The 52,887-nt window shown below is 43.5% G+C and overlaps 1 protein-coding gene across 2 annotated transcripts; it reads right to left on the reverse strand.

Moving 5' to 3' along the window:
- Positions 1-369: 369 nt before the first annotated feature.
- Positions 370-28,252, reverse strand: drd4-rs (dopamine receptor D4 related sequence). Of its 2 annotated transcripts, none has more exons than XM_021563452.3 (5): positions 27,707-28,252; positions 12,742-13,073; positions 12,127-12,239; positions 8,056-8,762; positions 370-1,500 (listed from the first exon to the last, which is right to left on the reverse strand). In XM_021563452.3, the coding sequence occupies exons 2-5, from the start codon at positions 13,024-13,026 to the stop codon at positions 1,298-1,300; spliced, it is 1,308 nt and encodes a 435-aa protein (XP_021419127.1). In that variant the 5' UTR covers positions 13,027-13,073; positions 27,707-28,252; the 3' UTR covers positions 370-1,297. The 2 variants fall into 2 exon arrangements, with proteins under 2 accessions (XP_021419127.1, XP_090056417.1); XM_090200291.1 differs by having other exon boundaries at positions 1,185-1,500; positions 8,052-8,762; positions 27,707-28,104.
- Positions 28,253-52,887: the final 24,635 nt, after the last annotated feature.

A 52,887-nucleotide genomic window follows, 5' to 3' on the forward strand; every position in this document is an offset into this window, starting at 1 on the left:
CCAAATCTCAGCTCCTTATCTCTGGGTGTATGTGCTCCTCTAGCTGGGTGAGAGCTGTGTCCACCAGCCACAGCAAAGACACCGCATTAAGCCCAGCACTCAAGCCTTAACGCTTGAGGTGAAATTGCATGATTGAGTTTCTCTCTCCCCCTTGTAGATAACAGACAAGGATCATGTCACATGTAATGGTCATTTCCTGTGTTGTGTAATATGGCAGTGTCTTCTGTGGCTTTTGATGAGGGAATCGACCAACGTATGGCATACGCATCATCATATGCATCATCATACGCATCATCATACGCCTCATCATACGCATCATCATATGCATCATCATACGCATCATATAGTAAAGTATCACACTACGTATCATTTAGTATCATCATATGGAACATGTTTTATTTTTCCATCGACGACAAAGAGAGTTGTTTACATTTGTCACATTCACAGCACTTTCGTCAAAATAGGTCGTAGTATAACTTTACAAATGACATCATCTTGAATAGTTCTTCCCACAATGTTGGCCCTGAAGTCTGTCATTTGTCCCTTCTGGTGGCGTAAATGTTCATAATATTATCTACAGGCAATGTCTGTAATCCACAAGATAGAAAATGGAGTGTTTTTTTTTGTATTTTTTTATTTAAGTATGTTTGCTGTATAATTGAAGTTCCTCTTGAGCCACCCTATGTCCCTAAAGTCTCCCAAATCCTCAGGATAAATGGAGACAAAGTCAATTCGAAAGAAAATGAAATGCAATACCAATACAGAAAACCTGCACATTATTAAATCAAAACTGAGAACCGTACACAACATCAACATTTCATTCTGAGAGAGATCAAAACTCCCATATCAAATAGTTAGATGTTCTTAAGTGTGCACGTTGTTCACATATTTTATGACTTTGGGCTATGATATTAACAGTATTCACCATCTTCTGTAACCAAGCAATATTTCGCACAGTATCACCTTCAATGTAGAAACATCAGATACAGTGAGCCACTGTCTTTCAGTTCACAATATGTCAACTAAGGCATCAGTCAAATCCTGTCATGTTGTCCCCTGTATTGTTCATCCATTTTGACAACCTCACGTTCGGCCAGCACTTAAATCCAGGAAAACCCCTTTGGGTAAAGAAGTCCCTCTCACATCCAGCAAGCGAGGAGTTTTGTGAAAGATCATTTAATTCAGGTCTCATGGCCCAGAGCAACATTCTAGAAGTCAGGTCTCAGGTTGAACCATAAAGATAATTGTTGTTCTATCTCAATGAATAGTTTGTCAAAGAGATCTCAGAACTCAGGTCTCATGCTCGACAGCAGAGAAGTTTGTGAAAGACATTTCGGAACTCTGCGTTGAAGGCAGTGTAAATGATGGGGTTGACAGCACTGTTGACGTAGCCCAGCCACGTTACCACGGAGATCAGAGTGGGGCTGATTTTGCAGGACACGCACAGCACGTTGGTCACATGTACCACAAAGAAAGGTGTCCAACAGGCTAGGAACACACCTGGTATAGGTGAGAAGAGGGCGGAAGAGGAGGGGAGGGAAGGAGAAGAAGAGGGGGGAGGAAAAGGGGGAGGAAGAGGGAAAAGGTGAAGCAGTCAGTATTTTCAATGAATCAATACATGGCAAGGGATACAAAACTACAGTATATTACCATAATGTGAGATGGTAAACATCAATGTGCTATGACATTGAGGAAAAGGTGTTCATGACAGACACTGCTTATAGAGGTTGTGTTTAATACAAGTATGTTGGTATAACGTGAGATGGTAAATATTATGTGACGTCCCATTGAGGGAAAGCTGTCTATGACAGGCAAACTGTAGCTCACTGCATATAAAGTTACTGGATTTGTATTTTCTGTGTGCAGGTGTGTAGAAAACGTGTTTGCACAGATCATGTGAACCATGGTAGAAGATTGCAATCAAGTGGCTGTTTCCGAGGAGATAGTGTCCTCTTCTTGTTCTGCGATCTGCATTACCATAATGCTGGTAACACTTCATCACCTTTCCGGCAAACATGCCATGATAGCGTTGTCACACTGAGTAAAGTTAGTCAGCTCTGCCTGTACACATGGCCTGTGCCAGTCATGGTGTGAGCGACTTGCTCCGAGTAGATGTGCATAGATGTACTTAGACAACGGGTGTGTGTATGTCATATTTTCCACTCATTCAGCACGTGCCAACACTCGCACCTGTTCACGCACACACACATATGGTATGACACAGCTTAGATCCACAACACATAGACTACGGACTCTATTTCTCCCTGCTTTGTCTGTTCAGACACAGCAGGAGTTGGTTTGTCAGTGGATAGATGCGGTCCTGCATTAGTACAGTATGCAAACAGGCCCAGCATTGTGGGAAGAGACTATACTGTGGAGGGTGGTATTATTCATTCCTCTATTTTTCACAACAACACTAGCATAGTGCTCAACACATCCTGCTAAATCTGCGGAGCAACAACACTAGCATAGTGCTCAACACCTCCTGCTAAATCTGTGGAGCAACAACACTAGCATAGTGCTCAACACATCCTGCTAAATCTGTGGAACAACAACACTAGCATAGTGCTCAACACATCCTGCTAAATCTGTGGAGCAACAACACTAGCATAGTGCTCAACACATCCTGCTAAATCTGTGGAGCAACAACACTAGCATAGTGCTCAACACATCCTGCTAAATCTGTGGAACAACAACACTAGCATAGTGCTCAACACATCCTGCGAAATCTGTGGAGCAACAACACCGTCTAACACCATCGTCTCCCCAGTGTCTTCAGAAAGTATTCACACCCCTTGACTTATTCCACAATTGTCGTGCTACAGCCACATTTTGTCGTGCTACAGCCACATTTTGTCGTGCTACAGCCATTCTAGGTAAGTTGTTTTGATGCGCGTCTCACCGGAAAGACTCAAGATAACTAACATACTGCTTTATGACCTCCCACTGTGGTGCATACTATGACATCTCCCCCTTTAACTTTAACACATTTGCCTTTTAACTCCTTCTACAAATGAGTGTAACCATAATGAAAGCATCCGCACTTCAGAATAGCAATACACAGAAACAATGTTACTGAAAAGGTTTTGAAAGAACAATAAAGCAACGCAACATTTCACATGTACCCCCCCCCCCCCCCACCCCCCCCTCAAAAAAAAATGTATATTGATCTGTAGTGTCTCTTTTCAATGTCTCTTGGTTTCTATAGCTGTTCTTCACAGGTCCAGTCTGACAACTGGTTTACAAACCCTTCCAGACTTGGTAAGTAAAAGTCCTTGACAAGCAGTCTTTGTGCTGTCACTCGAGGTCAGTGAAACAGTCTCTTGCTGACCATTGTCTGGCAGTAGACTATTTTCTCTTCTTTCAGGAGCGGCGGGCGTTAAACCTTTAGTTGGGGGTAGGCACTGTCTGGTGGTGGCGACAGTTACGTCGTAGTGTTCCTCCTTTCTGCATCTCGACGACGTAAACCTGGGTGTGGTGCTTTCCACTGTTACCCCTGCAGGTTGTGTCTACTCGTTTCGGTGAGCACTGTTTCTCCTGGCAGTAGCAACTGTAATGGTCTCGCCCCGTGATGGCTGGTTGTAGTAGAGGGCTTGTTTCCTCTTTTCTGCGGCATCCTTTAGCCTGATGTGTTTTTGTTGGGTCACTTAGGTTGGAGGTTTCTCTCCAACGTTGGGAGTTTCATTCAGATTTCTCTACCCATGAGGAGCTCTGCTGGGCTTGCTCCCGTTGTCGTGCATTGGGTTTAATCTGTGGCACATGAGACCAACCAGTGGGTCTTTCTGCTTCAGAATCCTCGTCGCGGTCTGCACTGCCCTTTCGGCGTGATCGTTACCCGGAGGGTTGTGTGCGCTGGAAGTAATGTGCTTAACCTCAAGCTGATTTGCCATTTCTTTGAACTCGGAACTAGGGAATTTTGGCCCCATTGAAAAGGTTCCTTTCAGCTTCAGGGCGACCTGTGTACTGTGGTTGTAGGCATGTGTAGTATCTCAATGAATCTTGAGTCATAGTCAGATGTAATCAGATGATTTTGTTTGTTATGCTCACATAGATCCAGAGCAATTATTTTCCATGGCCTGTCAGGGAACAGCGTTGAGATGAGTTGCTCACTTTGCTGTTCCTTTCGAAGCTCACAACGAGACTGACATAACCTTTATCTTTAGCTCTGATGAGATACTGAGGCGTTGGCCCTCTCTCTGCCTTTAGTCAGACCTTGATGTCCGTTGTGTATTCTATCAAGATTGCCTGCCCGCTGTGTCTGTGGTACTAGTATGCGATTCCCTCTTGTGACCATACCATTGTACTCTTTCACTTTTCGCTGAATAAAAATCTCGGACTGTGACTGGGGTTTTTACTCACATGTTCAGGCCAGTCTTGACCTGATGTACTTGATCACTGTCTGTGGTTTACCATCTGCTGCAGTGGCAACTCTGATGCTCTCCGTTCTTCTGTCTGTGTAAAAGGCATGTTGTTGATTACGGCTGCGATGTAACACTCCACGTCCGTGTGTGTGTCAGTTTCCTCTTCCGCGAGTGTCAACGGACTCCTTGACAAGAGTGTCCGCCACGACCCACGTTTTGCCTGGCGCGGACTCCCCCGTGGGTTAGAACCTCATGAGCTGCGTGATTAGTCTCTGGCACCGTAAAGCCACATTATCCAAGTCTTTGCTGTTCATTGGTGGGACCAAGGGCTGGTGGTCACTGGCTTGAAAACCTCTAGGCCGTATAGACATTTCTCGAATTGTCTCGAACGTCAGGACTGGGGAAGTCGTTAGAAGTACTGTGAGGCGCTGGGACGCCGCCTGCTGTGCGTGATCCCACTCCCACGCCCAAAGCCATCAGACTGTTAAACAGCCATCACTAACACAGAGAGGCTGCTGCCAACATACAGATTCGATTCATTGGCCACTTTAATAAATGGATCACTAGTCATTTTAAATAATGCCACTTTAATAATGTTTATATATCTTACATTACTCATCTCATATGTATATACTGTATTTTATACCATTTATTGCATCTTGTGCCGCTCAGCCTTTGCTCATCCATATATTTATATGTATATATTCTTATTCCATCCCTTTAGATTTGTGTGTACTAGGTAGTTGTTGTGGAATTGTTAGATTACTTGTTAGATATTACTGCACTGTCAGAACTAGAAGCACAAGCATTTCACTACACTCGCATTAACATCTGCTAACCATGTGGATGTGACCTATAAAATTTGATTTGATTTGACCTCATTAGCTCATGCAGTGGTTGACCCACTGTGGAAAGGTTGGGGATGTACTTCCCTAGTTATTTAACCATCCCAAGAACTCTCTTCAGCTCCTGCAAGTCCTCTGGTGGGTAAAGTTGGCTGATGGCCTCCACTTTCTCTGAATCAGACCTGACTCCTGATGAGTCAATGAGGTGTCCCAGGCAGCGTGGCTTTGTTTGCCTGAGGACTCACTTTTCTCTGTTCAACTTTAGTCCGGTTTAGTCCAATCTTCTGCAGGACTCTTTTTAGTCCCTCGTTGTGCTCCTCTATAGTATTAGCATATACCAAAATGTCATCCATAGAAACGGGGGCTGTCTTAAGGCCTTGCAATGTCTCCATTTTGTTTTGGAAGATTTCTGGAGGGCTCGAGATCCCAAACGGCAGACGGCAGAAACAGCACCTGTCAAAAGGTGTAATAAAGGTTGTCAACTTTCTGCTGTCACAGTGTAGGGGTGTTTGCCAAAAGCCACTTGCCGGATCCCTTTGTTGAGAATGCTCTGGCTCCGCTCAGCTTTGCTGAGGTGGTAGAATGAACTGTTCCCTTTTCACTGCTTCAGTAAGCTTTTTCAAACCCACACATATACATACTTTTCCCTTTTTTCTTCAGGACAGGCACCACGGGTCCACACCAATCTGTTAGCTGCATCGCCTTCTCCACAATGTCATTTTCCTCCATTCTGCACAGCTCCTCTTTCACCTTCTGCATCTTGGGATTCTGTGCGCTGTGTGCACTGCATATGGCTGTGTGTTCTCTTTCAGTTGTATTTTCATTGGCTGTGTTGAGCAAGCCACGTTCTCCAAATGCGTCAAATGCGTCACTCGATGCGTTTCACCAGGCCAATCTCGGCTGCTGTTGACCGGCTGAGTTAGTTGTTCACACTCTGTCTGCAGTGTTTTCTCTGGAATGAGCATATCAAATGTCTCTTCATGCATTACACTAGGGAAAGGGGGGATACCTAGTCAGTTGTACAACTGAATGCGTCTTCCACATTTAACCCAAACCCTCGGAATCAGAAAGGTGCGGTGGGCTGCCATAATCAACATCCACAGCGCCCGGTGAACAGTGGGTTAACTGCCTTGCTCAGTTGCAGAATGACAGATTTTTACCTTGTCAGCTCGGGATTCAATCCAGCAACCTTTCGGTTACTGGCCCAATGTTCTGACAACTAGGCTACCTGCCGCCCCACTAGCATCTGCTCCAGTGTCAATTAAACATTTTACAGGTGTTGCACCAATGAGAACTTGCACTGCCCATTGGTCATCACTCCTATCGGCATTGCTAACGGATCTGAACATAATAAATTCACTAACTGATTTTGTGTGACACATTCTTTCCCAATGCCTTGTTTACTGACACTTGTTGCATGTCCAGTTGAAAGCTGGACATCTTTCCTGCTCTTTATGTTACATTTTCCCACACCTGCGGCATTTTCCTTCTGCACTCTCCGTGTCCTTTGAATCTCTGTTCTCATTGCGCCGTTTTGCAATCTTCTTGTGCCCCCGTGCAATCTCCTGCACATAGCACGCGGCTTCTCCCTGCTGGCTTACTTGCGTTCTAACTTTCTCTGACTGACGGACTGTAGTTGCTAACGTGAGATCTGCCATCAACTCCAGTGTAGGACACAGTCCTTTATCCAGTATGCCCACAAAACTTTGGTTCTGAATATGCTGATCTCTATTCGCATCGAAGTCACAATGCTCTGAGAGCTCGCTAAGGGCTCTGATGAATGTCTCTGCCTTTTCCCCCAGGTTGCTGTACTCGTTGATAGAAACAGGCACGTTCGTGAATAACACTCCGTTTGGGAAAACAGTTTTCAGAGGATGAGAAAGCAGACTTTGATGCAAAGGTGAGCGATTAGAAAATGTTCTCGGCCTCGCTGCCCATGGCATGAGGGAACTGACCTGTACTTTTGATCTCCCTGATCCAACTGGGTCCACGGTTTTGAATCTCATCAAAACGTTGTTTCCAATCCATCCATTCCGTCGGTTTATCAAAGCTAAAGTTTTGCGGTGGGTCAAACTTTGCCATAGCCCACTATCTTAGTAGAACGTGAGCCTGTCCTCCTACCTCTGACACCATGTAATATAACGTGAATGTCTAGTCAGAGGAGTACCTTTTCAGGGAAGTAGTTTTAATTCCCGTCTTACGAGAATGCCTCAATAAAGCCTTAAACTCTGCTTTATGACATCTCGTAACACTGTCGTGTATACTATGAAATCATCTACACACAATACCCCGTAATGACAAAGTGAGAACATGTTTTAAGACATTTTAGCAAACTTATTGAAAAGTTCAGAAGGGTTTGTGCATATATTATGACAGCATTTTGTGACGTTTTTGTTCGTTTTGGAGTCCTGTACATTTTTTGGGGGTGCGGGGATTCGTTCAACAAATTAAGACAAAAAATGATTCTTCTCACTCCTGGAGAGAGTAGGAGTCCTCCAGCTATGGATTGACGGACACTGAACCAGAGCTTGAGAAGCTGGATATACTGTATACTTAGAGAAGAGGTGAAACCATTCACCCTCCAGTACAGGCACTGATTACCGAAACAGCAACAATCACAAACAGCCATGCGCTTTAATCCTAGTTGATGTGTCAACAATCAGGAACCCCTCATTTCCATGTCCACCCATGTTTATGTAATGAATACTATTTAAGCTCACCGCAACCCCCTCTTTTCTTGCAACAACGATTCTAAATTAGCTTTGTTGGTATGATTTGTGTAAACCTTGGAAGACACACACACACACACACACACACACACACACACACACACACGTACACATACCTACCAACTACAACAGGAAGAACCTTCATGGCTTTGCGCTCCCTCCCACTCACTCTGCTACTCTTGCTGTTACGACGCCCCCTCTTATTAGCCTTAGCGTGGGCCAGCCCATTCTCCTTCAGGCTCTTCCCTTGCCTAGGTGGCCTCTCCGTGGGGTCAGCGTCCGAAACGCTGTCCATCTGGGTAGTCATGGGGTCGCTCTCCGCCACGCCTGCCCCCAAACCCTCCTGCTGCTTGTCCTCCACCCCCAGGGTCGCTGTGGGTGACGCCATCGATACAGCCGACGGTGACATCGGGCTGAGAGCTGTGGGCATGAGGTACACCACCTTCTCCTTGGCACCCGCCCTGACCCCTGCGTTCTCTCTCTGCAGGGCGGAGCTGAGGCGCAGGGACAGGCTCCTTTTTCCTCCCCTCGTCAGCTGGGAGCGGCTCCTGCCTGAGCTCCAGCGTCTCAACCCCCGGAACATCCAGTAGTACAGGAAGAGCATGACAGGGCAAGGCACAAAGAAGGAGCACACGGAGGAGTAGACCACGAAGCTGTCGTTCTCCAGCTTGCACACGGTGGGGTCGCGGCCCGGCACCTGGTTGAGGCCGAAGATGACGGGACTGGCGACGCCCAGGGAGAGAACCCAGGTGGCCGTAATGAGGACCAGCTGCCGCAAGCTGAACTGGTTCCTGTTATACTTCAGTGGCACCACCACCGCTATGTACCTGCAGGGACACACACATCAGGGGATAAAATACATTTCAAATACATAGAGCACACCTGTTGTACTTCAGGGGCACTGCTGCCACCATGGCTATGTACCTGCTGGGACACGGATCAAAGTAAATAACATAGTCTACATTTACAATACATAAATACATCAATTTAACATGGAGGGACTTCAAACAGGCCAATGCAGTAGGGGAATACTCAGAGGACACAGTGGCTGTTTTGGAAGCATTTGTAAAAACCTGAAAGTTGTTCAAAGCTGTTCTGTGATCCTCCTTCAAAGTAAACTTAGATGTGGAGGCACTAGAATGCCACAGATAACGTTACAATAATATTCACCTTCATTCATAACTCCACTCAACTCCACCCTCCACAACCTGGCTCTACCCTACTTCTCCTGTCTAATAAATCCAATGAATCTCAATCTATTGTTTAGATACCATGTTGAATGAATGACATTGTGAAATCTAACAACACCACAATGCTATAGAACCTGTCAGTCTCACGAGCCGCACAACGCTAGGGATATAACATTTAACTAGCAGGAAGTGTGTGCTGTGTGGAACCCATTGAATGCTTATCTTATATTTTACAGTTGGTTTGTTTTTGCTTTGCCTTAAAAACTCTTGGAGCCCTTAGATGTTGTTTCGGGTAGAGTCCCCTGGGTGGTTGGCGTGAGTTTGCTTCTCGCTGTGTTGAGTAATTAGTGGGTCTTGATGATTGGGTCGATGAGGGGGTTCCAGAGCTATGGTTCCATTAGCCTCCTATAGACCACAGCCATCAGTTAGCATTCACTGTGTGATGTCTGCTAATGGTCTAGCTACGCTCTTCTCACAGACTGGCAGAATGATTTGGGGGATTACTGTGAGTGACAGGGCTCGCTACAGAGCTCGCTACAGAGCTCGCTACAGACATTAGAAAGAGATATTGAACTTGCAAGTTGAAGATATTGTTTTTGGTGTTTTTAATGGCTCTCTGTGTTGCTTTCATAAGTGGGAATGAAGAACACACACAGGGTATTTCTTGAATATATATTTTTGAAGAAAAGCTTGTGTTATCAATCTTTTCCTTGTTCGACCAATAACTCAGAGATATTGCAGTAGTTCTTTGCAATTTTTTGTTAACTCATCAATCGTACTGGAGACGCGTCATTTCAACATGGATAATTGGGTAATATTTGGTTGACATGTTGATCAAAGACATTTACAACCCATATTCACCCACTCAAAAAGAGGGCCAAAAGTAGTTGAATATCCATTGTGTTATCACGAGGCTTTCAACCATCTAAAGACACAAACAAATTCCAGTGCCAAACAATGTTTAATTTGCAGTTTATTTATAGAAAATATTACTGTGTTATCTCTGTGCTTCATCTAATAGCAGAACCAAATGACCTGGATTGCAGTTGAGATTACATTAAAAGTACATGGTGCAAGTGATCAATGCTGTTCAAGATTTTGCATTTTGAATATGCACGCTTTAATGATTACGTGAGAATACATTCATAGTTACAGTATCCTCAACGTGGCCACGTATGTGTTCCTCGTTTAAGGTTACATTCGTTTGTAAGATAGCCTTAACTTTAGGCTATTTACTGTATTACAAAAGTAATATCTAATTGTGTTTGGTTGTCAAATATCAACATGATCTTCTGCTTGGATAGTTCTATTTGTGCCACTAACTTAGTCTGGCTTTAATTCCAGTTTGTCTATGTTAAAGAATAGAACTAGATCAAATCAAACTTTTAAAAACACTTTAAATCAAGTTTCACTTTGATTTTTGTTTGAGATGAATATGTGAATCCAACGTATCAATTGTTAATTTGTAGACAAACTGGAATTAAAGGCAGACTAAGTCAGTGACCCAAATGGAACTATCCAAGCAGAAGATGCATCTCCTTCAAAAGTTGATATTTGGTTGTGCTGACAACCAACTACACAATTCAACATCACTAAATATCATTAAATTAGAAATCAACCAGAGCTTGAAACCCTAGCCTTATTGTATTGTCTATTTTTTGTTGAATTCTGGGTTGAAATTAAACAATAGCTGTGGATGACTTTGCAAATCCTATAGCTTATAGGCCTAAATAACATCATTTATGATATATGAGAGATAAGAGTATGGTCACATTTTATTTACTCTGCTAAACCTACCCTTTTCTAATGACTTCGATAGCAGCAGTGAATCTATTTCGTTTTTTGTTTTAAGTGGAGATCTCTCAACAATCATTCTCACGATAGCACATTGGTAATAGTCAGTAGTAAAATATCAAAGTTATAGGGCTTGGTTAAAAACCCTGGATGGGACACCAAAGGGGTTTTAATTTTTTTTATTTCACCTTTATTTATCCAGGTAGGCTAGTTGAGAACAAGTTCTCATTTACAACTGCGACCTGGTCAGGATAAAGCAAAGCCGTGCAACACAAACAACAACACAGAATTACACATGGAATAAAAAAACATACTGTCAATAATACAATAGAAAAGTCCATATACAGTATGTGCAAATGAGGTAGGATAAGGGAGGTAAGGCAATAAATAGGCCATAGTGGCGAAATAATTACAATATAGCAATTAAACCCTGGAGTGATAGATGTGCAGAAGATGAATGTGCAAGTAGAGATACTGGGGTGCAACGGAGCAAAATAAATAAAATAAATAACAGCATGGGGATGAGGTAGTTGGATGGGGTATTTACAGATGGGCTATGTACAGGTGCAGTGATCTGTGAGGTTCTCTGTGAGCTGCTTAACGTTATGAGTCTCCAGCTTCATTGATTTATTTTTACAATTCGTTTCAGCCATTGGCAGCAGAGAACTGGAAGGAAAGGCGGCCAAAAGAGGAATTGGCTTTGGGGGTGACCAGTGAAATATACCTGCTGGAGCGCGTGCTGTAACTGGGTAACTGTAGATAGATCAATTCTCCAGTAGGAGGTGCTGCCCAGCCTATTGTTTTTTTTTATTCGGACAGCAGATATAACACTGAAGATCTGACAATTTTAGAGGTACAAATTCAAGGTTTAGATACAAGATATCCCTATGTTGACAAGCTGGTTACCATGATGACATAATCCTGTGGTAGAAATGTAGCCCTCAGAACAACAGTTAATTACTTTTTTCAAATCCAATGTATTTTCCACGTATATTCCACATCACAATATGTTGACAAATTACATTGAAACAACGTTGATTCAACCAGTTTGTGCCCTGTGGGTGGACATGGATTGTTACTAGGTTTCAGAGTCCAGTGTACCGTAACTCGACAGGTCAGAGAGGGTATTGTGGTATTGAAAACTAGTGTGAACTGACAGCCATGTGTTACCACAGTGTCCAGGCGAAGTTGAGACAGAAGGACTCACCTGTCCACGCTGATGGCACATAGGTTGAGGATGGAGGCGGTGCACAGCATGACGTCCATGGTCATCAGAGCATCACAGATGTATGTGCTCAGGGTCCAGGTACCACCCAGGAACTGGGAAACACAGCAACAACGACAACAACACCAACAACAGGTTGTCAGTCCTGTCGGCAATGGACTTTAAACTACGAAGAGACAGACAGGGCAGGTAAATTGGGCAAAACTACAGTATGTGTTTCTTCAATATATATATACATATGTGTTTGAATTTTTTTTAACCTTTATTTAACTAGGCAAGTCAGTTAAGAACAAATTCTTGTTTTCAATGACGGCCTAGGAACGGTGGGTTAACTGCCTTGTTCAGGGGCAGAACGACAGGTTTTTACCTTGTCAGCTCGGGGATTCAATCTAGCAACCTTTCGATTACTTGTCCAATGTTCTAACCACTAGGCTACCTGACGCCCAATTTAAGAGGTCATGGAGGGAAGGTCAACTTACACGCACGCTCACACGCACGCTCGCACGCACGCACACACACACACACACACACACACACACACACACACACACACACACACACACACACACACACACACACTCTCCACTACTCCCTCACCTCAGAGTAGACATAGAGGGGCAGCACCAGTACAGCCAGCAGTAGGTCGGCCACAGACAGGCTGATGATGAAGTAGTTGGTGGCAGTCTTCAGGGAGCGCTCAGTGAGCACGCTCAGACACACAAGTACGTTGCCCAGGATGATGATCAGGATGAGCGGCACACCCAGCACCAGGGCAAAGTAGTTGTAATCATACTCTTTCCTCTGGCCCAGGACCACCAGCCCCCTCTCAGTCAGACCCTCTGGGGTGGCATTGCTGCTGGGTGATGTCGTCACATTGACCATGTCGATGATGGAGGCCCCGGGCTGCACTGTCGCTCTGAAGTTAACATCTAGGGAGGAGGCGAGAGGAGAGTGTTTGCTGTGGTGTGTACGTGCCTTCAGTAAGTATTCACACCCCTTGACTTTTGCACGTTTTGTTGTGTTACAAAGTGGGATTCAAATGGATTTAATTGTATTTCTTATCATTGATCTATACAAAATATTCTGTAACGTCAAAGTGGAAGAGAAATTTGAACATTTATTAAACATTTATGAAAAATAAAACACTAATATATCTCAATAAAATAAGTATTCAACCCCCTGAGTCAATACATGTTAGAATCATCATTGTCAGCGATTACAGCTGTGAGTCTTTTTGGGTAAGTCTCTAAGAGCTTTTCACACCTGAGTTGTACAATATTTTCCCATGATATATATATATTTGTTAATTCTTTAAGCTCTGTCAAGTTGGTTGTTGATCATTTCTAGACAGCCATTTTCAAGTCTTGCTACAGATTTTCAAGCCGAATTAAGTCAAAACTGTAACTAGGCCACTCAGGAAAATTCAATGTCATCTTGGTTAGCAACTCCTGTGTAGATTTGGCCTTGTGATTCAGGTTATTGTCTCGCTGAAAGGTGAATTCCTCTTCCAGTTTCTGTTGGAAAGCAGACTGCTATATTACATGTATTTTTATCAAAAAAAACTCCCTAGTCTTTGCCAATGACAAGCATACCCATAACATGATGCAGCCCACCACCATGCACAAAATATTAAAACTCCTGTTGTGTTGGATTTACCCCAATATTTCTTAAGTGCATTTTTGGAATATTTGTCATTCTGTACGCCTTCCTTCTTTTCACTCTGTCATTTAGGTTAGTGTTGTGGAGTAAGTACAGTGTTGATGACCATCCTCAGTTTTCTCACAACCATTAAACACTGTAACTGCTTTAAATCACCATTGGCCTCATGGTGAAATCCTAGAGCCATTTCCTTCCAGGAAGGACGCCGGTATCAAATCAAATCAAATCAAAACCAAATCAAATTGTATTTGTCACATGTGCCAAATACAACAGTGAAATGCTTACTTACAAGCCCTTAACCAACAATGCAGTTTCATGAAAAATAAGTGTTAAAAAAGTATTAACTAAAATGAACTGATGTCAATGTTTTTTTTTTATGAAAAAAAAAAAATTAAGGAGCAACAGTAAAATAACAGTAGTGAGGGCATATACAGGAGGTACCGGTACAGAGTCAATGTGCGGGGGCACAGGTTAATCGAGGTAATTGAGGTAATATGTACATGTAGGTAGAGGTAAAGTGACCATGCATGGATAATATATAGAGAGTAGCAGCAGCATTAAAATGTGTGTTGTGGGGGGGGGGGGGGGGGGCAATGCAAATAGTCTGGGTAGCCATTTGATTAGCTGTTCAGGAGTCTTATGGCTTGGGGGTAGAAGCAGTTAAGAAGCCGTTTGGACCTAGACTTGGTGCTCCGGTACCGCTTGCCGTGCGGTAGCAGAGAGAACAGTCTATGACTAGGGTGGCTGGAGTCTTTGGCAATTTTTAGGGCCTTCCTCTGACACTGCCTGGTATATAGGTCCTGTATGGCAGGAAGCTTGATCCCAGTGATGTACTGGGCCTTACGCACTACCCACTGTAGTGCCTTGCGAACGGTCGGAGGCTGAGCAGTTGCCATACCAGGTGGTGATGCAACAAGTCAGGATGCTCTCAATGGTGCAACTGTATAACTTTTTGAGGATCTGAGGACCCATGCCAAATCTTTTCAGTCTCCTGAGGGGTAATAGGCTTTGTCGTGCCCTCTTCACTACTGTCTTGGTGTGTTTGGACCATGATAGTTTGTTGGTAATGTGGACACCGGGGAACTTGAATCTCTCAACCTGCTCCACTACAGCCCCATCAATGAGAATGGGGGCATGCTCGGTCCTCCTTTTCCTGTAGTCTACAATCATCTCCTTTGTCTTGATCATATTGAGGGAAAGGTTGTTGTCCTGACACCACACTGCCAGGTCTCTGACCTCCTCTGTATAGACTGTTTCATCATTGTCGGTGATCAGGCCAACCACTGTTGTGTCGTCGGCAAACTTAATGATGGTGTTGGAGTTGTGTTTGGCCATGGGGTCATGGGTGAACAGGGAGTACAGGAGGGGACTGAGCACGCACCCCTGAGGGGCTCCCGTGTTTAGGATCAGCGTGGCAGATGTGTTGTTACCTACCCTTACCAACTGGGGCAGCCTGTCAGGAAGTCCAGGATTCAGTTACAGAGGGAGGTGTTTAGTCCCAGGGTCCTTAACTTAGTGATGAGCTTTGAGGGTACTATGGTGTTGAACGCTGATCTGTATCTTTGTAGTGACTGGGTGTATTGGTACACCATCTAAAGTGTAATTAATAACTTCACAACTTCACCATGCTCAAAGGGATATTCAATGTCTGTTTATTTTTATTTTGTACCCATCTACCAATAGGTGCCCTTCTTTGCAAGGCATTGGAAAACCTCCCTGGACTTTGTTGTTGAATATGTGTTTGAAATTCCCTCCTCGATGAGGGACCTTAGAGATAATTGTATGTTTGGGGTACAGAGATGAGGTAGTCATTCAAAATCATGTTAAACACTATTGTTGCACACAGAGTCCATGCAACTTACTATGTGACTTGTTAAGCACATTTGTACTCCTGAACTTATTTAGGCTTGCTGTAATGAAGGGGTTAAATACTTATTGACTCAGGACATGTCAGCTTTTCGCTTTTTATTCATTTGTAAACATTTCTTAAAACATAATTCCACTTTGACATTATGGGGTGTTGTGTGTAGACCGGTGACACAAAATCTCAAAGTAATTTATTTTAAATTCAGGCTGTAACACAACAAACTGTGGAAAAAGTCAAAGGGTGTGAATAAGGCATCTGCATAGGTAGGAGAAAGTGACTAGGCAACAGAATAGATAATAGACAGTAGCAACAGCATATGTGGTGAGTGTAAAAGTGTGTGTGAGTGTGAGTGTGCATGTGTGTGTGCGTGTGCGTGTGTGTGTGTGTGGGCGTCAGTATGCATGTGTGCGCGTGTTATGTGTGCGTGGAGGTATGCAGTGTATGTGTGTGGTGGGGTGTCAGTGTAAGTATGTGTGTGTGTGTGTGTGGGTAGAGTCCAGTGTGTGTGCATAGAGTCAGTGCAAGAGAATTAGTGCAAAAAAGGGTATTTGCAGGTAGTCTGGGTAGTCATTTGATTAGCTATTTATCAGTCTTGCTTAGCAGTTTTGGGGGTAGAAGCTGTTCAGGGTCCTGTTGGTTCCAGACTTGGTGCGCTGGTATCACTTGCCGTGCGGTAGCAGAGGGATCAGTCTATGGCTTGGGTGGCTGGAGTCTTTGACAGTTATTTGGGCCTTCCTCTGACACCCCCTGGTATAGAAGTCATGGATGGCAGAGAGCTCGGCCCTAGGGATGTACTGGGCCGTACTCACCACACTCTGTAGCACCTTGCGCTCGCGTGCCTTGCAGTTGCCGTACCAAGCGGTGATGCAGCCAGTCAAGATGCTCTCAATGGTGCAGCTGTGGAGCTTTTGAGGATCCAAATCTTTTCAGCCTATTGAGGGGGAAGAGGCCCTGTTGTGCCCTCTTCACAACTGTGTGGGTGTGTATGACCATGTTCATTCTTTAGTGCTCGCACCTCCATTTCCTCCTAACTTGCTGACGTTAAGAGAGAGGTTGTTGTCCTGGCACCACACTGCCAGGTCTCTGACCTCCTTTTTAAAAGGCTGCCTCATTGTCATCAGTCCTACCACCGTTTTGTCAACCGCAAACACGTGGGTGAACAGGGACTACAGGAGGGGACTAAGCACACACCCATGAGGGGCCCACGTGTTGATGGTCAGAGTGGCAGATGTGTTGTTGCTTCCCCTCACCACCTGGGGGCTGCCCGTCAGGAAGTCCGGTTCAATGCTGTGCTGTAGTCAATTAACAGAATTCGTACATAGGTATTCCCTTTGTCCAGGTGGGTGAGGGCCGTGTGGAGTGCAATAGAGATTGCTTCCTCTGTGGATCTGTTAAGGCAGTATGCGAATTGGAGTGGGTCCAGGGTGTCTGGGATGATGGTGTTGATGTGAGTCATGACCAGTCTTTCAAAGCGTTTCATGGCTATAGGTGGCTATAGGCAGGTTACCTTGGCATTCGTGGGCACGGGGACTATGATGGTCTGCTTGAAACAAGTTGCTATTACAGACCGGGTCAGGGAAGACACTTGCGCATGCTCTGAGTATGCATCCTGGTATTCTGTCTGGCCCCACGGCCTTGCTGATGTTAACCTGGCTTAATGGTCTTACTCACGTGTAACCTGTGATAGTGTGCAAGTCCTGCCAAATCTGTTCATACCTTGATGAAGTGAGGCCGGGAGACGGGCAGAGCGTGATGTGTGTCCTGACCGCTGATTCTAGACCCTGCGTGTTTAGCGTGTGTGTGTCAGCCAACTGCTTCCCCTGGTTGAGACCCGTGACAGCCATGTTTTATAGAGACGACTCTTCAGTCATTGCTCGTCTCCCTGAGTGACATCACAGATCACACCTGCCATGGAAGAGGTGGGATATAAAAAATAAAAAAACGAAAACACATTTTCTTTAACCTGATTGTGTTGCAACTCAGTAGCCCAGAGTGACCGGTATTTTTCATCTGAAGTGATGGTACAGCAGGCATCTGTGTTTTTCACATCGATGCAGTTTAGAGGAAAACTCCACCCAAAAACGATCCTTTGGTATTTGCTTCATTAGTCTACTGTTGATATATTCCCAAAAATGCTTTGCAGTTTTAGGACAGCTTTTAAAGGAAAGTTTATTACTATTCCCTTGGCCCCTCTTTCGTGTCATAGTTTTAACTCCAACTAGAATTCAGATTTCATCGTATGCAGCCTCCCTCCCTGTCTTATTGTTGTTTTGGTGTGTTGTTTTGCATGTTGTTCTGAAACAACACATCTGGTTTTCCTACAGTCTCCCCACTGAACGTGCTCCAGATCAGAGCAGTTTTTCCTGTGATATGGAACTGTCTTTTTTCTCCTGCGGGCTACAGGCGAGGGTTGCCATGACACCCATGAGAGCTCACACAATCTACAAAAAGACCCACTCGAACTGTCCCAGCTCATTTCACTTGTATAGATGAGGTATGAAAGCAGTGTTTTTTGATTTTCCAATTTTGGAGTGGTTCGGCCTAGTTTTGATTTACCTTTGTTGAGTTGTCAACTAATGTGACTTCAACGTTGGATTTAGGTGAGAAGTTGGGTGAAGAAAAATATGAAATTCCCTTAAGTTAATGACTTAATCAGTTTTCCACGTTGACTCGACGTCATCAAAACGTTTTTATGATGTGGAAAAAACATGGATTCAAACTGTTTTTTGCGCAATTGATACATGACTGTATGTACAGACAGAGTTTGTCATGTTCTGTGTGTCTATGGCTCTGGTCCAAAAAGGATTTTCTTCTCACATCTGGGCAGTTCAGATGCATTCATTGGTGATTATATTGATGATGTTCCTATTTCAGGGATCTCTCCTGATAATAGCCACAGTTTGCCAAATAGAAGCATTTGTCCCAAGCAGAGTCGGATTGATCTTTTGAATTTTGATCCATGGTGGAAATTTGAATTGTGATCTGGAGGGTGTTCAAGCTCACTGCTGTGTTTAATATCTTGGTTAAATTCAAAAGAGCAATCTGGACAAAAAACACACACACACACACATGCACACAAACACACACAAAGCATTTCCTAGGCCTGCTGTGTAGCAGGTAATTCATCTCCGTGGTCGGCGGACTCGGCGTTCCGCCTTAAATGTCAAACCAAGCGGGAGCTTGCAGCTTAGAATGAGAGCGGCGCAAAGGAAACAAAACAAGACAGGGGAATAAAGTGGGAGTTATTGAGGTTCATCAGATCAGATGGAATGGACTGATAAAGCAGGAAGTGGATAGCCATCACCACTCTTACAACAACACCTCAACCCCCTGGGCAAAACCACTCTGGAGTGCACAAACAACCCACTGGGCGAAAACTAGTTGAATCAACGTTGTTTCCACGCCATTTCAACCCCCCCCCCCCCCAAAAAAAAAAAATTGTGATGATGAATCAATGTGGAAAACTGATTAGATTGACAATAAGCCATCAATTGCATTTAATATTTTTTGACCCAACTTTGAACCTAAATCCAACGACATGGTGATTTTTTTGTATTGATTTCATGTTGAATTCACGTTAGATTGACAGCGCAACCAAATGTAAATAAAAACGTTGAACTGTGCCCAGTCGGAAGACCATTAGTCAAAGCAAATTTCCTCCCTCTCGCTCTGTCTGTCAGGCTGTCAGAGTTGGACATTGTTCGGCTCCAATTCCTGTTTAATTGGACATGGGATTTCTCTAGAAGTGCCATTACAGCCCAACTGTGATGACCTACCTACCAAAGTCCCACTATCAAGGTGAGTAGTCTCAGGTGAATATTGTCAGGAGAGCTAGACTCACATGAAAACGCATTACAGTAGCGGCTACTGAGGAACCTATCGGTAGATTTTCACTTCTGCTGCCCTCATTTAAACAGCAAATATCTTAGATAACCATAACACTTCTTGTTGTGTTACTATGATTTGGGCAAGTTGAATCTCTGCATGCATACCCTGTCAAATAGGGTGCACATGAGCATTTTTTTATGTGGGCTAAGTATTGTTTTGTTGCAAGTTTCAAGTGTTTCCTTACAGATGCTGTGATTGTGACCGGAAAGGGTTAACTACCAACGGTACATCGGAAGCGCGAATGTCTTCCCACTGTCATTGTGTATCTGTAATGCTGTAGGAACTTTCAGCTGTTGTTCGGAGATGTTGTTCAAGTGATGATCATTTCTTTCTCCATCTTTGTAAGAAAATACATCACACAACCACGGCTACTCCCCCACACCTCTGGACACGCCAACATGAGCACCGACACACCTTCAACAGCCCCCTGAACACGAGACCATTCCAGTAATTATGGTCAATGAATCTAATCCATGGTGGATATTCTTCTTAAAAAGGAACAATGGAATTCTGTAATTATATACCTCCACTTTGCACCTTTACGTTACTTAGGTTGATGTATTGATGCTGTCTCTGGCTTGTTATCAATAATGGATGCTGGTGTGTTTCTGCCCAACCCAGCTCAGTTTTTCTCATTTGCTAAAACACTAAAAACCCATTGGCTGAACAAAGTTCTCAGTTGCCTGGACTCATTTGGCTAATTATGCAGTCTGTTGTCAATACCTTAAACCATTTCACATGGTAAAACACAATTTGAAGATCTCACTTAGACTTTTCAGCAAAACTCTTGACACATTCTCATTCTCAAAACACATTCTGCGCTCTAATGCACATGTCATGCATACTGGTAAACACAAGTGGCAACAATCAAATACAAATAGAGAAGACGTGTCATTGATTGAACACAACCACTCAAAATTGATTTAACCTGTTTCAAATGATGCCACACAACCAATATAAGCCAGTTCAGAGAGCAAACAGGTTGTTGAAGGTGGGAAGGAGAAAGTCTGAGAATGGATAGAAGAAACAATGTGAGAGGACGAGGACGAGTGCGTATGCGAGGTGGGCGACGAGGAGGAGGAGGGCAAGAAAGAGGAAGAGGAGGACAAAGAGGAAGACAAAGAGTGGAAATATCTGATGGAATTCGAGCAACAGTTATAGACCATGTTCTTGTCCATGGACTGACAATGAGGGAAGCAGGACTTAGAGTGCAACCCAATTTGAGCTGATTTTCTGTGTCCACCATAGTAAGGACATTCAGAGAAGAGAACAGGTACAGGATACTACTGTATATTTGTAATTGCAAATTTACTGTACTACACTATATGCAGCTGTTTCAATAGACATTTGTAAAGTTAATCACTGTATGTATTGTACTGCATGAATATGTTTTATAACTGCACAACTACTTTTTGTAGAATTGCAAGGCTGCCACATGCAGGTGGAAGGACAGCTATATTTACTCGGGAGCAAGAGGCCGATATAGTTGGCATGGTCCTTGAAGATAATGCAATACTACTCAGAGAAATCCAGGAATAAGTGATACAAGACAACACACACTTCCAGGGAATCGACAATGTGAGCATTTCCACAATTGACCGTGTCCTCCATCGTAACAGGATGCGAATGAAACAAGTATACAGAGTACCTTTTGAGCGCAACTCACCAAGGGTGAAAGAACTGCGAGCTCAGTATGTGCAAGTAAGTGTACATTCGGAAACACTTACTGTAATCCAGATTGTCTACAGTACTAACACATACTATGTGAAGGACATTACTCTTCAGTACATACAATGTATTACAAAATCCTACATACAGTATATTGTATTTCTACACAGACAATATTTGACTTGGAATCCTTGGACAGACCCCATGAGTTCATCTTTGTCGATGAAGCAGGCTTCAATCTAACAAAGAGGAGAAGGAGAGGCCGAAACATGATTGGACAGCGGGCCATTGTTGAAGTCCCTGTCACAATCTGTGCTGCTATCACCAACCATGGTGTTCTACATCACCATGTTACACTCTGGCCATATAACACCCAGCACCTTCTAAGATTTATTGCCAATCTAAGAGATATTTTATTTGAGCAGCAGGTTCAAGAGCTAAATGAGAATCCCATTCCCACCTATGTGATAGTGTGGGACAATGTCAGTTTCCACCGAGCTGCTCAGGTAAGGGAATGGTTTAACATCAATGGGCAGTTTATGAACTTGTACCTCCCTCCATACTCGCCTTTCTTGAATCCAATTGAGGAGTTTTTCTCCTCTTGGAAATGGAAAGTGTATGATAGACAACAAAATTGCTTGTGATGTCGACGAAGTGCTCTGGCCTGACCCAGCCCAAAGACAAGAAGAAGCACATTGATCACGTTTACTCCTTTTTGTCCCTTTTAGTATTGTATACTGTAGTACAGTGCATTGTAGGCTGTATACTGTACAATGGACAAACTGTATGGCCCTGAACATTGTGCTTTCCATTTATTAACATAACTGACTGCTCAATAGATTTTGACTGGTTGCAGGTTCATATCAACAAAGAACAAGAATTACAGTATCACAGAGACAAAGGAGAAGTTTGTGAGATGCAGGGTACAGTACTGTAAAAATAGAGGTACAAGGAGGAGGAAGAACAAAAAACAAAAGTGCAAAGAGCAAAGCAGAGTAGTAATTTCTGATCAATTTTGAGCTACTATGATAGAACATGTTTTCGTTCATCAAAAGACAATGACGGAAAAATATGAATATTTTTTTCGATTCCCTGAGAATTGTATGTTTTGAACAATGTGTTTTAAATTTTTCGGTGTATTGTTTAGTGACTGCTTGAGAGTGTATATCATTTTGATCACTTTGTTAATGATCTGAGAGCAGTGTTAGATTTTGAACACAGGTAGAACTGTTTCGAGGCGAATGTTTCATTTTGCGAGAGGAGTCAGAGGTTATGTAAATAGTGCTTGAAGATGAGGTTTTGTGCTTAATGTTTTCAGGAAATGGAGCAAGGTTTAAAAAATTGTGTTTTAGCAATTGAGAAAAACTGTAAATCACCCGCCAGATTTGCCCATAGCACAGAGAGAGGGAGTGAGAGGGGACAGAGAGAGGAAGAGAGGGAAGAGAGAGAGAGGGATGGACAGAGAGAGAAAGAGGGAGAGGAGGAAAACAGAGTGAAAGCAATGAAGAGAGATATAAGCGAGAAATCAAGCCGCCTTGACAACAAAACATAGATATACGCCTTATGTTGCTGAATTTGTTTTCCAACTGAAGCCTAGCCTGAAACAAACTTTTTCTGTTTGACAGCAGATGCTGCTTAATAGTGTTTAGCTGTTGCTGAGATGTACTTGAACAGGAGACAGCCTGCGACATTTCCTTTTGTGTTGCTTAATTGCCTTTACAAATATATTTTTTTACAGCATTTCTGTTCACAGAGGCCATTAGCGCTGGGCCAGAGAGCATGCTGGGACACATTAGAGACAAGAGTAGAAGATGGGGCAAGGAGCTGTCAGAATCAGAAAACAGAAACAGACATGCCGGGGTCAGATATTTGTCCGTCGTTGTGTGTGTTGTCTGAGTAGTGGGTGTGGGTTAACAATATGTGTAGAAAGATTTGCAAGCCAAGATAGAGAGAGCGAGAGGAGTGTAATGGCATTTTAAGAGGTGTTGATAGTCTAAGTGGTCATTTCTTCAACCCATTTACACGACGGAAATGACCGAAAGGACTGGTCCTGGGAGCCCTGCCTGCATGGGTGTGTGAGCTTACAGCGCCTAACACATCACAGACTGGCTGCATCTCGTCTTGTCTCAGTCCGTCACCCTCAACACTTGAACTGTCAATTAGCCAGGCGGGACCACAGGCAACAGCTAACATGGAGACGACGTAATGTGTATTGGGAGAGGAGGATAGCATGATTGTCAGCTTGGGTGTTTGTATTGACTCCTGGGGCGAGGTGTTGTTCCACTCTCGTAAAGCACAAGAATACGAAACCATTTAAAAGCATCTGTTTGTGACATAATCGTTTTATGTTGCAGGTGTGTGTGTATGTGCAATGTGTTAGCTTCCTGTCACATCTATTAGCTCATATGCGGTTGGAATGGAGTGTGTATGACGTGTTTGCCTATGTGTGTGTGCATCTGCATACCAATACAGTGCCCCCAGCAGCATTGACCTGTATTTGCCCTCTATCTCGCTCTCTTGTCTGTCTGTCTCTCTTACTCTCTATCCTAATCACCGGTTGTAGTTTTTCGTTCCCCTCTCTCTCTCTCTCTCTCTCTCCTCTCTCTCTCTCTCTCTCTCTCTCCCTCTCTCTCTCTCTCTCTCTCTCTCTCTCTCTCTCTCTCTCTCTCTCTCTCTCTCTCTCTCCCGACCCTTTCCCTCCTGTATCAATAATTTCCTTTCATCCTATCTCTCTCTTTTTCTCCCACCCCCTCTCTCTCTGTGGTCTCTCTGTTAACCCCTTTTCTTTCTCTCTCTTCCCTTTTCTCCTCTCTCTCTCGCTCTCTCTCTCTCTCTCTCTCTCTCCCTCTCTCTCTCTCTCTCTCTCTCTCTCTCCCTCCCTCTCTCTCTCTCTCTCTCTCTCTCTCTCTCTCTCTCTCTCCCTCTCTCTCTCTCTCTCTCTCTCTCTCTCTCTCTCTCTCTCTCTCTCTCTCTCTCTCTCCCGACCCTTTCCCTCCTGTATCAATAATTTCCTTTCATCCTATCTCTCTCTTTTTCTCCCACCCCCTCTCTCTCTGTGGTCTCTCTGTTAACCCCTTTTCTTTCTCTCTCTTCCCTTTTCTCCTCTCTCTCTCGCTCTCTCTCTCTCTCTCTCTCTCTCTCTCTCTCTCTCTCTCTCTCTGTCGGCCGTGGCTGCCCGAGTGACCGTTTGTTCAACACCACTCTCCACAGGCCTCGCCACCACTAGTGCTGCTGCTGCCGTGCCAAAGAACCCGCTAAAATCCCCCAAAATGTACATCGTCAGCCTACTGCGGTGTGATGTCTGCCGGTCAGTATTCTGCCGGCTGTCTTTTAATACTACTGTAGCAGCAACAACTGGACACTTGTGTCTCTCCAGTCTCGGCACACACACGACGAGCCGGTCGGTATCCTAGAAACGTCCTTTGTCATAAAGATGATGCTGATCCGGGGCCTCAGATTTAATTTACTTGGCTAATGAGCTGCCTGTCGTTTTGCATGAGGAGAGGACCCATTTGAATCATCACGGGTCTGTGAGAGATTTATTGAGAGGTGATTTCTCCGTGATATAGAAACGTCATTTCTCTGTCCACGCCGTGTCTGTCCATGTCTGCAACAGGCGACAAACGCAAAAAAAAAAAAAACTAACACCATAATGTGCAGCATGTCTCAGCCAGTCAGTCTGAAAGGGCATGGTCTGTTTTAGTGGAGGCTGGTGAGGGGAGGACAGCTCATCGTTATGGCCAGAATGGAATGGTATCAAGCACATTGCATAGAAACAACGTGTTTGAAATGTGTTTAGTACTCTTCCGTTCATTTAATTCCAACCATTACAATGAGTCACCAAACAAGCCACCACTAGTCACTGTTCACTGCTAGCCTACTGATCTGACAGGTCTTCTTGGAGAAAGGTATAAGTCCTATATATGAGTCCTATATATATATATATATATATATATATATATATTTATATTTATGTATGTATGTGTGTGTCTATGTTTATCTATCAACAGTCGTGAATGGAAGATGACGTTTGTCAGGGGTATCTGACAGGACTTAAGTAGGGGATTCTGTAGTATAGAAGCGGATATATGGCCATGACTTCGTCTATCAGTACTTTTTTTTATGGGATGTTAGGGAATGCATAGAGCGTGGCTTGATTGAATCTTGACTTGGAGGCTGCATACATACCAATGATGCCAGAAATGGCATGTAGGTTAGCAGTGCACCTCCCATTGATTCTGAAATGACCGTGCTCATCGAAACAATAGCAAATGAGACGGCAGGCGGACATATTAGGATGCTCGGTGCTCTAGAACCAACCCGTAGCTTACCTGACATGTGGATTTATAGAGGGCTTAATCTGAGTTTCTTCAAGTGTGTCCCAAATGGCACCCTGTTCCCCATTAGGTGCAGAACTGGTCAAAAGTAGAGCACTATGTAGGGAATAGCGTGCCATTTGGGATGCAACCATACTTTCTCTACTCTTCCCTCCATGAAGGTTTAAATTGGACAGGGTCGATTAAGATAGCTAGGCGAGCCAACTAAATATCACCGTCATAGTAAGTACATTTTCCCTCAATAAAATAGTTATTAGCAAAGTGCTAGTAGAAAAGAAAAAGTGCAGTTTTTCTGATTTTTTTTGGGAATACAACAGTCAAGATGTTGCTGCTGGCCAGTGGTGGAAAAAGTACCCACTTTTCATACTTGAGTAAAAGTACAGATACCTTATTGGAAAATGACTCAAGTAAAAGTGAAAGTCACCCAGTAAAATACTACTTGAGTAAAAGTCGAAAAGTATTTTTGTTTTAAATATACTTAAGTATCAAAAGTTCAACTGAAATAATATGAACACATGGTTGTCAAAGGGAGGGTCTGGGAAATCTTTCCACGCCTGAGACAGTTGTTAAAGAGAGCTGCACAGTGTGGTGCCTTGGGAACCTAGTAGAAGGTAAAGCTTGTCTAAAGAAGAAAGTTGTTTATCTTTTGTTTTCTGCTCCTTAAATGTTCTGACGTCGAGTTAGGCGTAGTTTATGTAACCTGGGTAGTCTTTTCCGTTAAAGCATTGCTGTTTTCCAGAGTCTGCTATCCGTCAGTTTCATTGACAGCTCTATATAGTCTACTGACAGTCTGACAGATAAGAAATTAAATCTTACTTTCTGTTTATCAATATCGAAAAAAAATGTTTGCTGAATTAGCCTCTTTTCTGTTTTCATTGCCCTTTAACTGTGTTTTTGCGAACCACCTGTCCTGTCCCATGTTATCGCTCCGTATCCGTTGCACATGTGGCTCACCAGTTGTGGCTGACGCAAGGCCTTTCTCGTTGTGTTGGAGCCCATCCAGAGCTCATCAAACTGGACTGGGTGGTGTTGGGGTGGTGGCCTGGGTGGCAGGGGGTCCAAATTAAGCCCCCGGAGCTGCTGCGACCAACTGTGCCAACAGCTGCTTACTAGGAAGCGTGGTGGCGTTGGGTTTAGAGAAGACAGCAACGGAGCCAGGACTGTATTAACAAGGGGTTATGATGCTGCGTATGCCCTACATGTGGCTGTGCTGTAGTGTGTAGCAGGAGCCAGTAGGAGCACGCCATGGGAGCGTGTTCCAGTAGGCTAGAGTCTCTTGGTTTCTTAGAAATGGAAATACTGAAATATAGTTGGGACGCTGGTCTTTCTCACCCCTCACGCTAATAGAGAACAAGTGTTCTATGAACTACATTTCTAGGTGGAATAATTCTGTAATTGTCTGGGAAGTACTAAATGAGTAACTGCTGGTTTTCGATTGGCTTTAAGGCTCTGTGGTTATTTCCTTTTGTGCACCATGCCACCCTGGGTGGGGGGGGGGGGGGGGGGGTCTTATCTCACAGACAAAATCTGACACTACCCCCCCTCCCCTTGAGGCTCACACTGGTCAGAGGAGGCCAGCAGTGTGCTGTCTTATTGGTCGAAGGCTACACGTATGCACTCTCCACAGAGATGTTTAATGGTGCAAATAAGGGTGAAATATATTTTGATGTCAAACTCAGTGGTGAATAGAGATGCTACCCTTAAGATGATTAGATAGAGGACAACACAGTTCTGCACCTGCTCTCTCTGTCTTGATACTAATCTTGCCTGATCTGTTTTGATTAAGAAATCATTATAATCGTTCTCTTTAATATGACAACCTTTGGAAGAAAAAATATTCTGCTATACCAATAGTGTGCTTTTCCATTTTGAAAACTCAAATGACTTGTTTATTACTGTTGAACATTTGGGTATAACAACCATTTTATGTATTAATATGCAGAATCATATCACCATTTTCCAATAACCATTTTCACCATTTTCTGCAGATCTTTTTTCTTTAGACTTTTTTTTTATCATCACGTTTGTATCAATTACACGGTTAGTTTTTTGGTATTAGAGGACTTGATTTTCAACAAGAGTAAAACAATCCAAAAACACAGGACAACAAATATAACACAAAAGGCAAAAAAAACGTACTCACATCAACATCAAGCCTTTGACCCCATGAAGTCTATCAATCCTGTTATCCCTGTCACTCCGAGGTTCCCAGTCCAAACTGTCTCAGTCAGCCCTGATGTTGTCTGCTCCGCTGCTTTCCTTCACTCAGCTCCACAAAACTGTCCGTCAACAGCTGTTTTCACCCGCTCCGCACTCACACTCACTACTCCATCTCCTCCCGCGCCGCAACTGTGCAGAGTTTTACTATTGCTGAGCCGTCTGTCAGAAACTTGTCCCCCTGCCTTCACATTTACGATATGACACAACATGACTGAGCCCACATCGTCTCCCTTTTCAAAGACTCAGCCACAGAGAGTGTGCTCAAACTCACAAACTCTCGCCTCTCACTCTCTAAATGTATCTCTGTCTCTCTCTCTCTCTTTCTTTCCCTCGCTCTCTCTATTTATCTCTCTCTATTTTCTCTCTCTCTCTTTTTTTCCTTCCTCACTTTTGTCCGTCTCTCTGTACATCTCTCTCCCTCTCTCTCTGGATGCTGAGGGACCATCACTTGCTTAATTACTCATGATCTGCCTGAGGCCTCTGTGATTGGTTAACAGTTAAAGGCTGCTGTGCACCCCTACCCGCTCCCTTCACTCTCACAGAACAGCTGCTGCCCTATCACTGGGTCTCGCTATGTTCTGACTCCACCCCTATTTTACTGCCTCTGTACCTGAATCAGTGATTCAGGGCTTCTTGCCAGCTACAAAAATAGAACTCGTAGAATAGACATGGTTCTACATTCTATTTGGTTTTCCATGGAACCCACCATAGAAAATTAACTACGCGTATATCTCAACGAGTCTCACCAATATGACCGCTTAATAGAAGTGGCTGTAAGGGTGAGCACTTTAAGCGTGAGTAACACTTGCCTGTCGGTGATCTGCCCTAAGGAGAGTAGTGAGTCTTGTACTCATCTCAATTGAAATCAGGATTATTCAATAGTGGAGGGCAAACCGGAGAGTTCTTGAAAACATACATACAGTGCCTTGCGAAAGTATTCGGCCCCCTTGAACTTTGCGACCTTTTGCCACATTTCAGGCTTCAAACATAAAGATATAAAACTGTATTTTTTTGTGAAGAATCAACAACAAGTGGGACACAATCATGAAGTGGAACGACATTTATTGGATATTTCAAACTTTTTTAATAAATCAAAAACTGAAAAATTGGCCGTGCAAAATTATTCAGCCCCCTTAAGTTAATACTTTGTAGCGCCACCTTTTGCTGCGATTACAGCTGTAAGTCGCTTGGGGTATGTCTCTATCAGTTTTGCACATCGAGAGACTGACATTTTTTCCCATTCCTCCTTGCAAAACAGCTCGAGCTCAGTGAGGTTGGATGGAGAGCATTTGTGAACAGCAGTTTTCAGTTCTTTCCACAGATTCTCGATTGGATTCAGGTCTGGACTTTGACTTGGCCATTCTAACACCTGGATATGTTTATTTTTGAACCATTCTATTGTAGATTTTGCTTTATGTTTTGGATCATTGTCTTGTTGGAAGACAAATCTCCGTCCCAGTCTCAGGTCTTTTGCAGACTCCATCAGGTTTTCTTCCAGAATGGTCCTGTATTTGGCTCCATCCATCTTCCCATCAATTTTAACCATCATCCCTGTCCCTGCTGAAGAAAAGCAGTCCCAAACCATGATGCTGCCACCACCATGTTTGACAGTGGGGATGGTGTGTTCAGCTGTTTTGCTTTTACGCCAAACATAACGTTTTGCATTGTTGCCAAAAAGTTCAATTTTGGTTTCATCTGACCAGATGTTCTTCCACATGTTTGGTGTGTCTCCCAGGTGGCTTGTGGCAAACTTTAAACGACACTTTTTATGGATATCTTTAAGAAATGGCTTTCTTCTTGCCACTCTTCCATAAAGGCCAGATTTGTGCAATATATGACTGATTGTTGTCCTATGGACAGAGTCTCCCACCTCAGCTGTAGATCTCTGCAGTTCATCCAGAGTGATCATGGGCCTCTTGGCTGCATCTCTGATCAGTCTTCTCCTTGTATGAGCTGAAAGTTTAGAGGGACGGCCAGGTCTTGGTAGATTTGCAGTGGTCTGATACTCCTTCCATTTCAATATTATCGCTTGCACATTGCTCTTTGGGATGTTTAAAGCTTGGGAAATCTTTTTGTATCCAAATCCGGCTTTAAACTTCTTCACAACAGTATCTCGGACCTGCCTGGTGTGTTCCTTGTTCTTCATGATGCTCTCTGCGCTTTTAACGGACCTCTGAGACTATCACAGTGCAGGTGCATTTATACGGAGACTTGATTACACACAGGTGGATTGTATTTATCATCATTAGTCATTTAGGTCAACATTGGATCATTCAGAGATCCTCACTGAACTTCTGGAGAGAGTTTGCTGCACTGAAAGTAAAGGGGCTGAATAATTTTGCACGCCCAATTTTTCAGTTTTTGATTTGTTAAAAAAGTTTGAAATATCCAATAAATGTCGTTCCACTTCATGATTGTGTCCCACTTGTTGTTGATTCTTCACAAAAAAATATAGTTTTATATCTTTATGTTTGAAGCCTGAAATGTGGCAAAAGGTCGCAAAGTTCAAGGGGGCCGAATACTTTCGCAAGGCACTGTACAGCTGTATGCTCATTCATGTGTGTGTGTGTGTGTGTGTGTGTGTGTGTGTGTGTGTGTGTGTGTGTGTGTGTGTGTGTGTGTTTGTATTATTGACTACTATGTATTGACGTGTGTGTGTTAGAGGGGGTTGCAACCTTATCTCGTGACAGCCAGGCGTGGTGAAATGGACCTGGGAAAGGGTGTTAAACATTTGGGCCACTCCACGCTCCCTGTGAGTGTGTCTGATCCTATCAGGTGAGTTTTAGCTGCAGAATGCAGCCCCCGGATGTCCTATACTCCAGGCAGACAGAAATAAAGCAGGGAGTCTGCACCGAGGCTTATAAGACCGGGAAAGAGGGGAAAACAGCACCCTGAGAAACGCCAGCGAAATCCATTACAGGTTGATAACCTAACCTTTCCCTGGCTGCCTTGGTCAGACCTGATGGATTGTGGAATTGGTATTTGGTATTTGACTAGGATCCCCATTAGCTGTTGCGATAGCAGCAGCTACTCTTCCTGGGGTCCACACAGAACATGAAACATGACATAGAACAGTAATAGAGAAGGGCAGAACTACACACATTTAAAACAATAAAGATATAACTTAAAGGTTCTATACCGACTCAACAAAGAGACCTACTATTCTAGGCCTACATGTGTTATTTAGATGTTCATATATTACCTTTACATTCCTAGGATCTATCAGTACATACACACAAACTATTTAGGTCACATGGGGGAGAGGTGTTGTGCTGTGAGGTGTTGCTTTATCTGTTTTTTAAAGCCATGTTTCCTGTTCACTTGAGCAATATGAGAAGGGAGTTCCGTGCAATCATGGCTCTGTATAATACTGTACGTCTCCTTGAATTCATTCTCGGTTTGGGGACTGTGAAAAGACCCCTGGTGGCATGTCTGGTAGGGTAAGTGGGTGTGTCAGTGCTGTGTGTAAGTTGACTATGCAAACAATTTGGAATTTTCAACACATAAATGTTTCTTATAGAAAGCTTCAACCTGGCCTTAGAATGGAAATCACACATAGCTAATCCGGGAGTCAGACCTTCCCTAGACATGTCAGGCAGGCTCAGCTGCCGCTTCCTGCATTTAAGCTGTGAGGGAGTAACCACACTGCAAGTCATAGTAGAGCACCGTGACAGAGGGAAATTATAACTGTGACACTTGGTCTCTTCTGACCCCTTGCCCCTATGTGGCTCGCGGATCTGCATACCCACATCCATACTCACACATGCAGTCAGAGCTGGCCCTAGCCTTTTGGGGGCCCTAAGTGAAATTTTGTTGGGGGAGCTCCCCCCACCTTGCGGACAAACATTTTAGCAGCCCCCTGCTTGACAGCGGAAAGAAAAACAATGTTTTAGAGTAAATGTCCTGCAATGCTACACATTTTGCCACGGGGCAGAGAGAAGATTTCACCATTATTATAACTAATTTCATGCAATTGTAAAGAAAATCCACGGGGTGGAGTGAGAGAGACCAACAAAATCAATGGGTGCGCACTGGTTGGTAATTTAAACCACGATTACTACAAATTTAGATAGCTAGCTAGACTCATTTACCAATCCTAAAATGTTAGCTGACATGAGCTAATTGAGTGACAGGCACAACAAGAGATAAACTGCTGATGAACAACCACATTTCGAAATGGCACCTTGTGTATTCTATTATTCTAACTCTCAACTGTTGGGACCCCGGCTGAGTGTTTTGGAAATTGATCCATGGGCCTACAAAAGGGGGGTTGCCCATCCCTGCTCTAAGTGATGGGCTATTCTGTAGATGAGACAGTTGTTGAATTGAATTCAACTGGGAGCTGTTCTGCTTGAAGTCACATTGCAGTACTCCAGGATGCCTACATACGTCTGGAAATCAGGAAAAAGTGTAGAATGTAAGATTACAGTGACAGTATATTGGAAGGTTACTGTGACAGGAAGGTATGATTTGGGGTTATTTTGTGTGTGAGTACCAAATGATTGCTCTCTGTTCTGAGTCAGATGAGCTTATAGTGTCTTCTCTCTGCTCTCCATGTGTTGGGTTAGAACAGTATGACAGAGTGAGTCATTTCCATTAAGTCCAACCTTGCTCTATCCTCTACAGAGCTCTACTTCATGAATGGAATTTTCATCGACAGACAGTAAGGGTCTGGTTTTTGATTGGTTTGTGTGTTTGCCTTGGTTTCTCAAATGATTGCCTCGCCTGGTTCACCAACTACTTCTCTGATAGAGTTCAGTGTGTCAAATCGGAGGGCCTGTTGTCCGGACCTGGCAGTCTCTACGGGGGTGCCACAAGGTTCAATTCTCGGGCCGACTCTTTTCTCTGTATACATCAATGATGTCGCTCTTGCTGCTGGGGATTCTCTGATCCACCTGTACGCAGATGACACCATTCTGTATACTTCTGGCCCTTCTTTGGACACTGTGTTAACTAACCTCCAGACGAGCTTCAATGCCATATAACTCTCCTTCCGTGACCTCCAACTGCTCTTAAATGCAAGTAAAACTAAATGAATGCTCTTCAACTGATCGCTGCCCATACCTGCCCGCCCGTCCAGCATCACTACTCTGGACGGTTCTGACTTAGAATATGTGGACAACTACAAATACCTAGGTGTCTGGTTAGACTGTAAACTCTCCTTCCAGACTCACATTAAGCATCTCCAATCCAAAATTAAATCTAGAATCGGCTTCCTATTTCGCAACAAAGCATCCTTCACTCATGCTGCCAAACATACCCTCGCAAAACTGACTATCCTACCGATCCTTGACTTCGGCGAAGTCGTTTACAAAATAGCCTCCAACACTCTACTCAGCAAATTGGATGCAGTCTATCAAAGTGCCATCCGTTTTGTCAACAAAGCCCCATATACTACCCACCACTGTGACCTGTATGCTCTCATTGGCTGGCCCTCGCTTCATATTCGTCGCCAAATCCACTGGCTCCAGGTCATCTATAAGTCTTTGCTTGGTAAAGCCCCGCCTTATCTCAGCTCACTGGTCACCATAGCAGCACCCACCAGTAGCACACGCTCCAGCAGGAATAGTTCACTGGTCACACCCAAAGCCAATTCCTCCTTTGGCCGCCTTTCCTTCCAGTTCTCTGCTGCCAATGACTGGAACAAAAAAAAGCTGGAGACTTATATCTCCCTCACTAGCTTCATGCACCAGCTGTCTGAGCAGCTCACAGATCACTTCACCTGTACATAGCCCATCTGTAAATAGCCCATCTGTAAATAGCCATCTGTAAATAGCTCATCCAACTGCCTCATTTCCCATATTGTTATTTATTTTATTTATTTTGCTCCTTTGCACCTCAGTATCTCTACTTGCACATTCATCTTCTGCACATCTATCACTCCAGGGTTTAATTGCTATATTGTAATTATTTCGCCACTATGGCCTATTTATTGCCTTACCTCCCTTATCCTACCTCATTTGCACACACTGTATATAGACTTTTTCTATTGTATTATTGACAGTATGTTTGTTTATTCCATGTGTAATTCTGTGTTGTTGTTTGTGTTGCACGGCTTTGCTTTATCCTGGCCAGGTCTTAGTTGTAAATGAGAACTTGTTCTCAACTAACCTACCTGGATAAATCAAGGTGAAGTAAAAAAAAAAAAAAAAAAAAAGTAGCACTGATTACACTATGGAGGTGTCTCAAATGGCACCCTGTTCTATGTAGTCTACGGTGTTGCTTGCCGTCGGCCGCTCGCAAGCCAAGGGGGAGAACGACAGTTTAATTAGACTTCAAACAGCAGCCCCTGTCTGTCTTTGATCTCTGGTTTTAAAGATAACACGTGAAGATGAATATGTGCCTGAGGGTCTTCATCACAGCTCAAGGCTGCAGTGAGTTTCTGTTACACATGTGCGTCGTTGCCGTTTCCATGTTTAAGGTTTACTTAGCGAGAGCGAGAAGAAAGAAGAGAGAAGTGTCAGACGAGTGTGTTGATCTATTAAATCACTTCCTGCCCTTCTAAAAGAGCTCTGCTTTTTAATTGACAGATTTCAGCAAGGGGTCATATGAAAACTTGTAAATGTAAACTGCATGTTTGAAGGGGGCGAGAGCGAAGCTGCGAAATGCTCATCCACCCCCCCCCCCTCCACCACCACACACAGATAGGAGAGCTGAGTCTCTGAGCCCTCCTCTTCCTCCACCTCTCCCTCCTTCACCTCTTCACTCACCCCTTTTATCTTTCCGCTTAAGCCGTTTCCACAGAGATCGCCTACGTTTGACTAGCTCCATCCCTCTCTATTCTCTGTCTGGTTGCCTCTTTCCTGGCTTCCTGCCTCTTTGTTCCTTTCCAGAATGTATTTTGTTGCCTGCTCTATAGACAGCTATATCAGTCCGCTAATACAGGACTAGTAAAGGCCCAGCGCACTACCTTTGTGGAAAAATATATTTTTTGTACAATTATACAGTATATACTCAACCAGGAGTATATGTAGGACACACCTACAGTACTCATTCAAGGGTTTTTCTTTGTTTTCACTATTAGTGAAGATATCAAAACTGTGAAATAGATATGGAATTGTTAAACAAATCAAAATATATTTTGATAGCCACCCTTGATGACAGCTTTGCACAATCTTGGCATTCTCTTAACCAGCTTCATGAGGAATGCTTTTCCAACAGTCTTGAAGGAGTTCCCACATATGTGACCGTTTCAGCAAACTAGGCGTATGTCGCGAGTCACTATTTCACAGGAGAGAACTTTCATGTGACTTGATAATAACGTGTATGCCATCTGTAAATACAAATCAATTGGTTTAGCCAAAAAAAAGGCAGCAACCTTCCCGCTAGCCATGATTGTCTGAGATAATGAGTGGGCTGGTCATACCAAGAGATGAGTTTGGATTGGTATGCCATATAGCGGCGTCTGCCTATTTGAGCTGGTCAGTATGTCTAGGTAATCCTGTCTAATGCTGCTTTAATTTTTTTTATTGTGTATTAAAACTGCATAAGTGTTGCTCTCCACTTTCTGGAGGACTGAGTTTTGAAATCAGTGGAATTCGAGGATGATAGCTAAGGAGATTGAGAAAACACCTGTCTCCGGATTACGTCTTCAAACTAAGGGCAACCATGGCATCCGACAGGAGACGCGTCCAACCATGAAGGATGTACAGTATATGGGTAAGATAGTTTAGCTAGCTACATTTTCAGATATTACACGTTTCTAATTTTGACAGAAAGCGCAATTTGCTTGGCTAGCTATAGCCTAATGTTAGCTAGCTAACATTGAACCTGGTTGGTTAGCAACCTGCAGATTCATGCAGGGTAGTAAGGTCACGAGTTGTGATTATTATGTAGCTAGCTACATGTCTTAACAAAAGACTTCACTATGCAAGAAACCATTTTGGGTGCGTTCGTAAATTCAGTCTGGCCATCTACTCCGATTCCAGATCACTCTCGTCTGAGTGTGCCTGAGAGCGCAGAATAACTGATGAATTTACGAACCTTCAACGCCAGTTGAATATGGCAGGGTGTCAGTAAACATCAGTAAACTCATCAGCCAGAGCGTCCGGTGTGCGCTCTGAACACAAAATGCTCTGAATTTACAAACTGACAATCTGACAACACAGTTGCACAGTCACCGACGCTCTGTATAACATAACAGCCTAACCAGCTCTGCCAGGGTGAGTAATGTTCAGTGAGATGTTCTCTCTTACTTAGATGTCTGGAAGTAGCTGGCAAGTTAGCTTGGGTGCTTGACTGCTGTTAGTACATTCTGATCAACCCTTAAAGAGATGGGTGGGGCTAAAGCTTAAGAGGGTGCTGAATGGGTGTAGACAAAGAAAGGCTCTACAATAGTATTACCATAACATTCAAAGGCCCTTTTCTCAAAAGTGAGTTTACAAGTTTATCATCTTACAAAGCAAAATTACTTTCCCATTGTTCCTCAACTGTCATGTATGATATACCATTTTGTAGCTCTGAGGGTGATTGTGGTTGGGTGATTGTGGAGGCCAGGTCATCTTATGCAGCACTTCATCACTCTCCCTGGTCAAATAGCCCTTACACAGCCTGGAGGTGTGTTTTGGGTCATTGTCCTGTTGAAAAACAAATGATAGTCCCACTAAACGCAAACCACATGGGATGGCGTATCGCTGCAGAATGCTGTGGTAGCCATGCTGGTTAAGTGTGCCTTGAATTCTAAATAAATCACTGACAGTGTCGTCACCAGCAAGCAAAGCACCCCCACAACATCACACCTCCTCCTCCATGCTTCACGTGGGAACCACACATGCGGAGATCACACATGCGGAGATCACTACTCTGCATCTCGCAAAGACACGACGGTTGGAACCAAAAATCTCAAATTTGGACTCATCAGACCAAAGGACAGATTTCCATCGGTCTAATCAGTGACAGTGGCTATGTGGTCCCAAATCTGGGATTAAGGGGCTCTTTTCCAAGTTTAAATGATAAACATTCAACATTGGCCTTGTTGTCAATGAAGCATGATTTGTGCTGTGCTCAAAACAACTCTTAACTCAGAACTGCGAAAACTTGACTTCAGTGAGTTCAAGACAACTGGGAAGTCAGGAATAAACAAGCTCCTACTGGGGAAAATATGTTTTGAATGGTCATCCAAGTCGTAATTGTAAATCCGGCCTCCAGTTGTTTTGAAAGCACCATAAATCTAGAGAATGCCAGATTTTGATGACAAAAGTTACCCATGAAGAACAGCCCGTACTTAATTCTGTCACTGTACATTTCAAAAGTGCTAAACATATAGCTATATTGACGAACGTTACGTTCATCCTAGCTCGCTCATTTAATGTCTTAATCGAAATTACGGATTGCCTCTTATCCGCTTGTCATCCATCCCCTTATGCCATAGTTTGTACATCTCAATTGTCATTAGAAGCCATATCAGCTGTTTTTTTTAAAGGCAGTAAATAAGGCTGAATGAACTGTTTTGCTGCCAGACAAGGCTCCGCTGTTAGCCAGGTGTAGCAGTGGTAAGGTGTGGGACACCTGTTGGGACTCTGCTGTTGGGACAACTTCATGTAGACCTTAACAGTTTGTTGGCACCGTTTGTCACCGTTATAGTGCAATTAATGTATTGTTTAGTGTTGTGTTGTGTAGGGGCTTTGCTGGCATGCATCCCACTTTTCTATTTTTTGCCCCACCAAGATTTACATGCTAAGATTGCCACTGGGTACTGTGTGTATATATATATATATATACAGTCGTGCAAAAAAGTATTTAGTCAGCCAACAATTGTGCAAGTTCTCCCACTTAAAAAGAGGGGCCTGTCATTTTCATCATAGGTACACTTCAACTATGACAGACAAAATGAGAAAACAAATTCCAGAAAATCACATTGTAGGATTTTTTATGAATTAATTTGCAAATTATGGTGGAAAATAAGTATTTGGTCATCAATAGGTAAGCAGCTTGGTTTGAAGAAATCAACTGTGGGAGCAATTATTAGGAAATGGAAGATATACAAGACCACTGATAATCTCCCTCGTTCTGGGGCTCCACGCAAGCTCTCACCCCGTGGGGTCAAAATGATCACAAGTGAACGGTGAGCAAAAATCCCAGAACCACACCCCCTGTCTCCCCCTGCTTAAGCCAGTACATGTCTAGGCCCGTCTGAAGTTTGCTAGAGAGCATTTGGATGATCCAGAAGAAGATTGGGAGAATGTCATATGGTCAGATGAAACCAAAATATAACTTTTTGGTAAAAACTCAACTCGTCGTGTTTGGAGGACAAAGAATGCTGAGTTGCATCCAAAGAACACCATACCTACTGTGGAGCATGGGGGTGGAAACATCATGCTTTGGGGCTGTTTCTCTGCAAAGGGACCAGGACGACTGATCCGTGTAAAGGAAAGAATGAATGGGGCCATGTATCGTGAGATTTTGAGTGAAAACCTCCTTCCATCAGCAAGGGCATTGAAGATTAAACGTGGCTGGGTCTTTCAGCATGACAATGATCCCAAACACACCGCCCGGGCAACGAAGGAGTAGCTTCGTAAGAAGCATTTCAAGGTCCTGGAGTGGCCTAGCCAGTCTCCAGATCTCAACCCCATAGAAAATCTTTGGAGGGAGTTGAAAGTCTGTGTTGCCCAGCAACAGCCCCAAAACATCACTGCTCTAGAGGAGATCTGCATGGAGGAATGGGCCAAAATACCAGCAACAGTGTGTGAAAACCTTGTGAAGACTTACAGAAAACGTTTGACCTCTGTCATTGCCAACAAAGGGTATATAACAAAGTATTGAGATAAACTTTTGTTATTGACCAAATACTTATTTTCCACCATAATTTGCAAATAAATTCATTAAAATTCCTACAATGTGATTTTCTGGATTTTTTTTTCTAATTTTGTCTGTCATAGTTGAAGTACCTATGATGTACCTATGATGAAAATTACAGGCCTCTCTCATCTTTTTAAGTGGGAGAACTTGCACAATTGGTGGCTGACTGAATAGTTTTTGCCCCACTGTATATATATATAAATATTCTGATTTTTCAGGGGGTGCTGCAGCAACCTCTGCACCCCTGCTGCCCGCAGCTATGACCATATCCTGTTCAAAGGCACTTGATTATTTTGTCTTGCCCATTCACCCTCTGAACGACACACATACTCAATCAATGTCTCAAGGCTTAAAAATCCTTCTTTAACCTGTCTCCTCCCCTTCATCTACACTGATTGAAGTGGATTTAACAAGTGACATCAAGAAGGGATCATCGCTTTCACCTGGATTCACCTGGTCAGTCTGTCATGGGAAAGAGCAGGTGTTCATAATGTTTTGTACACAGTGTATACCGCTACTGTTTTTTGACAAAGCCATCAGTAGAGTTGAAAATGCGATGGAAACCCATTTAACATGTATTATTTGAATCGGTACATGGGAATTTCACTGCAAAAGTTATTTTGATGTGCACTACGTCGTCACGCACAGCTTTTTATCCACACTAAGTCTGTTTGATGGAAACAAATCTCTGGTAGGGAAATGTGCCTTTGTTTTTATGCGGATTGTAGAATAATACAAATCTGTTGCCAATTGGATGGAAACATAGCTAATGTGTGTCTTTTTCCATTTCTAGTTCTCTCCCTGGGACCCTTGATGGTTGTCATAGTTTCTCTGTTTTCTTAATGTTCCCTCCCGCCCTTTACTGCACATACTTTATTTTTCAATATCTGTGCCTGCATCTCTTTTTCCACATATTTGTTTCTCTGTGTCTCTTTCGCTTCTTGTCTCTTTCTCAATCTGCTCCTTCTAGTTCTTTCTGCCCTCCCTCCTGCTCCTATTGTCACCTCCCCTCCCACACGCCGACCTATTTTGAAACCATGTTCACTGTTGATGCTCTACTGATATTGCTTTTTCAGGGTCATTGTGTTTCAATAATGATGCATGTTACGACCGGTCCATTTTGTGCAGGTCACTGTAAAACAAGGGTCACGTAATATGATGTATTAGGAGCTGTCATGCTGCATTTGTTCTGGTCCTATGAGATCTGTTGTCTCGGCACCTGGTCTGTGTGTGTTCCTTCTAATGGTACACGTGTACATATGTGAGGTATGACGTGATGGAGTTGTCTGCTCTCTATACTCTCAGCTACAAGGTGAACCTCTCACTGCCCCCGCTAATTGGCTCCATTTGTTGTTGTGGTGTGCGTGCGTGCTTGTGTGGTGTGTGTGTGTGTGTGTGTGTGTCACTCAAATCATTATTCACCTGGACAGGCTCCCTGCTCCTTATTAAAGTGGCCCGCGGCCATGGTCAGATGGGCGCCCGCTCGGTGATCATATCTGAATGGATTACACTACATCCTTGGCAAACATCTGATTAAGTGCCAAAACTTAGTCTCATCAACATTGATTTACATGTCCCAGAACAGGTGATATTTATGGAACCTTTCAGAATCCATTGACTTCCAAATGCTCAATTTGAACAGTGTGCTCCGGATGTTCTTTTCATGTTTTCTTTCATTTAGGATGTGTTTGTTGTGTCTAGAGACTGTGTGTGCGTGCGTGTGTGCGTGTGTGCGTGTGTGTGTGCGTGTGTGCGTGTGTGTGTGTGTGTGTGTGTGTGTGCGTGCGTGCGTGCGTGTGTGTGTGCTTTACCAAGCTTTACTCCAATTAGTGGCTCCCACAATGTCTGCAAAAAGCCATTTAAAGGCTCCTCATAATTCTCTACTTGTCTCCTGTTAGAATTTTCTTTTTTGATTAATTGCTCCATCCATATTTTATTCATGGTTTAATCTCAAGTTGTGGTTGCAAAGAGAGGGCATATTGCTGGTAACTTTCAAGAATTTTGATAACTTTTACATTTTTGGTGAATTTTATCACATGACATCTAGTGGCCTTTTGCGGTTCTTCAGATTATCACAGGCCATCTGTGTGGCCTTTTCACATTTCAAATATAGAAAGTAATCAAATAAGATGATTTCCAATTCAAAAATCTATAATGAAAAAGATGGAAAACATGATCCTAAATGCAAACCATCAATTTAGTGAATTCCACTGATGTTTAATATGAGGGAAACAGCATGAAATATCCTTTATATTTTTTTTACACACTTACATTTTTTTTACTATGTCAATATTTGTTTGTTCTAAATGTTTTGGCGCAGGTGTCAGGTGGCAGGTGGCAGGTGGCAGGTGGCAGGTGGCAGGTGGGAAACAATTCAGTAGTTAGAAGAGTTGCAGAGTTAATTGAAAAAAAATGCCATTGTTGATTAGATGCTTTTATCATTGAACCATATGGTCTATCCATTAGAAACTATTGGACAATATGGACACATACAAAATGAATACTATGCATTATTACATTTTATGTCGTTATTTATGTATACCTTACAAACCATAGATTGCCATAGATTACCTGGTAATTACCAAAATGACTGAACGTTCCGGTAACTTTAGTAAATGACCAGCAGTTTTGAAACCCTAGCTTTAGTTAGATAAACTCATGCATCTTACTACTTGTGACATCACAGACTCACCTCATACACTGAAAGTATTCACACCGCTTGACTTTCTCCATCAGTCTGTTGTGTTACAGCCTGCATTCCAGGTGACTACAATACACCATAATATCAAAATGGAATTCTGTTATTCATTTAAAAAAAAAAATGAAGTCAATAAGTATTCGACCCTGTTGTTATGGCAAGCATAAATAAGTTCAGGAGTAAAAATGTGCTTAACAAGTCACATAAGTTGCATGGACTCACTCTGTGTGCAGTAATAGTGTTTAACATTCTTTTTTAATGACTACCTCATCTCTGTACCCCACACATACAATTATCTGTAAGGTTTCTCATGCGAGCAGTGAATTTCAAACACAGATTCAACCACAAAGACCAGGGAGGTTTTCCAATGTCTAGCACTTTTTGGTAGATAGGTAAAAATGTAAAAAACAGACATTGAATATCCCTTTGAGCATGGTGACGTTATTAAATACACGTTGGATGGTGTATCAATACAACCAGTCACTGAAAAGATACAGGTGTCCTTCCTAACTCAGTTGTCGGGGAGGAAGGCAGAGTTACAGAGTTTAATGGCTGTGATAGGCGAGGATCGATGGATCAACAACATTGTTTTACTCCACAATACTAACATAATTGACAGAGTGAAAAGAAGGAAGCCGGTAGAGAATACACATTTTCAAAAACACGCATCCTGTTTGCAACAATGCATTAAAGTAATACTGCAAAAAATGTGTCAAAGCAATTCACTTTTCTTCCTGACTACAAAGTGTTACGCTTGGGGCAAATCCAATACAACACATTACTGAGTACCACTCTCCATATTTTCAATCATAGTGGTGGCTGCATCATGTTATGGGTATGCTTGTAATCATAAAGGACTGGGGAGTTTTTCAGGATAAAAAAAAAGAAAGGGAAAGGAGCTAAGCACAGACAAATTCCTAGAGGAAAACCTGGTTCAGTCTGCTTTCCACCAGACACTGGGAGATTTATTCACCTTTCTGCAGGACAATAACCTAAAACACAAGGCCAAATCTACACTGGAGTTGCTTGACAAGAACACGGTGAATGTCACTGAGTGGCCGAGTTACAGTGTTGACTTAAATCTACTTAAAAATCTATGGCAAGACCTGAAAATGGTTGTCTAGCAATGATCAACAACCAATTTGAAAGAGCTTGAAGAATTTTGAAAAGAACGACGGGCAAATGTTGCATAATCCAAATGTGCAAAGCTCTTAGAGACGTACCCAGAAAGACCTCTTAAAAGTATTGACTCAGGGCTGTGAATACTTACAGCACCAATAAAAGGTTTGGACACACCTACTCATTCTAGGGTTTTTCTTTATTTTTACTATTTTCTACATTGTAGAATAATAGTGACGACTTCAAAACTATGAAATAACACATATGGAATCATGTAGTAACCAAAAAAGAGTTAAACAAATCAAAATATATTTTGTATTTGAGATTCTTCAATGTGATGAGACAGCTTTGCACATTCTTGGCGTTCTCTCAACCAGCTTTACAAGGTAGTCACCTGGAATGCATTTCAATGAAGAGGTTTGCATGTTAAAAATTAATTTGTGGAATTTCTTTCCTTCTAAATGCATTTGAGCCAAACAGTTGTGTTGTGACAAGGTAGGGGTGGTATGCAGAAGATAGCCCTATTTGGTTAAAGATATTATGGCAAGAACAGCTCAAATAAGCAAAGAAACAACAGTACTTTAAGACATGAAGGTCAGTCAATACGGAACATTTCAAGAACTTTTAAAGTTTCTTCAAGTGCAGTCACAAAAACCATCAAGCGCTATGATGAAACTGGCTCTCATTAGGACCACCACAGGAAAGGAAGACCCAGAGTTACCTCTGCTGCAGAGGATAAGTTCATTTGAATTACCAGCCTCAGAAATTGCAGCCTAAAAAAATTATTCACAAAGTTCAATTAACTTTCAACATCAACTGTTAGAGGAAACTGGGTGAATCAGGCCTTCATGGTCGAATTACTCCAAGAGACCACTACTAAAGGACACCACAAAGAAGGAGAGACTTGCTTGGGCCAAGAAACACGAGCAATGGACAGTAGACCGGTGGAAATCTGTCCTTTGGTCTAAATTTGAGATTTTTGGTTCCAACCTCAGAGTAGGTGAACGGATGATCTCCGCATGTGTATTTCCCACCGTAAAGCATGGAGGAGGAGGTGTGGGGGTGCTTTGCTGGTGACACTGTCAGTGATTTATTTAGAATTCAAGGCACACTTAACCAGTATGGCTACCACAGCATTCTGCGGCAATGCACCATCCCTTGTGGTTTGCGCTTACTGGGACTATCATTTGTTTTTCAACAGGACAATGACCCAACACACCTCCAGGTTGTGTAAGGGCTGTTTGACCAAGAAGGAGAGTGATGAAGTGCTGCATCAGATGACCTTGTCTCCACAATCACCCGACCTCATCCCAATTGAGATGGTTTGGGATGAGTTGGACCGTAGAGTAAAGGAAATTCAGCCAACAAGTGCTCAACACATGTGGGAACTCCTTTAAGACTTTTGGAAAAGCATTCCAAGTAAAGCTGGTTGAGAGAATACCAAGAGTGTGTAAAGCTGTCAGCAAGACAAAGGGTGGCTACTTTGAAGAATCTCAAATATAAAATATATTTGGATTTGTTTAACACTTTTTTTGGTTACTACATGATTCCATATGTGTCATTTCATAGTTTTGATGTCTTCACAATTATTCTACAATGTAGAAAATTGTAAAAAGAATGAAAAACCCTTGAATGAGTAGGTATGTCCAAACTTTTGACTGGTACTCTATGTAAATGAGATATTTCTGTATTTAATAAAATAAAAAAAACATGTTTTCACTTTGTCATTATGTGGTATTGTGTGAAGATGGTTCAGAAAAAAATATATTTAATCAATTTTGAATTCAGGCCATAACACAGCAAAATGTGGAATAAGTCAAGGGTTATGAATATTTTCTGAAGGCACTGTATCTCTCTCAGAGTTCCTTGCTGGTTGTGTGGTTGAAGTCCTCTGATCTAGGCGGGCAGCCTCCAATCCGCTTCCCTTTATTTGTCTGTTATTCAGGCAGATAAAAAGAGAAAGGAGGAGATGAGATATGTAGCCATAGAGAGGGAGAGGGGGAGAGATCGGGGTCCTGCTTTGAGAGATTAACACACGCTGTGACTTGCTGTTGTCGTGTGTGTTTTCAGTGACTCACACCGGCTACATTTTAAATAAATTATTCCTCTTAAACAGAAAAATGTGTCAAAAATAAGAATTTGCTTTTTGTTTTTTTTATCATTTTGCAAAGCAGAGTCAATCCCTTTTAGTTGGTGGCTTTTGAATCCAAATCCGTTATTATGTGGACATTTTTCCACACTGATTCCTCAAGAAACATGTGCCAGGTCGGCTCACTCTTATCATACCTGCTGTGGTTTTATATTAAGGCTTTGTGAAGGTTGCGTTCTGTCTTTTGGGGTGGCAGGTAGCCTAGTGGTTAGAGCATTGGGCCAGTAATCTAAAGGTTGCTGTATCAAATCCCTGAGCTGAGATGGTCAAAATCTGTCATTCTGCCCCTAAACAAGGCAGTTAACCCACTGTTACCTGGTAGGCTGCCATTGTAAATAAGAATTGTTTCTTAACTGACTTGCCTTGTTAAATAAAGTTTTTTTTAAAAAATATGTACATTTCAAATACAGAGGGTCTCCTGCTGGTCTGTCTCTCCACCGTCTTCTTTATCACTGTCAGAGGGTTTCTATTAGAGTGCACAGCCCCGGAGACAGTCACTATGCAAATGGTCAGCTCTGAAGGCCCCTGAACACGGTACACTGACTGCCACCGTTCTGTCTGTCATTTGCATTTTGAGGGAGATGAAAGCGAAAGGGGCTTTTTATGCCCATTCATAAGGTAGAATGAAGAGATGATGGATAGTGGGGACAGAGGTATCAAACCTCTGTCAAATCTGGAATATAGCAGATGCAGCGTAGGCTTCATTCGATGTTACAGATAGAGTACTAGTTCATTTGTATAGAAATGGCTCTGCATGTTTGTGCTTTTAAGGTACAGCCCATTTCAACAGAGAACTACTGTAGCGGACAATGTGCTCTTATTCTTAGAAGCATACATTTATAGAAACAGTAGTTCTTAAATAGAAATGTGCATTCAACTGTTGTCTTCTCTAGCTGCTTCGATACTGACCTTTCTCTCTGCCCTACAGTACGTCGTGTGCTGCGGCTGAATGAAAAAGTGGAATCAAATTCCCTCGCTTCACTATACTACTTCTAACATGCATTCACACATATGCACGCACACATACAGTACACACACACAGTGCCACACATCGCTTTGGCGCTCTTCACATTGATCACTGCCACTGGGCCTACATCTGTACTTATGTCCTTCCAGTGGCGAAGCTGTCAAGCCTAGTCTTTGGCATCGTGTTTACCCTCAGGTGTCGGAGCTGACAGCTGAGAGGTTCAGTCTTTTATTTCTCCTTGGTCCATTGCAAGGGTTGGAACCGGTTCAGGGAACAGTACCGAAAACAGGAAAATAACGAAATTGTTTGAGGAACAGAACCCGAACCGGAAACAAAAGTGATCTATACTGTTCCGGAACCAAACTGTTATTTTAAAAGCATAGGAACCGGGTGAATATTTTTTTTTAAACGTTCCAGGCAACAAAGCGCCTATGCAAAGCCCTCACTCTGTCACTCAGAAACGTATTCCAGCGTCTGCCTGCCAGCTGAAAATCTTTCCTAGTAGGTGTATGTAGGGTACCTGCCCCTCCCCTTTGAAGCATAGGTTACTGTAGCCTACTGACAACTGGACAAGCATGATTCAGAAATTAGGGAGAGAATGCATTAACTTTTCCAATACTAGTTAAGGACACTATAGTTATCACGTTTCTCATTGTACTTATTAACTACAAAAAGGTTTTGAATTCTAGTGCTGCTCTGCACACACAAGATTGTTAGCTAGCTAACGTTTTCCCTAGTACAACATTAAAAGACATTTTAGTTCCTCCATAGACGACGCTACTCCGTAGGTATAATTCTGATGGGCTAATTCAGATAATGCAGATGCCCAGCACTTCAAGGCAAGCTTCCTCCATCCTCTCTCGCTCTCGCCCCACCCACAAAATGTCAGTTGCATCTCAGGTGTCTGTCTCACCTCCTCCTCTCTCTCTCTTTATCTCTCTTTCTCACTCTCTCTCTGTCTGCCCCCTTCTCTTTCTCCCTCTCATTTTCTCCTTCTCTGTCTTCCGTTTCTCTCTCTCCTCTGTCTCACCTCTCTGTGAAATTGCTCTCACAATGTAATCACGTTTCATCATTCGCTTCATGTGCCTGTCGTCCGTGGCTCTGATCTCCCTGTGTCCTTCTTGATGCGCAAGAAGGTTCTCAACCTTGACAATCTGAATCAAATCTGAAAAAAACAACTTGACCCTTTGGCAATAGCAGTATATTCTGCTTCACTCTTGATTTAGTGCAGATTTGAAGTGCTCACTCACTCAACCCTCCTGACCCCTAAAAGCCTTCACTGACCCTCATACACCATCATTCTCCTCCCCACCCTGTCCCCTCTCGCCTTCTCCCCTCTCCTTCCCTCACTGACCCCAAGTGTCCCCTTACGTCCTCCCTCATCTCCTCCCCTTTTCCGCTTTGTTTCCTCACCCCGGGCAGAAGATTAATCTGGACCTCGAGGCTGTCTATCTGAGATAAACAAGGGACAGACCATCATACCCACACACAATGTCGAGAGAGAGAGAGAGAGAGAGAGAGAGAGAGAGAGAGAGAGAGAGAGAGAGAGAGAGAGAGAGAGAGAGAGAGATATCAAAATAAAGACAAAAAAGACACAGACAGACAAAGACAAGCAGACAATAATAAAAAGAAACACAGACTAGAGAGAAAAGAGGAGGAAAAATAAGGGTTGAGAGACAGGAAGGAGTTAGAGGCAGACAGACAAGTGTTTCTGCACCTTGGAACCTCAGATATTCCAGCCCTGTCGACCTTGTGAATAACATTTCCCAACTTCAATTCAGCGCTGTAATTCAATTCAGCCAAGACAGGGACAGGGCTAAAGGTTAAAGCTTCATTGCCATTTTGATGTCCCGAGACTGACCTAATAGACGCCATGAACGATGGATCACTCAATGGGTCAGAGCCCTCTCATTGGGACTGGCAGTTTGCCAAAGGCCACACTGATGGGAATCGACGACATTGGGTTTGTCTGTGCTGAGTGGGGGCTATGTCCCAAATTCACCCTATTCCCTATATAGTGTACAAAAGGTGTGCACTTTATAGGGAATAGGGTGCCATTTGGGAAGCAGTTTTTTTTTATCTCCCTCAGAAAGTATGTGCAATATGTTGTTTTTCTGTACATCTTTCCTGTACAGTATTTGACTTGTTTGATTGCACTGAGTCACAACAACCCTGCTATCACAGCAGGAGGAGGAGAGTGAGTTGTTAGAGATGTCGTGGCAATGTTGAGAAGACAATATATATAGCTCCCTATATAGCTCGCTACTTTTGACCACAGCCCTGTGGGCTCTAGTCAAATGTAGTGCACTATATAGGGAATAGGGTGCTTTGTCTGAGATTACATCTCTTATTTACCATTCTCCTGACTAATCCTGCTGCACAATTGATCCATTATCCCACAGAGTGAGTGACTCACACAAACAGGGGCAGCAACCTGGATGAAATGTTCAGGCAAGGGCTGATTTCAAGGTTTTACTGCTAACATACAAAGCATTACATGGGCTTGCTCCTAACTATCTTTCCTATTTGGTTCTGCTGTACATACCTACACGTACGCTACGGTCACAAGACGCAGGCCTCCTAATTGTCCCTAGAATTTCTAAGCAAACAGCTGGAGTCAGGGCTTTCTTCTATAGAGCTCAATTTTTATGGAATGGTCTGCCTACCCATGTGAGAGACGCAGACTCGGTCTCAACCTTTAAGGCTTTACTGAATCTCTTCAGTAGGTCATATATGATTGAGTGTAGTCTGGCCCAGGAGTGTAAAGGTCAACGGAAAGGCTCTGGAGCAACAAACCGCCCTTGCTGTCTCTGCCGGGCCGGTTCCCCTCTTCCCACTGGGATTCTCTGCCTCTAACCCTATTACAGTGGCGCAGTCACTGGCTTACTGGTGCTCTTCCATGTCGTCCCTGGGAGGGGTGCGTCACTTGAGTGGGTTGAGTCACTGACGTGATCTTCCTGTCTGGGTTGGCGCCACCCCTTGGGTTGTGCCATGGCGGAGATCTTTGTGGGCTATACTCGGCCTTGTCTCAGGATGATAAGTTGGTGGTTGAAGATATCCCTCTAGTGGTGTGGGGGCTGTGCTTTGACAAAGTGGGTGGGGTTATATCCTGCCTGTTTGGCCCTGTCCGGGGGTATCATCGGATGGGGCCACAGTGTCTCCTGGCCCCTCCTGTCTCAGCCTCCAGTATTTATGCTGCAGTAGTTTATGTGTCGGGGGGCTAGGGTCAGTCTGTTATATCTGGAGTATTTCTCCTGTCTTATCCGGGGCCCTGTGTGAATTTAAGTATGCTCTCTCTAATTCTCTCTTTCTCTCTTTCTTTCTTTCTTTCTTTCTTTCTCTCTCTCGGAGGACCTGAGCCCTAGGACCATGCCTCAGGACTACCTGGCATGATGACTCCTTGCTGTCCCCAGTCCACCTGGCTGTGCTGCTGCTCCAGTTTCAACTGTTCTGCCTGCGGCTATGGAACCCTGACCTGTTCACCGGACATGCTACTTGTCCCAGACCTGCTGTTTTCAACTCTCTAGAGACAGCAGGAGCGGTAGAGATACACTCAATGATCGACAATGAAAAGCCAACTGACATTTACTCCTGAGGTGCTGACTTGTTGCACCTTCGACAACTACTGTGATTATTATTATTTGACCATGCAGGTCATTTATGAACATTTGAACATCTTGGCCATGTTCTGTTATAATCTCCACCCGGCACAGCCAGAAGAGGACTGGCCACCCCTCATAGCCTGGTTCCTCTCTAGGTTTCTTCCTAGGTTTTGGCCTTTCTAGGGAGTATTTCCTGTCCACCGTGCTTCTACACCTGCATTGCTTGCTATTTGGGGTTTTAGGCTGGGTTTCTGTACAGCACTTTGATATATCAGCTGATGTAAGAAGGGCTATATAAATACATTTGAATTGATTTGATGAAATACCATTTCCTGCTTGTGCTCTGTGCTATGTCTCTTGTCTTTATTTACCTGGCTTGTGAAAAAACTGTGGAACACAGCACATCACAAGGTGGAGTGCAACTACACAGAGCGTACCTTGTGTTTAAGCAGCTAGAAAGTGATGGCTGTGGCCGGCCATTTTTCTTATTTCCCAGCCCAGTGGACTAATTACCTAATTCTTCATACCCAGTCAGCTGCTGAGCACAATTTCCCCATTCTTAATCATAGTCTGGGTGAGGATAAAAAAAAGGGGAAGGGGGACATGGGTGGAGGGATACATAGTGACGCAAGGCTGACAGGCAGGAAGTCTTTTAGTGACTTAATTTAAAGGGGAAATGCACACTCGGATTTGGCCTCATTTTTGGCTTGCTCCTCAAGAAATACTGGCAGCCATGACAGAAGCCAAATGTGAGTTGGCTTGGGTATGTGGTTTGATGTGGGTGTTTCTTGGGTGTGTTCTTGCCACCACCAAGACACACCCATCTGTCAGAACCTTGCCCGCAGCTGTTTCCCCCCACTCAATCACAACAAACAAACCCCCTGCAGGTTGAGATCAATAACTACAGGCAGACGTATGGTGAGATGCCACAGGAAACTTTGAATAGGTCAGTAGCCTACAGAGTTATATGACAAATGCAATTGCTGAATTTGTGTAGATATTCTAAACTAAGTATTTTGATAACTTTTAAATGTAGTAACATGTTCATGTAGAATAAACAACCCTTTAAAAAATACCATAGAAGCAATGCACCTTTCACCTTTCATTCCTGTCACCATCGTTACGCGCACCATGGCCTCCTTCGCCTTTCTGATTACCTCCCCTATATCTGTCACTCCGTTTTCTTCTTTCCTCAGGTGTTATTGAATCTGTTTCTGTTTCATGTCTGTACACATTTCATGTTTCTTGTTTTGTTCCATGTTGACTCCCGACTCCCTGCGTACCCGTTACAATGGCATACAGAAGAACACCTCACCAAAGGGGAGCATCAAGGAGTATTTTTTTGTTTTTGTTTTGTTGATGACGTCGGGTCTGGGTTTCGCTACCGGAGTTACTGGCGATGCCTCAGCTGGCTCGTCAGGTTTACAAGACTTGGTTGGCCCGTCAAGCATCCATGGTCGAAGCTACCGAGGACGCCTCAGCTAGCTCGTCAGGCTCCCATGCCTCAGCCGGTTCGTCAGGCTCCCATGCCTCAGATAGCTTGACAGGTTCACAAGACTCGGTTGGATTGGCAGGCTCCCATGCCCCAGCCGGCTCATCAGGCTCCCATGCCTCAGCCGATTCGTCAGTCTCCCATGCCTCAGTGGGTTGGCAGGCTCCCATGCCTCAGCCGGTTTGTCAGGCTCCCATGCCTCAGATAGCTCGACAGGTTCACAAGACTCGGTTGGATTGGCAGGCTCCCATGCCCCAGCCGGCTCATCAGGCTCCCATGTCTCAGCCAGTTCGTCAGGCTCCCATGCCTCCACCGGTTTGTCAGGCTCCAATGCCTCCGCCGGTTTGTCAGGCTCCCATGCCTCAGCTAGCTCGACAGGTTCATAATACTCGGTTGGATCGGCACGCTCCCATGCCTCAGCTAGTTCATCAGGCTACCATGCCTCAGCCTGTTCATAAGGCTCCCATGCCTCAGCCGGTTCGTCAGGCTCCCATGCCTCAGATAGCTCGACAGGTTCGCAAGACTCGGTTGGATTGGCAGGCTCCCATGCCCCAGCCGGCTCATCAGGCTCCCATGCCTCAGCCTGTTCATAAGGCTCACATGCCTCAGCCGGTTCGTCAGGCTCCCATGCCTCAGTCGGTTCGTCAGGCTCCCATGCCTCAGCTGGCTTGACAGGTTCCTGCACCTCAGTAGAAGCGTTCAGCCCGCTCCTGGTCCCTGGGACGGTCCTCTGGTCAGCGTCCTTGCAGCTGGAGTCACGCGTCAGGGAGGGGATACTGTCACGTATACTCCCTCATACACATATACTCCCTCATACTCCCTCACTGTCACGTATAATCCCTCCCGCAGAACAAGAATAGACTGACGAGTTTCAGAAGAAAGTTATTTGTTTCTGGCTATTTTGAGCTTTTAATCAAATCCACAAATGTTGATGCTCCAGATACACAACTAGTCTAAAGAAGGCCAGTTTTATCGCTTCTTTAATCAGGACAATAGTTGTCAGCTGTGCTAACATAATTGCAAAAGGGTTTTCTAATGATCAATTAGCCTTTTAAAATTATAAACTTGGATTAGCTAACACAATGTGCCATTGGAACACAGGAGGGATGGTTGCTGATAACGGGCCTCTGTACGCCTATGTAGATATTCCATTTAAAAATGGTCTGTTTCCAGCTACAATAGTCATTTACAACATTAACAATGTCTACACTGTATTTCTGATCAATTTGATGTTATTTTAATGGACAAAAAATGTAATTTTCTTTCAAAAACAAGAACATTTCTAAGTGACCCCAAACTTTTGAACAGTAGTGTATGTTTCATGATTAACTGCTCATGGTGTGATTGTGGTAATGTACAGGAACTCAAGTCCTTTTGTTCACCTGACCTAAAACACCTCGCAATCAAATGCCGATCGCATTACCTCCCGAGATAATTCTCTTCTGTCATTGTCACAGCTGTGTATATTCCCCTTCAAGCCGATACCAAAATGGCTCTCAGGGAATTACACTGGACTTTGTGCAAACTGGTAACCACATTTACTGTAGCTGGGGACTTTAATAAAGAAACCCTGAAGAAATCGCTACCACATCGCCTGTGCTACTCACGCATATGTAACTGTCGACCACAAGGCCCTCCCCTGCCCTCCCTTCGGCAAATAAGATCACTCCTCCATCCTGCTCCTTCCTTTCTACAGGCAGAAACTCAAACAGGAAGTACCCTTTTTAAGGACTGTTTAACGCTGGTCTGACCAATCGGAGTCAATGCTTCAAGATTATTTTGATCACGCGAACTGGGGTATGTTTCAGGTTGCCTCTGAGAACAACATTGAAGTATACACCGACACGGTGACTGAGTTCATCAGGAAGTGTACAGGGGATGTTGTTTCCACTGTGACGATTTAAACCTATCCAAACCAAAAACTGTGTATAGATGGCAGCATTCGTACAAGATTGAAAAGGCGAACAACTGCATTTAATCAGGGCAAGGTCACTGGGAATATGGTTCAGTACAAACAGTCCAGTTATGCCCTCCGTAAGGCAAACAAACAGGCAAAATGTCCGTACAGAGACAAAGTGGTGTCACAATTCAACGTCTCAGACATGATATTTGGTATGTGGCAGGGACTCCAGACCATCACGTATTATAAAGAGAAAAACCAACCACATCCTGGACACTGAAGTCTTGCTCCTGTACAAGCTAAACACCTTCTTCGCCCACTTTGAGGGAACACAGTGCCGCCACGGCTCCTTTGGACTGTAAGCTCTCGTTCTTTCGTGG

This window comes from Oncorhynchus mykiss, chromosome 15, assembly GCF_057628025.1.
Source record: "Oncorhynchus mykiss isolate SJ-2025 chromosome 15, ASM5762802v1, whole genome shotgun sequence".
Classification (NCBI taxonomy): Eukaryota; Metazoa; Chordata; class Actinopteri; order Salmoniformes; family Salmonidae; genus Oncorhynchus; species Oncorhynchus mykiss.

What these genes read in the sequence shown, in the direction of transcription:
- drd4-rs (XM_090200291.1), bottom strand. Translation starts at nt 13,026, where the DNA reads ATGGTCAATGTGACGACATCACCCAGCAGCAATGCCACCCCAGAGGGT. An exon ending in CCCTCTATGTCTACTCTGAG is followed by an intron (nt 12,240 to 12,741) that starts GTGAGGGAGTAG and finishes TGTGTTTCCCAG; the next exon opens with TTCCTGGGTGGTACCTGGAC. An exon ending in TGTGCCATCAGCGTGGACAG is followed by an intron (nt 8,763 to 12,126) that starts GTGAGTCCTTCT and finishes GTGTCCCTGCAG; the next exon opens with GTACATAGCGGTGGTGGTGC.